General features: G+C 36.1%; 8 protein-coding genes across 13 annotated transcripts in view; 3 read left to right on the top strand and 5 right to left on the bottom strand.

Annotated features, from left to right (window-relative positions):
- Nucleotides 1–943, bottom strand: part of LOC125221594 (BTB/POZ and MATH domain-containing protein 3-like) — a 3,192-nt gene extending 2,249 nt beyond the window's left edge. For 4 of the 6 annotated variants that reach the window (XR_007176388.1, XR_007176389.1, XM_048123739.1 and 1 more), the window contains exons 1-2: nt 354–943; nt 1–275 (exon numbers count right to left, since the gene is read on the bottom strand). The exon at nt 1–275 is cut by the window's left edge and continues 74 nt beyond it. Coding sequence is in view for 4 of the 6 variants with exons in the window: in XM_048123739.1 (XP_047979696.1) it covers nt 1–275; nt 354–721 (643 nt within the window). In the remaining 2 variants the exon portion in view is untranslated. The remainder of the gene's footprint in view (nt 276–353) is intronic. The other 2 variants (XM_048123737.1, XM_048123738.1) reach the window with 2 other exon arrangements.
- A 10,357-nt stretch (nt 944–11,300) lies between these two features.
- On the top strand, nt 11,301–15,088 carry LOC125219949 (mannose-1-phosphate guanylyltransferase 1). The gene is made up of 5 exons (XM_048122055.1): nt 11,301–11,475; nt 13,331–13,447; nt 13,625–13,687; nt 13,790–14,029; nt 14,123–15,088. Exons 2-5 carry the CDS (start codon nt 13,337–13,339, stop codon nt 14,792–14,794), a joined length of 1,086 nt encoding a protein of 361 aa, XP_047978012.1. The 5' UTR covers nt 11,301–11,475; nt 13,331–13,336; the 3' UTR covers nt 14,795–15,088.
- Nucleotides 15,089–15,218: 130 nt separating this feature from the next.
- LOC125219950 (CASP-like protein 5B1) lies at nt 15,219–19,048 on the bottom strand. The gene is made up of 3 exons (XM_048122056.1): nt 18,477–19,048; nt 17,807–17,939; nt 15,219–15,643 (listed from the first exon to the last, which is right to left on the bottom strand). Exons 1-3 carry the CDS (start codon nt 18,605–18,607, stop codon nt 15,443–15,445), a joined length of 465 nt encoding a protein of 154 aa, XP_047978013.1. The 5' UTR covers nt 18,608–19,048; the 3' UTR covers nt 15,219–15,442.
- An 875-nt stretch (nt 19,049–19,923) lies between these two features.
- Nucleotides 19,924–26,768, bottom strand: LOC125223260 (delta-1-pyrroline-5-carboxylate synthase). Its single transcript, XM_048126329.1, has 20 exons — nt 26,620–26,768; nt 25,995–26,066; nt 25,791–25,894; nt 25,425–25,527; nt 25,181–25,342; nt 24,503–24,780; nt 23,544–23,694; nt 23,295–23,459; nt 23,136–23,213; nt 22,369–22,458; nt 22,123–22,209; nt 21,955–22,041; nt 21,754–21,850; nt 21,534–21,637; nt 21,381–21,456; nt 20,788–20,938; nt 20,600–20,668; nt 20,434–20,500; nt 20,274–20,344; nt 19,924–20,178 (listed from the first exon to the last, which is right to left on the bottom strand). The coding sequence occupies exons 1-20, from the start codon at nt 26,677–26,679 to the stop codon at nt 20,097–20,099; spliced, it is 2,154 nt and encodes a 717-aa protein (XP_047982286.1). The 5' UTR covers nt 26,680–26,768; the 3' UTR covers nt 19,924–20,096.
- A 15,966-nt stretch (nt 26,769–42,734) lies between these two features.
- LOC125223349 (ras-related protein Rab2BV-like) lies at nt 42,735–43,896 on the bottom strand. Its single transcript, XM_048126462.1, has 3 exons — nt 43,761–43,896; nt 43,498–43,676; nt 42,735–43,378 (listed from the first exon to the last, which is right to left on the bottom strand). Exons 2-3 carry the CDS (start codon nt 43,660–43,662, stop codon nt 42,890–42,892), a joined length of 654 nt encoding a protein of 217 aa, XP_047982419.1. The 5' UTR covers nt 43,663–43,676; nt 43,761–43,896; the 3' UTR covers nt 42,735–42,889.
- Nucleotides 43,897–49,270: 5,374 nt separating this feature from the next.
- On the top strand, nt 49,271–53,274 carry LOC125221196 (cucumisin-like). Its single transcript, XM_048123321.1, has 10 exons — nt 49,271–49,306; nt 49,580–49,668; nt 49,752–49,846; nt 49,922–50,165; nt 50,879–51,392; nt 51,593–51,696; nt 51,871–52,089; nt 52,170–52,278; nt 52,369–52,582; nt 52,757–53,274. The coding sequence occupies exons 2-10, from the start codon at nt 49,595–49,597 to the stop codon at nt 53,272–53,274; spliced, it is 2,091 nt and encodes a 696-aa protein (XP_047979278.1). The 5' UTR covers nt 49,271–49,306; nt 49,580–49,594.
- Nucleotides 53,275–56,885: 3,611 nt separating this feature from the next.
- LOC125221195 (cucumisin-like) lies at nt 56,886–59,961 on the top strand. Its single transcript, XM_048123320.1, has 9 exons — nt 56,886–56,918; nt 57,031–57,122; nt 57,220–57,305; nt 57,414–57,657; nt 57,725–58,238; nt 58,425–58,528; nt 58,614–58,944; nt 59,042–59,255; nt 59,441–59,961. The coding sequence occupies exons 1-9, from the start codon at nt 56,886–56,888 to the stop codon at nt 59,959–59,961; spliced, it is 2,139 nt and encodes a 712-aa protein (XP_047979277.1).
- A 1,400-nt stretch (nt 59,962–61,361) lies between these two features.
- LOC125224436 (non-specific lipid-transfer protein 3-like) lies at nt 61,362–61,925 on the bottom strand. The gene is made up of 2 exons (XM_048127835.1): nt 61,589–61,925; nt 61,362–61,505 (listed from the first exon to the last, which is right to left on the bottom strand). The coding sequence occupies exons 1-2, from the start codon at nt 61,914–61,916 to the stop codon at nt 61,489–61,491; spliced, it is 345 nt and encodes a 114-aa protein (XP_047983792.1). The 5' UTR covers nt 61,917–61,925; the 3' UTR covers nt 61,362–61,488.
- Between the last annotated feature and the right edge of the window lie 9,004 nt (nt 61,926–70,929).

The raw sequence follows: 70,929 nt of genomic DNA, 5'->3' as shown, positions 1-70,929 counted from the left end.
GAGCTCTAAATACTGGAGAACGGGCAGCAAGTACTAACTTATGCGCCTTGAATGACTCATTCCCAACTTGGAAAACTACGTCACAACCAAGTTCAGTATCCAGCAAATGCTTCAGACTCTGTCCCATATTCGATGGAGGGACGTGAACACTAAAAAATTTCGGTCCCTCAAGGCGCGTCCGGACGACTCCCACAGTGCAATGCATGGAAAGACAATCATCCTTGAGAAAATCAGAAGTTTCCAAGGCACTCCTTCTGAAAAACCGCTTATAACCCCTAAAAAAAACACAAATAGATTGGTAACACTACAAATGTAATCAAGATTTCTCCTTTCACATAAAATTAAGAATTTACCACATGCTTCCTCTGTACTTGAGGGTATAAGGGCCGCTGTCGAGCGCCCGATCGAAATGGCTATGGACCTTGTGCTTGGCCTTGCCGCTCTGATCCAGAAGAGCGAGCTCAAAGAGGGCCCTGACATCGGTGCCCTCGCTGGCTAAGGCGATGAAAACGGAGACGTAGGCGGAGGAATCGTCGGGGTTTTTGCCGTCGGGGTAGAAGTAAATCGCCCAATCGTAGCCTCCGATGGTGAAAGTGTGGGAAGAAACGTACTTTCCGGGGCCCATTCCCTTGGCGAGAGAGTAGCCGCGGATGGTGAAGTGGTGTGTGCCATTCACCGTCTCATTGATGGAGCTGGAATCGGTGGAGTCGAGCACGATCATTTCATTGAAAAACACAAGCACAAGATTCAATTGAGTGAGAATTTGGAGGATTTAGGTTAACTTCATCAATTCAGCTACCACTCTATCTGAATACACGGACCTTTCTAAATTTTCCTAATTCAATTCAATATTCATGCATAATTGTAACATAAAAAAATCTTATAACTCAGATCGCTCAAATGACAAATGATCGAGAGGTTATGTATATATACTACAAGTAATTATGCATAATAATGCATGATAATAAAAAATTAATGTGTGATAATGAGAAAAGACTCTTCAAAATTCTGCAATATCCTATATTTGCTCTAAGAAGAATTAGTACAGTTATACACATAAGATTTTGTTCTATAATTTTGGAGTTCACCGAATAAATGGTCCAACTTTTTATATGTCACTAAAGGATCATTAATGGAATCTTGCAAAAGAGATTAATAAAAGTTTCACATCTTAGACGGTGGATAAACCTATTATATTACTCCATTCGTCCCACTTTAGAAATCTCATTTGAATTTTGGTACAGATTTTGAAAAATATAAAGGAAAATTGGTGAAAAAAAATAGTAAAATGTTAATCTTACTTTTATATATTAGTTTTGTAATAAAATGTTAGTAGAAAAGATTAGTGGAATATGAGGCCTATTACTATTTATAGAATATTTCAATCGAGACTCCTAAAATGGGTCACTCAAATATGGTTAAACAGGAATTCTAAAGTGGGACGGATGGAGGAATAGTTATGGTATTTAGGAAAACTCACATAATCCTTGGATTAATGAATCAGTATGGTATAACACCAGCAATGAAAGAAAAAGATAAAATCATTATTTATTCTTGATATTTGAGTATTGTACTCCCTCCGTCCCATAAAAGATGTCACATTTTTCTTTTTAGTTTATCCCACAAAAGATGTCACATTTTTCTTTTTGGATAAAGTTCTCTCTCACATAAATATAAATATTACATTTTCTCTCTCTATTTAACACACAAAAAAACCCTCCTAAAATTTCGTGTCATCCCACAAATGTGACATCTTTTATGGACGGAGGGAGTATATTGTTTTGAATTAATAATAGATGATAGTTATCATAATCCAAGTACTGATATCTTGGATAGTTGGGATGATATGAATGTTAATCCCAAAGCCTCCATGCAAATGGCTTTTTCCAGGATTTGTCATGCAGATCTAGAACAAATCGTGCAAATAAAGATAGAGAAACACAAAAGGTGTGTGTAGAAAAGAGATCAGGAAGAATGTGTTGGTTTCTAGACTAAGGACGTAATACAGTCTAAAAGAAGGAATAAAAAAATAAACTGAAATGAAAATTACAATAATCGAAACGGTAATCGTAAAAATATTAATTAGCCGAGTCGAGAAGTTCTCTTTCCGCAAGACGAGATACGCCCCAGTAGTGCTCTCGGATTGGCGTGTCGTCCCCAAAGATAAAACATCTTTCATCTCTGATGAAGCAGCACCGCTATCAGCAGAGCTCCAACGAACTGGATGGAGGTGAGGGCAGAGCTGACAAAAAGACAATGCAGGAGAGGAAGAGAGCTTATGCTTTGTATGCTTGTGAATTGGTGGAGATTTCAAGTGTATCTTGAAATGTCTTGGTGTAGAGAATGCAAGAGTATGCATCACTATCTATAGCCAATGTGGAGGAAATGGAGTCAAATTTGCCTTTAAGGCTAATTTGTAACGGTCACCGGTTACAAATATTACAGAAATTACAAACGTCAATCATGGAGCATGAACCTGGACGGATCTATATATCTAGACACCTCTCATGTAGTTGTTCATTTCGGATATGTATCTGGACGACCCGATCAATGTGCACGCATTGAATTCTGCGAAGCTTTCTCCGTATGCTCATTTGCCACATTGTTTTGTCTACGTGTCCAAAATGAGATTAATTAATTACATATCTCCATATATCGTGACATACTTTAATATATTATTTCTCACTCAGTGAGAATCGGTTTAGAGAAAGTGAATATACCATAATCATCTACTCGGAGCGTAGATCGATTATAAATTATTTAATTATTTCAAAATTAAATAATCTGTCACTTGTATGACCCGATCCAATTGCGTTGACCGTTCAACGATTCCAACATAATGCTAGGAATTCGAATTCTCTTTTGGGACATTTGGACCTCTTCAAACACATAAAGACAAAAACTACTTTCACCAAGACTAATACCACTATGGCGTCCATTTTGCGATGGCAAGGAAACATCTTCTTCTCAAAGTACAAACCTGTTTTGCTTTTGTTAGGAGGATTTAGGAGTTGAGCTTCTTCCTGGTCGTCGGAGAAAATTTTTTCGCAGAAATCAGTGTTGTAGACAATGCATTTGAAGTGCAGATCGACGGTTTGTTCAAAGACCACAAACTGGCCCACTGTTAAATTGTGGCGCTCCACAAACTGAGGCCATCCTTTCTCCAAACAGATTACGCCTTTGTCGCCTTTTCTCAAACTTACTTTCCATTTTCTGATTCTGCTCTCCAGAAACATTGTTCTCGATTCCAGCTTTTCTATCGCCTTGGACGTAGCTGGAGGCAGTTTCTGTAGATGTGTAGAAAGAATCAACATCTGTGTACATAATATTAACATGAGATGTAGAAGGACTTAGAATTAGAAAGTTCGCCAGTTTTTGGTGGAAAGGCATCAGCACTTTGAAAAACTGCATCGGATCTGAGGCGTGTTTTCCTTCCATTGAATTTGAGAGGTGAAATATTGGTTTTGATGAAGCAAAAAGGGAGTACTTCATATAGGTACATAAAGCAATAGAATATGATTTTAGTAAGATAGAAAAATTGTATTTGTATCTTTATATAGCATTATGATTGTTTCTTATTCAATAAAAGAATGAGCGGTCTTTCATATAGCCAATAGCGATTATGATATATAGGGGAGTGATCAATTGCTAACTAATTATCATAAAAATGCTTTCGTGTTTTCCTAAATTGGCTCCATCTAATTTGAAACATTCAATCTAATAGGCATTACTTTTACATTAAATGAATTAACAATTAGATGCAACCACTTAGATCTCACAAAAAAGCTATGACTTAGGGTTTAAGAGGCTTTTATCTAAAACAATCATGGGAAACTAGACATAAAAATGTTACTCCCTCCGTTTTCTAAAAATAGGGAGGTTTGAAACGGCACAGATTTTAATACACAATTTGGTAAAGTAAGAGAGAAGGGGAGAAAAATTGGTAAAGTAAGAGAGAGGAGAGAGAGAAAAGTAATGGAATTAATGTTAGTGGATCATGTGGTCCACTTTAAGTTGTTAATTGTAATGGTATAAGTGGTAAATAAATTGATGTATAGGGGTGTAAAGATTTCCTAAAATAGAAAATTTGAAAGTTACTCAGAAGGAGTATTATTTATTTATATCAAGAAGACAATTACATGTAAAAAAAAATCCAAAAGTGGGATTTAATTACTAAAATTTGGAATCATGATGATCCACCCGATTCAATCCTGAAGTCTTGGGTAATACTAGTAAATACTCATGGTTAGTAGTGTTAGTATTGTTATTACATTAAGTTGTGCCCTAGTCAAGGTCTAATTGAGTATATTACTTTGAGGTGTTTGAGGTTGAGGTTTTATTGCATGTAAAACTTGGTCAGTTGAAATTGATTCTAACATAATAGAAATTGTCTTGAACTAAAAAACTCTTGGTAAAATAACTTAGTTAAATTCTATTAGCAATAAATTTATTTAAACAATGGATATTGGATATATTAAATATGAATAAATAATAAATAAAAAGATTGCCTAGATTAGAGCGAACTGCACCAGAGGGTCCTAACTTTTCGACTTGTTTCACCGGATACCCCTAACTTTAAAAAATTCCACCAGAGGTATCTAACAAAATATATAATCACAAACCTTGTGTTTTTTTCCATTTTTCGGACGAAAATGCCCAAATTGGTTGAAGGGCAATTTAGTCTCTTTACGAACAAAACCTGCATTATTCTGCAGCCCTATTCTGCACACCTACCTACTTACTGCAATGTAAGCAGATGTTAAAAAAGCATAGACTCTATTTTTCCATTCTCCTATTTTCTTTTTTATTCTCCTCTCTAATAATTTCATTTCTTATTCTCCTTTGTAATAATTTCTGTTCTTATTCTCCTTGTGAACCCCAAGCATCACCATACCTAACTCGACCTTCTTACTTCTTCTGTTTATTTTTTGTAAGTTGTAAAGTTTGCGATTTTCCTTTCCCTTTAGACTGGTAGATTGATTGGCGGCAGCGAGTTAGGGGTTTTATTTGCAATTGTTTGGTAGGGTTACGGTGGTATCCACATTTTAGGGGATTTCATTTGAGCGAGCAATAGTGATTTGTTGTTGATGTTTTTTAGAATATCATTCAAATTAATTTGCAATTCTTGGTTGAATTTTATTTTGGCAAGTCAATTCAGGTTTTGTAGGGTTACAGTCGGGCTTCTGGAATTTTATTTTGCAATTCTTTGTTGAATTTTATGGTTGTTGGGAGTTGGGCATCTGGAATAATGATTTTATGTTTTCTGCTATATTTTGGCGACATTGCAATGCTGATTTGGAATTTGTAATGTTGAATTGAATTCAGGTCGTGTTGCAATGTCTTCTTCTTCTCAGTCTTTCGGGTCAAGCTTCAATTGGAATTGGCCTCGTCCCGAAATTGTGAATTGTAACCACGATCTTGAGGCTGAGCTTGTGACATCTAGGACGGCTGCTAACCCGGGTAGACGTTACTATCGCTGCCCAATATGGAAGGTTAAAATCATGTATTTTTTTCGTTTTTCCATTATTTTTGTTGGCAGAATGCTTAATGACAAAGTAGTATGCAGGAAGATGATTGCAAGTTTTTTCGATGGGTTGACGCGGGTCTATCCCCAAGCCAAGACAGTTACTTTCAGAGAGTGAAACTTGAATGAGACCAATTCGAATCTGAGCTTAAAGCCAAATCGCTACTTGAAGGTGTTCTGCAAGAGAAATTGTGCATGAAAACCGATGATTTTGAAGCCTTGAAGTTACAACTGGCCATGAAAATGAAGAGTGTGAAGCATTGACACTACAAATTACTAAGACAACAACTACTTCTCGAAAGTTAAAGATCACAATCTTGTTGTTATGCTTTGTAATTTTTCTACTGTTATAAGCTATGTTGTGTTTTCTAACAAATGACGAATGAAGTTACATGAAGTTAAGTATTGTACTATGACTTCAATCTAAATCACGATTGAAGTTTTTCAAGAATGACTGAAATCACGAATGAAGTTACGAAACTATGACTGAAATCACAAACTATGTCCTCAAATGAAAAAACCCCGACAAAATAGAGTAAGTACTCTATCACATGCCATCAAAATACTAGTGTAATTTGCTACAAATCACTGCCACAAAAATTAACCAAAATACTAGAGTAATTTGCTACAAATCACTGCCACGAAATATATCATCATCGTTAACATACATATCATATAATCACTGCCACAAAATATTAACCAAAACCAAAAACCACTAGTTTTGTGACATACGAACACTGAAACCATCCCAAACAAACACCAAGTTTTTAGAGCAAGTAAGACAGTCAATCTTGATCACCGCGGCGGCCAAATCGCTGAGGATGAGTCCTGGCCGTGGTCCGCTGAGGCTAAGTCCTGGCCGTGGTCCGTTGAGGCTGAGTCCCGGATCCGAATCATTAGGCTGCAATAATGTATACCAGAAGTGAGCGTACGAGTGGAAAATATAGTTGTAGATGCTTATAGTACCTGTTGGCGATTGTTTGACGATTCAGGCAAAGTACTCTCATCACTCTCACGCGACCCAACCTCAGACCGAGCATCTGTCCGAGGATCATTGCTGCATGTCCTCCTATTATGACCTTCCTGACCGCAACGACGACATTTCATCACGAAGGTTCATCGCAGTGACTCACCTCCGTCCGCATGAAGACGAATCTGGGGCTCTTCACGCCTCAGTTTCTTCGGCCTACCACGCTGTCGCTTTGACCTGGGGGGCGCCAGTTCCAAAGAACCGTAAGAATTCTTCGGCCAGTTGTCCACCCCATTGATTGGGTAAAGGACATTCTCGTACAACATGATCATTGTTGACTTCAAATAATAACGGGAGACGTATCGCATTACATCCTCGCCATTCTTGTTGATTGTTGCAATAGCATGAGTGCATGGGATTCTGTTAGCTGCCACAATCTGCAAGAGCATGTAAAAGAGGACATGTTGACAACATATTGGCTAGACGACCCTGTTACTTGGTACGAAGACTCTCCATTCCATGTAGCCCTCCACGATGAAGCCCGCGAGTACCACTTATCCACAATCTCCTTGATAACATGAGGGACTGTGTGGTCGTAGCTTTTGATCCACTGGCCTCTGATCTGAATTCTTTCCATCTGACTCGTTCGAATGTCCTCCAACATGCTGATAATTGCTTTCTCTCGAGCCAATACAACCTTCGAATTGAATGTCTCACATATGTTGTTTAGGAGCACATCACAACAAGTATGTGGAGAGAAAAATGCCTTCACCCACTTTTCTTTGGGAGCAACTCCAGAAAGCCAATGATGTGCTTGTGGATACTCGGTCTGCAAAGCATCCATCTTATCCACATAATGTTCGATGGTGGTACTCGCGGCAATCTCCCACAATCGCTCTTTAAAATTTTCCCCGACGAACCTCTTCTTGAAATTGTTGTATATGTGCTGAACACAGAATCGATGCTCGCTCTGTGGGAATTCCTCAACAATCACCTTTGCAAGACCCTGCCCATCGAATGGAACACAAACACATTAGCACAAAATCACATTGATCATACATAATGTATTAATAAAATCACATAAAAAATAAATCACAAACGAAGTACATTATGTAATAGTGAAATCACAGTGGCCATACCTTTTGTTGGTCAGACATAAACACATATCGTGGGCCATTTGCATGCAATTCAAGGTCCTCAGACAAGTATTCCACAAACCACTTCCACTGGACATAACTCTCGGCCTCAGTCACGGCTCAAGCAATCGGCCACCAGCCATTGTTGGGATCAATTCCCATTGCTGTCATGAGCTGTCCTTTGTACATTCCTTGCAAGAAACAAGCGTCGAAGAATATAATTGGCCGACATAACTGCTTCCATCCCTTTTTCAATGGACCTAGACAGCAGTAGAACCTGAGGAATCTCGGACCCACGGCGCCAGAATCCCTCGAACTCTCATACTGTATATGTACGCTGGAATCAGGGTGCGTCCGCTCTAATTCGACTTTGTAGTAGAACAAGTTTCGATATTGGGTAGCCGCAGAGCCGAAAATGTCGTCCAGTGCATGCTCTCTGGCCCGATATGCCTTCATCCTACCTATCTTCAGCCCAAAATCTTCATCCACACATTGCTGTATAGCTGCAAGTGGAATGTGATGGTTGGCTTTGATCTTCTCCATGTAACGCTCGCCTAGCCACTTTGCCGTCAACCACTTATGATCCAACACTTGGGAGCATGTGTGAGCGTGATCGCGTTGCATATTCATCACCACATAATCATGACCGTTGTGTGATTCGAGCTTCCTCAAGTAAACATACCACTCACAGCCTTGCCCTCTACAAATCGCACGAAGTTTGTCGCCGTCATTTCTTTTCACGTGCACCCGCCTTCTGGACATTATTGCGTACTGCCTCAATACGTCATAGAAGAAATCTCTATGCTTAAAAACATGACCAGGCTTCCACAACGAAAGCTCATTAGGAAGAAGCTTGAACGGGGTATACTTTATGCCTCTCTTCTTCAAACCCTTCAAATCTTCAAGGTCATCCATATCTTGTAGCTCGTCCACAAGTTCTTCCTCGAAAAGTGGGTTATCTGTCATGTTCATCTTTTCCACATATGGCGAATACTTCCTCCGCCTTTTCTCCCCTGACCCCCCGACCCCGGTTGGTCTTCGCGTTCACCCGTCTGGTCTACAGTCTCTGGCTCCTGATTCACATGTTGTTGCTGGAAAATGGAAAAGCAACAGAAAACATCCACGGACGATCCTCTGTTAGGGTTTTGTATACAGTTAGAAAAATTTCAAAATATCACAAATAGAACTAGAAAAATCCCAAATTAAAACCCTAAAACAATTTCACAAACAAATAATTTTCGGATCCCTAAATCACAGTCAACCCCGGTGCCTTGTAAAGGTTAGTTTAAGTGAACGATTTGTAAAATTTCAAATCTGAACTTACTATATCCATCCTCTGGGACAAAGAAATCCAACCGAGGATCGCGGATGGTCCATGTTCTGGGTCTACGTCGACTATCCTAGGTGATGACGGAGGTGATGGTGACGAAGACGGTGGCATTGGCGGTGGCGTTGGAGGCTTCTTTTTGCGCCGTGACGACGCGGAGGAGGACGCTCCAGTGGAATCTCGCTTCCGTTTTGGAGGCATTGATGATTGATGACAATGGCGAGTCGAAATTTACAGTAGAAAAATGTGGTGAGTGTGCGAGAAGAAAATGTTGAAGTGAGAATGAATTGGAGGGAAATAGGAAAGAAAAAATAAAAACCAAGTGTTATAATTTATTTTTCAAATATCAATGGAGGTTTAGGGTGGCGTCCGTCTGCATTCTGTGGCACAGAGAGGACAAAGGATTTGATGTGTCTGTCACATCCGGATTCGCGTCATCTACAGTACATGCAGCAGGTGAGAGATGCAGGGGCGGCGTCATAAAATGTCCAGTTTGCCCTTTCAAGCCCTAAGGGTGTTATGGTCCGAAAAACATGGTTTGTGATTATATATTTTGTAAGATACCTGTGGTGGGATTTTTTTTTGTTAGGGGTCTCTGGTGAAACAAGTCGAAAAGTTAGGGCCCTCTGGTGCAGTTCACTCCCTAAATTATTCAGAATTTGCATTGAGATGAAAGATCAATATTAACTTCGATACCGACACAAATTAATATCGATTGAATTTAAAGAGTGAACTACAAATTCAGGATCTACGTATGGTAGTTTGAGTGCCACAGGTATCTATGTTAAAAAGTACCCTCTCTGTCTCACAAAAGATGTCACACTTGTGGGATGACATAAGATTTTAGGAGGTTTTGTTTTATGTGCTAAGTGGAAAGAGAAAGTATAATATTTATATTATTGTGTGAGAGAATTTTTTCTATAAATGGAAATATGACATTTTTAGTGAGACATTTTTTATGGGAATGAGAGAGTAACATTACAAGGATCTACGTCTGGTTGTAATCACATTTTAGGTGCTTTTTCATTATTTCGAGTTTTATGCCATTTTACCTTCTCTTTTCACAATTATGGCACTTGAGGGCATTTTAGTCTTTCTCATTAATAATGTCTTTTTCAATTCTTTTTTCATCTATCCTCTTCTTTCTTCTCTTTTCTTATTTCACTCTTATGCAAGCTTGTTGAAATTTGAAATCCATGAGCCGCCTACCGAAAAGAAGGGGTGTTTGCATGCGTGTTGTAGGCGTGTGTCACTTCTATTCCTCAATATTTATAAGTTCCACTTTTCAAAATACTAGTGATAAGTTAGTGTGTCGATCCTACAAGGAAATGTGATACCTGCTATGTATTTCCATATGTTTTAATGATGCCTCCATGCTTTAAATTGGGGATGTGAACTGAAATACAAAATATAAATAACACCTAAGATTGGAACTAAAAACGCAAATGAAATGCAATTAAAAGAATGCACTTAAACTATAACGTAGGGACAAGTTAAACAAACTAGGCAACTCTGGCAACATTAAAATTAATACTTGGCAAAATTAGAACTTTTTATAAATGAAAATAAAACAACTTACATGAATATTTCTAAGTTCATAAAATATAATATAAATTATGATTGTTATTTTATGTTAGAGAAAAGAATGGTACCTTAATTGTTATTATTGATTTCTAAAATTGCTTACTTTTTTAGGATTGTTTATTTATTATTTTCTTACACATATGTGATATTTAATTCTTAGATAATGTAGTTATATTTTATTTTAAGTAATTAGTTCAAAATGTAAATTTATTATGATGATATTAAAATCGTGCCGTGCATCAACACAGGATGTAATATTAGTTGACATACAATAACTTACATTTATCTTTATTCTATTATTCATATGTAATAATCTATCCACAAATATAATGGCCAAAATATCGGATATTACCAATATTGATAGTATTAATATTATTGCGTCAGAACGTGACTTGACTCTATCCACGACGTAGGCCAGCCAATTAAAATTGTTGCATTTATTCAAAATAATTTAGCTAATTCACATAACCCATTGGCTGATTTCCACTAATACTATCAATAAACTAATCCATATCGTAGAATTTTCTAAATATTGTACTTGATCAAGGAATATAATTAGATTATAAAAATGCAACTGAATTCAATCTAGAAGAATTTAAATGAATAAATTAATTGCATTTGTGAATAATTTGACTTAATTATTCAGCAATACAAACTTTAAGTAATATTGACTATAATTGAGATATGAATTGCACGTAAACTCGGTTTCTTTACAAGTCAGCAGTTCGTTATATATACGTACAAATAACTTGTATCTATCTGTCTATAAATCTATCCTTCTTCTTCCCAGCCTTCCTTGTTTCTCCCACAATCGCCATTACCGACAACCACAAATCGTTGGGGTTTGTGGTAAACTGAGAATTATATTTCTACCACATTTTTCTTCGATTCGACTTGTCTCGGCCTAGATCTGCTATAAATCCCAAAACAAAAGGTATTTTTCTGTTTTTTTTTGGTTATTTTGGGATCTGATCGTTTCATTTGTTAATTTTCTGTAATTTTTGTCTCGTTGTTTGTGCAATTCGAATTTCTGTTGTTGTTTGTATTGATTAGCTTCTTCTTTATGTGATGCTTTTGAAAAAAAAAATCAGTAATTTCTTCACATTTAAATGTTGAATGAAATGTCGTTAGCTGGATCAGATACATAGACATCAAATTGGAATGGCCTTGTGGAATTTAATTATTTCTTCATTCACATTCTGTATATATATGACCTTGGTTCTATCATTCTTAGATACTTATAGATTCGGTAGAGGAATATGGAGGTGAAGGAGGAATTATAGGGTAAGAGATACACAAAGGAACTGGTAGATTTTTACTTCCAGTGAATTGGAAATTCAAGTTTTATCTACCACTTTATTGTTGCTTCTGATGTGTTCTCCCCCTCCCCCAAGAGTAGTGATTGGGCTTGAGATTATAGTCGTTTAAAATTGATCACTCTAGCAATTTAGCGCCAAAATGTTTGGCTGCTAACCCTTGGTGGACCTTAGATATTAGGTTGGCTCCATCCCAATCTGAAGTCATGTTTGAGCTCTCAAAAGATTTAATTAGGCCTGACTTCATGAAGTGTGGGCAGACTTTTTCCTGTCTTTTTCAGATCTTGTGCAGTTAAACTCAAATACATGATCCTTTTCTTCAAATAGTTGATGTCCTCTGATAATGTTTTCTAGTTAACCACTCTTGTTCTTGTTACTTCACCACTTCCGTATGGTTTATAATAATTGCGGCTTATCATGTAAAGAGTTTTGCATTGCTCTGTTGATTGGTTACTCAGTTGGTTCCTTACGATCTCCTTTTCAGTTCAGTTTACGCACTTTTGGCTGTATGGTTTTAAAAGAGTTACTTTTCCGTTTTCTGTTTCCTTGGCCCTTACCTATTATTTTTGTATTTCATTTGGTATTCTCTGGTTTTATTCATGGCACTTGCAATTAAGTTCTGTTTTTCAGCATAGTGCTTATTACTATTATATGAACTGTTAGTATGATTTTCTAGCTACTGGTTGGCAAAAAAATAACAAATGTAAGGGGTGATAGAGTTGATTGCCGAGTTATTGATCAGCCTTTTGGCTATTAGTTTCATACAAACCCATTTTTTCTTCTTCTTTTTTATCCATCTGAAATTCCTTTTTTTTGCATGATTTACTACTCTATAATATATTCCGTGTATTGCATTAGGTACTCTTCTAAGCCAATTATACTTTTACTTTTGACTCTTTCTTGACACTATTTTTCCGAAGTTCTGGATCTACTTTTTCAACCCAAAATCCAGGTCTAGATTCATGAAGCAAGAATCAATTTTTTTTTTTTCTAGAGTGCTTTGAGTTTCTATTTTGTGCAATCTATATCACTAGATCTGCTAAAATTTCACTATACCACTGATTGAAAGAGCCAGCCTGTAGTACAGCTGGAATCTGCCAGCCTATATGTTTTGGCATGATCTGTTGAATATATGGAAATTGTTTTTTGTTATGACATGTATATGGGTTGACTGTTTATTTCCTCAACCACAGCTTAAATTTTTTACTTTTGTGCCTATTTGCAACTTGGTTATGTCCTTGCTCCTTAGCTTCTCCATGCATTCATTTCATATCAATTAGTGCAAGATGGTTATGGAAGACCGACAACATTGATTAGACCATTACAGTTGTAACATATTTTAAGTACAGATGTCATTGTAGAGTTCATGTAGCTTTCCTCTTCCCTTTGGACACGCATATACGAAGAAAGAGCAAATACTAAGTTTATAAATTGTTTCGGGTTATCAAGTTAATCCATCAAAGTCTTTTATAGGTAAGGATGAAGGCACTGATTCTTGTTGGAGGGTTTGGCACTAGACTGAGGCCACTGACACTGAGTGTGCCTAAGCCGCTCGTTGATTTTGCTAACAAGCCCATGATTTTGCACCAGGTACGTTCTATTTTGTTTTTGAGAGTATTCTTTTTGTTTGGGGAGGGTGTGAACTGGGCCCCACGTTCTAACATTATGCATGTATTTCAGGCATAATGCTTAGCATTAGTTCATAAACCGTTTTAAATCTTAGTGTATTCATCATGCATATTAAATTTCTTCTTGCCATTGTATCAGATAGAAGCCCTCAAGGCTATTGGAGTAACCGAAGTAGTCCTAGCCATCAATTATCAGCCAGAGGTGTGAGCTTCTGATAATTTTCTAAACAATTTTACTGATGAAAGATCCTTCAATTTTTTTACTTGTTCTGCTTTATTAACAACATTATTTTTTCAATTCCAGGTAATGCTGAACTTTTTGAAAGATTTTGAGGCGAAGCTTGAGATCAAGATCACATGTTCGCAAGAGACTGAACCTCTTGGAACAGCCGGTCCTCTTGCCTTGGCTAGGGACAAGCTGATAGATAAGTCTGGAGAGCCATTTTTTGTTCTTAATAGTGATGTTATCAGTGAATACCCACTGAAAGAGATGATTGAGTTCCATAAATCCCATGGAGGTGAAGCTTCTATTATGGTAACCAAGGTAAGATAATTTTTTATATATGTTGTTGAAGATTTCTGATTGTTGAGTTGGAACAAAGACCATGATTTAAACCTAAATGATATGCTGATCTAGGTGGATGAGCCTTCCAAATACGGTGTTGTTGTTACAGAGGAATCTACTGGGAAGGTTGAGAGGTTTGTCGAGAAGCCAAAGTTATTTGTGGGTAACAAGATCAATGCTGGCATTTACCTTCTGAACCCTTCAGTGCTTGATCGTATCCAATTACGCCCCACATCAATCGAGAAGGAGGTTTTCCCTGAAATTGCTGCTGCAGGAAAACTGTATGCAATGGTCTTGCCAGGTTTCTGGATGGACATCGGGCAGCCAAGGGATTACATCACTGGTCTAACACTTTACCTGGACTCATTGAGGAAGAAAGCTTCCCCTAAACTGGCCGCTGGAACTCATATAATCGGAAATGTCTTAGTGGATGAAACTGCAAAAATCGGGGAGGGATGCTTGATTGGCCCTGACGTTGCAATTGGCCCCGGTTGTGTTGTCGAGCCGGGTGTGAGGCTGTCTCGCTGCACAGTCATGCGCGGAGTCCGCATCAAGAAACACGCCTGCATATCATCGAGTATCATCGGCTGGCATTCGACTGTTGGTCAGTGGGCTCGGGTGGAGAACATGACCATTCTCGGAGAAGATGTTCATGTTTGCGACGAAATATATAGCAATGGAGGAGTTGTTTTGCCTCACAAGGAGATCAAGTCCAGCATTTTGAAACCTGAGATAGTAATGTAATGGTCTGCTGTTAACAAATGTGGTAAGTAATTTAAAATACACACACACTCTCTCTCTATCAACGTGATTCTTGTTGTCTCTCCTTTATTTCTTTATGTTTACTACCTTCTAATTGTAAAAGTCCGTCGCTGCCTAAAGATGGTCTCTGATCTGAAATTTGTTTTCTTTATTGTCCATAAAATAAGCAATTTGTATTCTCTAAGATACATTTTTGTAGATTATTATCTCTTGAAGTTTAAGCAGCTTCCAAATTGTTGGCTGTAAATTTTTTATGTTGACCAATTTGTTGCTCCATCAGATTTGTGTATTTCGACTATGGTAATGTTCTCATCTATTTCTACTTATTGAAGAGACCTACTCATTTGCATATGTTGTTGAAATCACATACAAACTGGAAAAGCTGAGGTGTAGTATGCTTCAGATCTGATATAACAGAGCTGTCGAAGTATAGACCAAGAATTAATATCTGACCTTACAAACAAATCTCTTCCCTGATCAACAGGGAAGGTTTGAGGTTCACAAATGGTAAAAAAAGCAAAGCAAAGAAAATGTAAATGCTTCTTACAAAGCTCTTTCCAAAATTGACAATATACACACTGGCCTATGAGCATCCGGTCATGGTGTTGATGGGTGTCAAAGAGAAACTGTCTAGATTGATGCCACAAGCCAAAACATGATATAAGAAGATATGGCAAGAAGAAACCACGACGCAAAAGCAAAAGCTATGGATATCTGGAACATATCGCATGACAAATTCAAATTATCATTGCAGATATTTGTATCTCTAATGAAGAGCATCATAACACCGGCCGAGGAGCAAGCAGCTGCAAGAGATAGAGTAGCGGTCACCTGCAAAATGGAATTTAAGTTGGAAGTTCTGAGCAAGTTTGGTCAAATGAAATAAATTCACAGATGGTCATTAAACTAGATAAGCTGCCAACAGAGCATCTCCACCAGTGTGTGCTGCACAAACAACGGTTTTGACTGTTTCATAAGATCGTGCAATAACACTCATTGCCATCGATACTGCTATGTTTTCAGACCATTGAACAGTTCTGTCTCCAAAAAGATAAAAGAAAAAGGGAGCTATGCACCGTGCTAGTAGGAACCAATCATGCCCCTCTTTGCAAGATTTTCAGCCATCTACAAATATATGCAAATGATTTTGTATATATCAAACATAAGCCTACTGGAATCTTGAGTGAATATATTTAAAATTTCAAATCAGAGTTAATACCCCAACCTTTCAAAACATGCATGTTGAGCTCACAGTAACGGATACTGAATATAAACAAGCATCTCTTTCTACTAAATGATGGTGTGATTGGACACATCCTTACGCAGAATTCCAGCTCAAGCTCAATGTGAGATTTTCTGGTATAAATCATGTTCAGTTATATTTTCATCTAAATACAGTAGTTTTAGATTAGTGTTTTTAGCCAAAGCCAGAACCTACAAAATTCTACTCGCTCTAGAAAATGACATGAGTTACTTAAGAGATAAAATGAGACTAGGAGTTGCCAAGTAGCCAATTATGTGCTTGTGTCATATACCTATTTCTTATGGTGGCTACTGGATAACTTCCTCGTGGTGGCTAGGGCTATGTAACCAAATTATATGCCCTATAATCTTTTTGTATGGTTCTTGCAATGGATGGGAGCTTTTTTTGGGTAATGAATAGGTTACAGGAAATAACTATACCCTAAATCCAAATAAGAGTATCTGAACAGCACCGCTCCTTCTTGCGAATATTATGTCACTTTAGTACCCAATGAACATTTAATGATACTCCCTCTGTCCCATAAAAGATGTCTCTCTTTCCTTTTTAGTTTGTCCCACAAAAGATGTCACATTTCTATTTTTAGAAAAAGTTCTCCCTCACAGTAATATAAGTATTATATTTTCTCTTTCCACCTATCACACAAAACAAAACCTCCTAAAATCCCGTGCCGTCCCACAAGTGTGACATCTTTTGTGGGACGGAGGGAGTACTATAATATTGGGTTTCTTAAATTATTTTATTTTTGTTTGCTATTTCTATCATTATCGTGGTGTGCTCATGTATATCCTAGTATAGTTCCTATATTTGTGTTGTGTCCAATTTTATGCTTATCATGTCTCATTATCATCTCAAACTGAAACATGGCAATTGCACAAACTATCTCCTCTAAATGCGATAACGCACAAAATCACACACCTGCTTTCTAATTTGACAGTCCTGACAAACAAAGTGTTCCATATTCAACGTAAAATACATGTCACATGAAAGTATCAACACTAATATGGAGTGTAGACTGAAAGAACACACCGGAAGTATAGATAAAATACTAAAGTGACATCTGCCTATATGAGTCTTCATACTGTATTAAGAAATAAAAGTTCATAATCGAAGTGATAGCGGTGTTTAAGAGCATCAATCCATTTAGGCCCTTCTTGGTGTGATGGGATAGAATGAAGGTGGAATGGAATAAAGATAGGAATGGAATGACAATTTCTTTGCATTTTCATTCCATTCCCTCCTTTATTCCATCGCACCAAGCAAATGAATAGAATGGAAGTAGGAATCACATTCCATTCCATCTTACCAAGAAGGGCGTAAAAGTTTCCCTCACTTGGAAAAAGAACCACTATATACAGCCTGAAGGGGGTTTCCTTTTCCTCATTTACTTCCAACAATTTTTCTCACCAAAAACTGAACCGTTCTAATAATTTGTTCTACTTATAAATTTCAGCCAATGCCAAATTTATGTGTGATGCAAAAGGATTCATCACTAGACTCAACTAACTGAGCACTTCTAGACTAATCATACGTCATAAGAATGTAACATGCACAAAGTATTACATAGCCCCATCAAAAACTACCATCAATACAGATCTAGACTGTCAGAAAGTATATTTCAACATGTGATGGATGGAAAAGACTTGGTGATTGTCTATCCGTTGTAGATATGGAATAAACATGTGAAAGTAAAAGCAGTTCGAACTAATGAATTTCATGAGTGTCTTATTTACCCAGTCACCGACGACAAACAGGCTCACAATGATGTTGGTATGCAGGTCCTTGTTGAACCTCAAAGCATGTATATCAAGGCACATGAGTCCAAAGCTCCACAAAACCTGAAGCCCCATTGATGCAATTAAGTAACTGTCAGAACAAAATGTTTCAGCCATTAGTAAGAAGACACTTGTCTACGACTCTACTATGGTATAGACCATTTTTAGACAGTAGGCACACAAGTATTGACATCCAAGACTCGAAAGAAACCATCTTGCGTGACTTAAGGGCATCTGACTATCAACTTCAGAAACTATATCGGTACGGATGCTACTTAATTCAGTATCACCAAAAGCATCAGCCAACAAATCAGAGAGATTCTGATAATTTTATTTTAACATACAGTTTTGCATCCAACCCTCATTTAAAAATTTCAAGAATAGCCTAAGGCCTAAGCTAAATTGGTGACTGGTTGAAAACCAGACACCGTTTTCAGTATCAACCCCACAATCATCAATCTCCATTAAATACTATATATAACAAGTTACCAGAAACAGGAAATTCTAGATTTCTATTACTGGGACTCCTCTATTAAGAAAGTGTTGTCTTTCCCAAAAGAAGCGGCTGCAAACATAAAAAAATAAAGAAAACAATTGTTCTGCAGAAAAAGTGCGAAACGAGAATTACCAAAAGGCAGTGGTAGTTGAGAAGCCAGAAGCAGAGGCCATGACCCCAATTGAAGCAGCTGCTGACACACACTGCCCAATCCTCAATATCAGCCCACTTTTTCTCCCTGGGCTTCCAAACAGCTCCTTCATCTCTCTCTCTATCTCTCTGTATATATATGTATATTACTGCGCAAGATATGAACAACTTACTACTTTTCCTGGTAAAGATTGAATCTTCATGTGATGGGTTAGTCCCCGAGGACAGATGGGACAGTGGGATTCACTCAAAACATTCCTCCGCGAGATTGGAAATCAAAATCAAGAAAAATAGAAACCCCTTCTCCTCACCCTTTAGAAGAAACCATTAATATTGTCTCACTTTTTTCGGCCTTTCCAATATCGATATCTATAAATTCAGCTCATAATCAGCCATATTATGTGTGTGAATTGTTGAATTCGCCGAAGAAGAAGGTCTAATTTTGTTATCTGAATCTCATCACTCGAATCATCTGCTTAGATCCTCTACCAACCTCACCAACTGCAAGAGAAAAGGAGCTCTGAAAATGTGAAAAAAATGGACAAAAAAGGTATATTTGTCGCCATTTCTTATGATTTTAATTTCAAATAGTGGACTCTTTCTGTTAGCCACATAAAATTGAACACCTTTGTTTGAAATGTGTTTATTACGCATGACATTTTCATTTTTAAAATTAACATTGTCAAAGAAATAGACATTTTGTGTTTGGTAATAAACGGAAATATTTGACATTCCGTATTCCCATATACTTTTATTCTGAATAATTTACAAATTTTTGATGATTTATTGTTACATTCTATAGTGTTTTTTTTTCTTCGCTTTATAGTTCAAAAAAGATGAGAATGTGATTAAAGGAGAGTATTAACTGAAATTCACAATAAAAACCATTCAATGGGGAAAATATACAAGACAAAGCATGAGAAGGACACACCTTCTAAGAGAAAGGAATATACCTTGGCAAAAAAGAAGTATATGCAGTACTACTAAATTTCTCATCAACGCCAACATTTCTAATATCCACTTAACGTTCTTAAAACAATTGCATATTTTATACTAGAATTGATTTGATAGTTGAGAGTTGTTACGCACATATTTCTTGACATAAATAAATTTGAATGGATTGTGCTTTGAAACATAGACTTTTATTTTTAACTTCAAATTACTACATATTATTGTTAGATGAATTGTTAGGGATCTTACTAGAATTGACAAAGGGTTTGTGTTGCGCAGGCACTAAAATACCATAAATTGGCTACAACATCAAAATTTCATCAATAATATAACCGAATTTTGCAATTTTAAGGGCTATACCCCAAATTTAATTGTTTAACAATAATCACACGATTTGTGATTTTGAAATTATGACAAGCACCCTCTCAATTCTGAGAAGTTAAGAATGAGATTGAATAACATGGAACTTACATCACGATTTAGATGGTGTGGGAAAACTCCACAATGCTATTAACTGAAACTGATAACTTGGCCAAATAATAACTTACACCACTGCCCAAATACAACTTTTGACATTCGTTTGATATTAATATTAATAATACACACAGAAACAATACTCCTCTTTTCCTACAAGCAGGTGATCAAAGTTATTCATGCTTCCCGGCTCATCTCCTTGTGAGTATACACAATGTCTTTGTCACCATTTACCACTTGCCCTTTTCCTCTTGCAAGCCTGTATCAGATTGCACCATCATTTTGCTTTCAAGTTTAACGAAATACGATTTGCAGTTGCACATATACCATTGAAATTTCTTATTACAAACATACCATCGTGTTGTTAGCAGTCCTTCAACACCTACAGGACCTCGGGCATGAATTCGACTTGTACTAATACCAACCTGTTAGATAGATACAGTTACATAAGGATGGCAACGATACTAATGATTTGTTCTTGAGACCTACTTGAACATAGACGAATATAACATACCTCTGCACCTAATCCAAAGCGAAAGCCATCACTGAATCTTGTACTTGCATTGTGAAACACAGCAGCACTGAAATGTAACAGCTCATGTTAGGATTTTAGTTGGATTCTTTTACAAGTTTATTTCAAATATGATACACGGATGGTATATATTGACATAAGAAATTACCTGTCTACTTGACGCAAAAAGATTCCAGCAACATCATCGTCTTCTGTTACAATGCAGTCTGTATGTGCACTGCAATTAAGAGAGTACCCACTGCATTAGATACCATTCTAACAATACTGAGAAGCACCGGTTGTAAAAAAACATGTAAAGACAAATATGAGTTGGAAAGATCTCAAAAGGTGACATGCCTGCCATGCTGATGTATATGATCAATGGCAGCATTTACATCATCCACAATCTCAACAGTGCAAGCAAGAGCACTATATTCGTGGTGTAATGACCGTGCCTCGGGAATGTTCAGTGAAGAGCTTGCTCGAGGTCCACCAAATATTTTTACTCCTGAAACACGCATGTTATAAAAATACTAGTATTGTGAACACCGGTTTCATTCGAGGGGTGTGAAAACAACTGTAATGCAAATTATTTAGCCTATTTCCAAATCTTTAGACAAACTCTAGTGCAAAAATGTTGTATAGCATTTGGCTAACAAAGATACAATAAGATAATTATATGATTAGTGACAGTGATTCCAACTAAAAGCTTATAACTAAAAACTTTTGAACCTTTGTTATTCTAAATATTCAGTCACCGTCATGGAAAAGGCATGACTTCATACAGTTTTCATGCATAATGAGAATATCAGCATATCCTGTTTAGTAAAAATTTTGTATTGTTTCAATAGATGATCTTCTAAGGACCCTTAATCCCCAAAGAGGGATAAAGGGAAATTTATTTTTATTTTGGATATTATAGGTTGGTTGGATGTTAAAGACACACCCACCTTTGGTTTGAAGTTCCACTATTAGCTCATTTAGACCACCAGTCTGCACAAGGTCCTTGTGTACAAGCAATGTTTCCTATAAAGCAAAGGAGATGCTAGTTTCCACTCGTATCTTGGATATAATTAGAATAAAGTGTTAAGAATAAGACATACCATTGCATTGCAGGCAGCAGGATAATCAGTTTTTGCATCTACAACGATTTGTTTAGCCATGTCCATATTAGCAGACTTATCTACGTATACATGACATATTCCATCTGGGAACAAACCACACAATAGTTTTCAAGTATAAGAAATTTGATGACTACTTGACCAAAATACTACACCAAGAGATAATAAAATAGTCTAGAAAAGTAGAATATATATTTTTTACCAGCATGTCCAAGAACAGGAATCTTTGTTGACACCTTAATTTGAGATACAAGTTTGTTGCTCCCTCTTGGAATCACAAGGTCAATGACATCATCCAGCTTTTCCACAAACATTAAACTTCAGTTCCAACTCTTATATTGTGGATTTAATACCAATGAAAAATAATACAATAGAAGAATTAAGCACTATATAAATAAAAAACCTTGAGCAACTCAGGGATCTCTTCTCTAGAAGTAACTAGTCCAATAAGGCCTTCACCAACACTTTTTGGGATGGCCGATGTGATTATCTGAAATAACAAGTGATGAAGTCAGAATCTCTAATACTAAGAATGGAATGTGCTAGAACTACACATTTCACATGATCTAACCTTATGCAGAATTGCATTTGATCTTCTAGCTTCTTTGCCCCCTTTTAACAGGAGTCCATTCCCACTTCGAATTGCTAGTGAAGCTATCTGTTTAAAGGGAAACAGAAGGCCATGAGTTTGTACCAATGACAAAAACAAAAAAATTATCTGATGTGTCGTTGACAAGTTCATTATAAACAAAAACTGAAGCCCTGGGATACCATTAAACATGAAACATAACATCAAATTATGATTACTGTACTTTACCTGAACCAGTGCATCAGGTCGAGACTCAAAAATGATCAAAAGAACGCCCAAAGGAGATGATAGTTTCTCCAAGATGAATCCTTCTGATAGCTGCAGTAATAATCATCAGGCAATCACAAACTTATCTCCTAATAATCTACCGTATAAGATTTTCAAAATTTATAATCTGTTGTGCATTTCTCTTGGAAAGTTTGGGAGCAAGCCCAGACGTTTTATCCCTTACCAAGACATTTTATCAAACCCAAGTCGACCAGAGATTCAGAATTTCATCACATACATATAAAAATAATGAATATAGTTTATTACATTTCTGTAAAGCAAACATGCATATAAAAATTGACTTCCTACACTATGGATTTCAAAATATTATACTAGGATTTAGCTCAAAAAATTATAAGAAAGAAATATAGCAATATTTGTGTTGAGAGCTGGATACATGAGACTTGATTCAAGTGTTTGATCTTGGAACATTTTTTAAAGCTTGGTTCCCACAATTATAGATACTATTTCAGGCCTGCTTACACAAAAAATAACATGATGCTACTCTTTATTGCAGAAGCCGAAATAGTAGGTGGCATTTCTAAATGAGGGACACCTTAGTTTGGTAGCTATGAATTTGAAACAGTCAACTTCTACTTATCAATTGCAAACAATATTGCAGAAACAAAGTATCAGGAAGACAGTATAACTCCACACTCTCACTATTTCCCACCATTACTATAATTCTAATGTAATGTCTAATGAGGATAAGGACCTCATTTACTGACCTCCATTCTCTTCAAAACTCGACCAACTGGCTCCTCCATGTTTGCTAGCACGCGAATAGAATTTGCGAGACTTGAAACCTGAAAATCATATAAAAATTATGAGAATAGTTGTAGCAACACTTCAGTTAAAAGGTGATGTGCTTTATCAAGTCATCTTACCTTACCAGGCTTCAAAGCAAGCCTCGATACTAAAGCTTTTTCATATCTGGCCTTTAGGGCTTCAGCAATATCAGCTTCATTTTCAGCAGTTATTAGCTTCTCATTAGCCTCTAAGGCATCAGCAACACTCAACAAAATTTTACTCCTGTCATGAGAAGACATTGCCTGCAACATACAATTGTGACATGCTTATTAGAAAACTTTGTATTGTGTAGCAAACCAAAAGAGTTCTTATTCAGGAATTATTACCTGCAGTCTCCGTGAACTATCTCTTGCAGCCATCGCCATCTCCCTCACACCTAATTCTCCTAGTGGGGCCCATTTATGTGCATCTCGGTGGAATAGTGTGCCAATACGTTGTCCACTTAGAACCTTTAGAATATTTCCATACGCAAAACCGCTACATCCAAATAGAAAGGGTTGGGATCAGAGACAGAAAGTAGAAAATTCCCAATGAATTTTTAATTTGGGCTGTTAAATTTAATTCCATACTGTTATTTTTAATCCTCCTACATAAGTAATGAAGCAGTACATACATAGAATTAAACATTCAAAACTTCATAAAAAGGTGCTAATAAATGTGCATTTCATTTAGAGACATACAAACGCTAGCTATCTTGTTCCTAGTGTTCGATATAACTCGAATTAGCAGCTTAAGAGACTTTATGTAAAAAAAAATGAAATGAAACTATTAACAAACCAGAAACAATTTATATTAAACATTTGAGAAATTCAAATGAGTTGCATATGGATGCTAGCTTTATTCATCTTCGAAATGAAAACAGAAAAGCTACTTGAAGTCTTGAACCACGTGTCAATGCTTAAGATCAGTAGGAACAAATTATTGCATTGCCTAAAATGAACTTTTTGTAAAGAGAAAATAATATTTTCATCACATCTGTTCAAACTAAATGTCTCTTGTTGTTCACTTGTTCTTACTTAATAAGGAAACTTTTGTAAAGAGAAAATGTTCTTTTCATCACATCTGTTCAAACTAGGTGTCTCTTGTTTTTCTTACCTTATAATCCATCTGCTCCTTATGCATTACAGAGTTATATATTCATTTAAATACAGTGAGAATTATGTTGTAAAAGCCACTTTAAAAAAAATTGAAAAATAAATTATCAGTGTATGATAAAAAATTCTCTTATGCATTTTGTGTAATAAACAACCAAGATAGAAAATTTTACAGGGAAGTGAGCAGGTACCTGGTGATAACAACAGGAATACCAGCGTACGCAGCATAAACAGCAGCTTTTACTTTAGCCGTCATCCCTCCTCTTCCCACCCGTGATTTGTCTCCAAAAGTTATCAGACCCTCATGTCTTTCCTTAACATACGTATGAATCAGTTCAGATTTTGGATCACTTGGTGGGCCGCTATAAAGACCGTCTACATCACTCAACAGAACAAGTAGATCAGCTTTTAGCTCCAATGCCAGAAGAGCCGCTAAACTGTCATTATCCCAAAATATTCCGGAAGCATCCTACAGAATGGAAACATATGACAAAAATGATGTGAGGAGCTGAGAATATGCTGCTATCCAATCTAGATATGTAGTTCGCCCCACCAGTACGGACCTAAGAACCCAGAGAGTATTCATATACCTAGCTCCTAAATGAAGTAGTCAACTGATATTTGTTCTATAATATGCATTCCCATGGAATAATAAAATTAAAGAAAGATCACTGGACACTTGCAACAGTAGTTCCCCAAACAGGCAAAACATGAATTTGCAAATTGAAACTGGTGAAGAAAATTGGAATCTTTCCTTTACTGAGTAGTTTAAGGCACTTTCTTTGATAACATGTAGTACAGCTAAATTGCGCACCATCTGATCTAATTAGAACAGAAAAGATAAGCAATGAATAAAATCAATACCCCACCTCATAGGGAGCTTTCCTGGTACTGATGGCATCATTTTCATTAAATATTGGAACCACCTTCAGCGACAACATAGATTTCACAGTTTCATTCAGTTGCCTTCTGAAATCTGGGTCTCTAAAATCATTATCAGTTACTAGAAGCTGTGCTGAGGTCGTATCCAACTGCACGAGAGAATCCCATATTAAGTTAGATCCACATGGTTGCCATATCTTCTAGGAGATTTTATTTTCTCTAAGGGCGCACCTGGCTGAACAAAGTGTCATACAGAGCCATAAGACCATTTTGTCCAACAGCTGCACAAGCTTTCCCATCAAGTTCAACTTGCGGCTTTTGGAGGTCAGCAAAGCTGCCAAAAAGCCAGCCAAAAATTATTATAATGATAAAACGGAGGCTTACAGTGTTGTCAAACATAATTAAAAAAAATCAAATTCTTATGCTTTTGTCTATGCACTGTTAATATGTTTAGGCACCAGTTAAATTGATGATGAAGCATTGAACAAAACTATGAACACAAGTTCCTGAGAAGTTCTTAGATAAGAGGAAAAGATTCCATATAACTTTCAGAAATCTCTGAAGCCTTAATCAAGCGAATAGAGGAAGCCAAAATACCTGCTGTGAACTAGTTTCCGGTATCGAAGCCTCTGGCGGCCAACACCAACAGCACCTGATGTCACCAAAATCACCTCGTAGCCATCAGTGTTGAGTTCATGGATCTGCACTTGATATGCAACTCAAAAATGTAAGAATCACACAAGTCTTATGGATGTATATGAATTGAGATAAACTCTTTATAATTATGTAATCATTGAGCACCTGCTCACAAAGTGAGCCTAGTCTTCCAAGAGCTAGTCGTCCATCAGCTTGAGTAACTACGGCCGTTCCCACCTTCAATTTTAGAGATGAAGCATCAGTTTTTGATGTAAGAAGAAGGAAAATTACAATTACTTCCTGCTGCACTACTAGTAAATCATACAATTGCAAATAAAATGATGAATGCAACTTTTGTATGCTAAATCACACACACAAACACAATATTAATTGGCATTGATACCCATCCACCAGAAAATTGAGTGCAGTCAGAACTGAGTCAACATCTTCATCCAAAATCTCCTAGTTCTGTGTAATTTTACTGTATACAGAACTAATACATATACATTTGTAAACTACTTAAATGGCGGAAACAGAGTAGTACAAGTTCATGAAAGGGAGCGAATAATGATAAATGTGTACAGCCTTTAAATGCTGGTGGCATACAAATTATTCGTGCAATGGCATCGAAAACGATTCATTTGATGGCAATAAACAAACACAGACGCAGACGCAGACGCAGAGAGGAAATTCGCACAATAAAACAGCAATCCAGAAAGTCAAACCTCTAAAAATCAGAGTGAGATTAAAATGAAAGGAATAAGAATGAAAAGGTTGCAGAGTTGGTTACCTTGATGACGATGCGTTTGACATCTCTGAGAAACGAACGAGTGGAATCAGCAGCCTCCATTTGAAAAGATTTTAGAGAGAGAAAGTAAAATGCAGAAATAGATTGAAAATCGGAGATGAAGTGGAGGACTCTCGTGAAGACAAGTATTTATAGGGTTAAAATGTAAGTAGAGTAACAGCTGCCATATGAACTCAGCCCTTCACTGCACCCCCACTTTGTCTTCTTCTTCTGAACAATTCCCGACGTGGACGGGTAGTTTTCGTTTTTATTCTATCTATTATAAAAAATATAGAAAAGATAAATATACATAAATTCTAAGTTTGCATAATAGAGTCTCTTTAGGGGAGTGTTATATTGCTAACTCAATATCTAATTGCTAACTACAACTAAATAATAGCCATTAGATATTTAAATTAAGGCCTAGATCATCAACCACGAAATGTCAATATGATCAACAAAAAACGTCAATAAAGACATATGATTAATTCCATAAAATATCAATAGGGGTATTAATGTCAATTAACTACATGTTTAGTTATAAGTAACTTTTAAAAGAAATCCCAAAACGTTACATTCATATAACATATATCAAATTAAAGATAATTTTATAAGGATTCCAACGATGCATATGTCCCGACGTCAAAATTTGAAAAAAAATTCGAAATTTTTTCAATTTTTTCGTAAAGCAGAAATGTCAACATACTATATAAAATATGTCAATATAATACATGTAGAATGTTAAAGCATTGTGTTGACATTCTCAAAGCATTGTGTTGATATTTCCGAAACACTATATTGACATTTTCATCTAAAACCCTAATTTGGCGTTTTTTTTATCTTTTTTTATTTTATTAATAAAACAAAAATTACACGTGGCAAATTGTAGACCACACGTTTTCTAAAATCCTATGGCCTTAAATTAGTTGTAGTTAGCAATTAAGTGATGAGTTAGCAATTGATCACTCCCCGTCTCATTATATGTAAATTCACTCATTATAAAACCGCATAATGGGACTAAATTAAGATTTTTAGATTTAGTATTTTATAGATGGGATGCGCAAATGTATAAATTATTTCGTATTCATCACAGATCTATTTTACTTCAGCCTAGGCAAATAAGTCATAACACATTAGGAGATTTTAACTTCATTGCAGAATACATTACTTCATTCCAGTAGGTTTTTACTTCATTCCAGTCGGTACAGGCAGTTTCACCGTCACATACCGTTCTTTCTCACTGCAATGTCTATCACCACTGCCACGATGCTGACAACAAAATGGAATGATAATCTAATTGAATGGTGCAATAAGTGATACGCTCGGATTTTGTACTGTTTTAAGGCCTTTATTTGGTCTGTTTTTAATATCAAAATCATAACTCATGTCCATATTTTACATATTTTATCTATTTTGGTATTTTGACGTGTTTTGTGAGAAATGTGCATATTTGAGCCTAAAAAAGACAGCAAAAAGTCGAAGTTGGAAATCTGGAGCATTCGAGACACCTAGCGGTCCGCTGCAACCCATACAGCGGCCGCTGGGACCCAACGACCATTGCGCCAGTAGCGTTCCGCTCTGGAGAAAGTGGTGCTGAAAAGAAGAAGACGCATATCGACCGTTGGGGAGTGCGTAGCGACCGCTCCAAGAGTTTCCGAAGCTACGAGATTATTCATAGTGTCTACTGCAACACAGTGTAGCGACCGCTATCCAAGAGGCAGAGGCTACAGATCAGACGCAGCGACCGCTGGCCAAGATGCAACGGCCCGCTGCAAAAACGTAACGCACAGAATTGACTTACTTTCTCCCCAAGATTTATCAAATTTAGCCATCTTTACCTTATTTGCCGCTGCTCAAAATTTCCTCTATAAATACCTCCTCAAACCTCTTCATTAAGGATCTTCTTTTTTGACATATAATTCTAGAGCATAATTTTGAGAGTTCTTCATTGTGCAAGAGGTTGAAGAAGGAATCAAGAGAAGATCAAGGCTACAAGAATTCAACCTTTGGGTTTTATTGCTTTAGTTCTTATGTTCACTTTATTTTCCCTTCATTCTATGTTTTTAGATTATTCAATTACGTGTAACTAAATTCATAGGATTCTAGGGATGTGTTAGTAACGACTTTGGTTATACAATTCCGTTTTCTATTTAATATTCGTTTTGTTTTTACTTCTCTTCCCTAAGTTGTTCCATAATACTTCACGTTTGAGTAACACATTCGGTGATGATATAATATAACTTGCTACATATTCGTGAGAGGATGTTGACAAGTTATGTAACGACCCGCCATTATAGGGTACAATAATAATGACGATCGTTAACTAGGAAGACTTAAATGCAACAAGTTCATAGGCTAGGGCTTCATTTAAAGGAAATTTACCAAAGCATTTAATGAACAATTAAATAGGAGAAGAATAATGCCTTAGCAAAGGAATCCAACCAAAAAGGCTATCGCAATAAATGCTTATCAAAGTTTCCAAAATAATTCCAACGGTACCATATCCAAAAATTCCCACGAAATAAAAGTATTCATCCCAACCAAAAGATCACAAGTTTCATAATATAGCGGAAGCGACCAAGAAAGAAGTGAGGCTATGTATGGAGACACAACGACACTTAGAGTTCCAACAGATCATCTTATTATTTCCTACTCAACACCGCCGCCCGCTCGCCACCGCTCAACCTGCACATAGGGAAAACACATGCAGGGCTGAGTACTTATAATCATACTCAGTGGACTCATTGCCGAAAACAGTTTTATCAACAATAGTAATTATGATGCCATTTTCAAGTGTCCATCGGGGTTTTAACTTTAGAAAGACCCGAGGCACCAAAATATATTCTTTATCAAATATCACGGTCGCGCAACCATTTTTCACATCGACGTTTACCATATCCTCATTCTACATGACAAGGAATGCGGCCGCAATCCAGGTCACTAGACCGGCCAACCCGTACGCCAGCACTCGGTCTAACATTGGTGTACACTAACCCAAGTAGAGTTTGCGGCTCTACAAGGATCCGAATTCGATTAAATCAATAGTGGCATAGCCACGAGGGATAGGCACGACAAAACAAATCAAGGCATGATAACACATATCTCATTCTCATCAATATCAGTTTAGGACAATGTCCTTATTTTAAAAGAAAGCCCACCTCGTCGGCATAGCTCGAGAGTATTCTCTTCTCCTCGTTTATCACGCTGAGAGCGCGAAGTATCACCTTTAAATTAGGCGTATCACAAATCAGTTTCAATCATTGATCTCAAATCATGCATGTCTCCCATATTTCCCTTTTTCCCATCGATTATTTTCAAAATCATCAATCAAAATCAAAGTATGATTAGCATATCATTTTTATTCAAATAACAACTCCAAATTCACCATTAAATCGTGTTACGCATGAGTGTTCCACCCACACAACACACGCACACGATCACAATACATGTGCACGCACGCCGAGGCATGCGCACACACACACACACGGCCACACACACACGGCCACATACACAAACACATCCATACATCCCAAATTCATCAATTTTAATTCCCCTTCACTCAATCTAAATGCATGTGGACTCAAGAACACCGATTAATCGGTAGAAGAAGAGGAGATCAAAAATTAAAGTACCTTTTTCCAAAAGAACAATCGGTAGAAACAAATTATAGTCTTGATTCTTCTATAAACTCTTGGATTTCAACTTGAATTCTTCTCAATTGATGAAGAAATCTTGGAGAAAAGATGAAGAAAACTTGGAGAGAGTGGGGAGAGAGATTTTCGAAATTATGGGGGAGTGGGGCGCCGGTTTTGTGAATGCTAGGGTTTAGGATCTCTCATGTATTTATAGAGTGCCAAAATAATATCCAATAATTAAATAAATCAAGATTTGGAAGATATGGAGAGATTTGTTGGTTGAAGTTAGCGTGAAGTAGGGGAGAAATAAGGGGGATTCGAAAATTATAGGCTATTTAATTAGCCTATAATTAAATTCAAATATTTCACGGAGTAGAATAATATATCACGGAGCAAAATAAATAATTAAATCCTCTTCAAATAATAGTAGTAGGCGATTTTTATGCCTATCTCACAAGGGATTTAATTTCAAATCCTAATTTAATTAGGATATGACAATATCTTCTTAGATTTGGCAAGATATGCTAGGATATTTTAGCATATTTATATTTATTCATGGAAGAGAATAAATAAGGGATCAAATAGTATAATAAATAATTTCTCCCTCCCTTCTAGATGAGATTTTCGAAAATCTCATGGATATCAAAGGTGGTGTTTTCGAAAATTCCATGATGGAATTAACGTATAATTGGACTTTGGATTTAATTTGGATAATCATCCCAAACAAATAATTAGATCCAAGAAAATAGGTTTCCTTCTCCAATAATGATGATGGCCGAAAATTCCACACATTTAAATAATGCTCCTATTTAATTCTCACTCATCCCTTAGGAAAATAATTCACCACAATTATATTTCTCCGCATCAAATATTCACACCAAAACAATCATTTCTTTACTTTCTCTTCCTTTTCTCAACGCATTGACCTTTCAACGGCCACGTCGTATTTTTCATATCTTTGACTATTCAATAGCCACGTCAACATTTCAACAAGTTGACTATTCAACTCAATCTAAATTCTCATACGCAATTAGGTCACAAAGACACCATGCAATTAATTACTCATCAAATAATCCACATATCATAGCATTTAAGGCATTTAATGCAAAAAATTTTATAACCTGAAAATTAGGGTTTGAAAAAGTGGGGCGTTACAAGTTAGATCCACTTAATAGACACTACAATTAGCTTCCCTTAAAACGACACTGTTAATTGAGAGTGGCCTTTTCAAGGGTCTTAGGAGCTTTTAAGAGTTACAGATCTGGAATTGACAACCCTGGTGTTAGTAATCTATGCTTGTGCCGCATGGGCAAAACTTATGTGACTCGTTCTATCGAAATATAAACTATGCTAGGGTGTTGTAGTTGGAATTTGTATAACCATATTTGTGAATGCACAGCCCTGGAATTCTCTTATCTCTCATATTTTACCTCTTTAATTATTTGCAATTAGTTGTTTTATTGCTTTCAAATTGTTTTTAGTTTTCAATATCTTCAAAACTTTCGATTTTCCAAATAGTGAACGAAGCTTAGTTGAAGGTAGACAGTCTGTGATTGTTTTTCCCGTGATCGATATCCGGTACTGACCATTAGTTATACTATATATACTTTGTATAGTTGCAGATTTATTTAGTGCTAATAAAAAGTGCATTAATAAGCACATGGAATGGTGTAATAAACTATTTGAATGAAGTATGCGTAGAAGCATTTGAAGTCCTGTTGAAATAAAGTATAAACCTTATCCAATGAAGTATTGACAATTTTTAATAAAGTATTAAACATATTGGAATAAATTAGTAGTATCTTTTTTTAAGTGAATAAAGTAAAAACTCACTTCAATGAATTCAAATGAAGCATGTGTTGAATCATTTCAAAACCTACTCGAAGTAAGTAAAAACATATTATAGTTTCAAGGTATTACATACCGTAATAAAGTAATAAACATGCTAGAATGAAGTAAAATGGGCTTGTAATGAAGACCGGAATAATTTACACATCATCGAACCTCATAAAAAAAACTAGATCTAATGGTCCTAATTAGGTTTCTAGTTCGATCTTTAAAATTAGTTCGACATTGATCACAACTCTGTACATAATATCCTTAAATTTTTTAATTCGATTGAATTTAATTAAAAATTATTTTTGTTATTTGTTGTATTATTATGTAGTAATAAGAAAGAAGTGATATAGAAATTTTATGTCAAATTATAATATGATTTCGAGCTTGATTTGAATTGATTATACAATATTTAGTAAAATATGTTTTCTTTAATTTACAAATATTTAAGTTAAAATTTTAATTTTGTTTGGAAGTGTTGCAAAATAATTAGTTATAAAATTTATTTTAAATCAGTTAATGTTTATGAATCAATTCTCAAGGTTAAATATTAAAAACATTCGATTATGTACGTACAATTATGTACATTTATCACAACCTCTATTTTTCAACATAAATTTTTTAGAAATGAAACGAATTTTAATACAAAATTAGTAAAATAAAAAGAAAAAGGAGAAAAAACATATCAAACATAATTTTTTTTATAATATAGAAAAACATAAATTAAAATAATTTGTTATTTTTAAAGCAAAATAGAAGATACTAGTATAATTCAGTGAAAGTAATAATTATATTCGAATCACTAAAATCAATCATTCGCTTCACTAAAAAAATATATGTTACCAAATGTTATTGTTTTATTCTTTTTTTTATTTACCTTTTCTCATTTTCCATATTTTCATCCTATAATTTATCCTAAAATCATTTATTAATACCTCTTTCCTTACATTATTTTCTTTAACATAAAAAAAAAAAAAAAAAACTTTTTCTCAACATTTTCATTCTCATTGTGCAACTATGACCGGCCAAGGACCATTTAACTAGGCAAATTGGATGAACAATCTCAGCAGCGACCACATACCATCGTCGGATTACCCAACTCGACGCCTAGCTACCAGATGCATCCTCCAACTAAGAACGTTTACCAGCCCTTCATGGCCACTTGCGGCAGGGATCCCACGAGTCGACGCAATCGTTATTACAAACTAGGGAGACTCAGCCAAGGGGTGAAGGAAATTTAGAAGAAACTCCGGTGACCTATGACTATTACAATGCCACTGCCCGTCATCCCCACACTCCGCTCAAAACGGATAATTGTTCGAAGTGCTGTTCCCACTTTGGAGGATCCGGAAACCAACAAATTGGAAATTTTTTGGGCGAGGGTGACTGGAAACTACAACAACGCGTGCCCAAGAGGAACGCTTCCCGCAATGGTAGATCCTTTGTCGTTATTTCGATCGCGTCGACAAGGATATCAAAAAGTTTTGCGACATCTATAGGAATGAAGAACAACAGTACCAAAACAAAGCGAGTGGAGTCGGCATTTTGCTGGCGGCTATGATGTTCTTCCTACAAGACACTTGGAGGACCTTCAAGCATACCATGACTTGGGATAAGATTCTGTATATGAATATAGGTGGGCGAGTGACATTTAGTTAAACACGGGTTCGAGCTCGAAACGTACGAAGCACACTACGAGTGCCCAATACACTTCAAGTGGCGGCGGTGGTGGTGGCTGATCTGCGCCCGATGACGAGGAGGTCGTAAGCCAGTTCGTGGGAGCTGATGCAGGGGCTTGAGCTCCGGTGCGCGACGTTGTTGGATTGGGACGAAGGCTGCGAAGGCGGTTAGAGATAGATGTAGGGGACGAGGCGAACCAAGTGATACGCTCGGATTTTGCACTGTTTTAAGGCCTCTATTTGGTCTGTTTTGAATGTCTAAATTACAATTCATGTCCATATTTTGCATATTTTCCCTATTTTGGTATTTCGACATGTTTTGTGAGATTTGTGCATATTTGAGCCTAAAAAGATAGGAAAAAGTCGAAGTTGGAAATCTGGAGCGATCATGCCATCAAGCGGTCCGCTGCAACATGCGTAGCGACCGCTACACATATAGCGGTCCGCTCCGGAGAAAGTTGTGCTAAAAATCATAAGACGTCTAGCGACCACTGGGGAGCGTGCAGCGACCACTCAAGAAGCTCCCGAAGCTATTGGAGTATTTGCAGCGACCGCTACAACATAGTGCAGCGACCGCTATCCAGAAGGGGGAGAAGCTATAGACAACGCACAGCGACCGCTGGCCAAGGTGCAGCGGCCCACTGCAAAAACGCGGCGCACGATTTGACCTACTTTCTCTCCAAAATTTACCAAAGTTAGCCACCTTTTACCTTATTCTCATAGCGCTCGACTTTTACCCTATAAATACCCCCTCAAATTTTTTCATTAGAATCTTCTTTTTGCCTCATAATTCTAGAGCATAAAATTGAGAGAGTTCTTAATTATGCAAGAGGTTGGAGACAGAATCAAGAGAAGATCAAGGCTACAAGGATTCAACCTTTGGGTTTTATTGCTTTTAAGTCTTATGTTCACTTTGTTTTCCATTTATTCTATGTTTTTAGCTTATTCTATCATGTGTAACTAAACTCATAGGATTCTAGGGATGTGTTGGTAACGACTTTGGTTATACAATTCCTTTTTCTATTTAATATCCGTTTTGTTTTTACTTCGTTTCTTCCTCAAATTGTTCCGTAATACTTCATGCTTGAGTGACACATTCAATGAAGATTTAATATAACTTGCTACATAATCGTGAGAGGAGGTTGGCGAGTTAGATCCACTTAATTGACACTGCAATTAGCTTCCCTTGAAACGACACTGTTAATTGAGAGTGAAGACTTTTCAAGGGTCTTAGGAGCTTTTAGGAGTTATGAATCTAGGATTGACAACCCTAGTGTTAGTAATCTACGCTTGTACCGCATGAACATAACTTGTGTGACTCGTTCTATCGAAGTATAAAATGTGCTAGGGTATTGTAGTTGGAACTTGTATAACCATAACTGTGAACGCACATCCCTGGAATTCTCTTATCTTTCATATTTTTATCTCTATAATTTGTTGCAATTAGTTGTTTATTGCTTTCAGTGTTCTTATTTTAAAAAAGTTTTTAAAAAATCTTTGTTCTTCCAAATAGTGAAAGAAGCTTAGTAGAAGGTAGTCAATCTCTGATTCTATTCCCCTTGTTCGATATCCCGATACTAACCTTTAGTTATACTAGATCTACCCTGTATACTTGCAGGTATTTTTAGTGCTAATAAAAAGTGCATCATCAATCCAGACGACCCCCTCCACCGGGGTGAATAATACTTTGATGTCCATGTTCTTCTAGATCACAATGGCTGACACTGCCTGTATGACGTCGTTTTCAGAGCACATAATTAAAGACTTCAGCTTCTCATGACTCAATTGGGACTTTCTCTGATGCCGACATGTCGTTTGTGCTGCCACAACAACCTCCACAACTGATGACAAAGTGATTTTTTAGGATTTTAATTATATGATTTTTTAATATTTAGGATTTAAATTATGTATTTTTTAATTTATATGATATAATTCTGCAATTTTTAATTTTTAGGATTTTATTTTTTAACTTTTGGGATTTTTAATTAAGTGATACGCCCTCCGTCCGCCCTTAGGAGTCTCATTTCTTGGCGGCACGATTTTTAAGAAATGTTAAGAAAAGTGAGTGGAAAAAAATTAGTGGAATAGAAGTCCCGCTTGTGGTAAAAAGTGAACCGAGACTCCTATTCACGGACGGACTAAAATGAAAAAACGGGTCTCCTATTTGCGTACGGAGGGAGTATTTGTTAATTAGTTGTTTTTTATTGAAGAAATTAAATAGTACTCATGAATTGTTAAGAGAAGAGATACTTATAGATATAAAGGTTTACATGTGTTGTCTCTTGATTAAGAAATGAAGTAAAATGTGATGTGGAGCCCATGAATAATAAATGGAAGAGATTTTATACTTTGTACTAGGCATGTCAATGCAGCCCGCAACCCGTGGGCTGACCCGAATAGCCAGCAAAATTTATAGGCTTAGGGTTGAAAATTTATAGCCCGATAAAATCACAGTCTGATTAGCGCGCACACGATTAACTCGCAACCTGTTAGGATCAAACCCTAAAATCCGATGGGCTGGCCCGAAAATCCGATAAAATTTTTATTGTTCTATTTGTTTGACTCCTAATCGGACACATTCATTGATTATTTTTATAATATAGATAACTAAATAAAAAACTTTCAATTTTATATTAATTGTACAAATTATATATTAATTTTTTATTAATATAATAGTAAATAAATAAATTAGCCCAATTAACTCGTTGGGCTAGCCAGAAACCCTAGCTTTTAGGGTTAGGATTGAATTTTTATAACCCGAAAAAATCACAACCCGGTTAGCCCGCAGCCGATTGACCACCCGCAACCCGAGCAGGGTTGGCCCGAAACCCGGTGGGCCGGCCCGATTGACATCCCTACTTTGTACCTTCCCATCTACTTCCGTCCCACTCTAAGTGGAACATCTCTAATTTGTAAGATTTTATTTAGTCTTATTTTATGAGTAAAGTGAAGATAATAAAGTAAGAGAAATGGAAAAAGTAGAGAGAGTGATATTTCTATATTTAGAAATGTGTTATTTAGAATGAGACATCCTAAAAAGGAACATGTGTCACTTAAAGTGGGACGGATGGAGCAATACTTATTACTCCCTCCGCTATTAGGAGTCTCGTTGACTTTTTTGCACTCATTTTATAAAAATAATAAAAATCAATAGTTAAAGTAAAGAAATTCCAAAGTAAGAGAGAGAATAATATAGAAAATAATCTCGTCACCGTATAAGTTTTCAGCTTTCTCAATCACATATTGTGCCCAAACTACTATACTACTATACTGTTTATCTTCTCAATCCGACATATCACATATTGTGCCCAGACTACTATACTGTTTATCTTCTCAATCCGACATATATCATTGGAATAAATTGGGTCATAATTTGTAGATAATTTAAATTAACAATATCATTACCAAAGAAATCACCTATTTTGTTACATTACGTCGACTAATATAGTAGGTGCGACAAAAACTTGGTGCTTAAATTTTCACACTTTTTGCTCATCTCTTGCACATGGGTATATTCTATCAAGTAACCAATCACTTGAATTGATCTCGTTGAAGGTATTGGTATGTCTTACCATCTAAAATGTACGGAGTGTTTTATAAGTAAAACTTTTAGATCAATGATTGCTATTAAACAAAAAAATTTAGGTTCAATGATTTTGCTATTAAACAAAATTAGTACTACTATTTGACTACATTGGTATATTTTTATGGGAAAATTGTGAAAAAAAGTTATAAATTTTGGTTAAATTCTGTTTAGTTCCGTCATTTTAAAGTCGATCATAAAACTCATAAAATTTAACATTTTTCTCAACTCTTAATTTGGATAAAATTATAGCTGATGTGATGGAAAATTTTATATCGACGAGATTCGATAATGAACTTTATCATTTTCTCAATACACTTAGCACATAACTCAGCCATATAGCAATCTAATAAACATGTACCATAACATATTACAACTAAACATGTGTACCATATCATTTTCTGTGGCTGGTTTTGAAAATTGTAAGATATATAAGAATTTGACCAAAATTCTTTTTATAATTTAACCTTTTATATTTATGTTTTATTTGGAAGTGGAGAATAATTAATGGATTTCGAATCCTCAATTTATTTGTCATGAAAAGGAGGTCACGTTGTTTTAATTAGTATCTCCTAAAAAACATAGGATGGCATATACTTAAAAGATGTAAAATGAGAACTGGATTAGAACAAGAATATAAGAATATTGATTTAAAATATTGGTCGAACATGTCACACTGATTTTCCTAATATTAATTTACTTTTCTATATTCGGTCGAACATGTCACACTGATCTTGCAAATACATTAATTTACTTTTCTATATATGGTTTACATACTACTCCTATTACACATAACACACCTCAAATATCAGCAACAGATGCTACTTAAATAGTATATATTATACCTTATAACTTGAATTGGCAAGGTAAGTCAGTTTACAATCAGTTTCAAATTCGACCACTTTATAAACATATTCTAATTAATATGACAAGTTGGAATCTTGGAGTGAAACTGAAAAGGAAAAAAGTGAAATTCAGTTGAAACAGAAATGAGCAACTTATTTTGGAAAAAGAAAAGCATATAAGGAATTTGAAATTGAGTAGAAAATTGGGATTGCTATTTAAGAAAAACATTTGAAAATGTATTTTTATCATGTTTAACTTCCACTTTATTATCCCCGCAATTAAATTTCCCAATCAGTGTGAGAATTAAGAATTGATTTTAACGCAGTAGACTACATATTTGTGACAGTATTACAATAATGTGTCTCCAAATAATTGGTTTATTGATCACAATCGTAGCCCATATAAATATTAACCATCCAAATTAGTTCCTAATTTCTATTGGAATATAGTTAGTATGCTATGCGTGTGGTAGACACTAATGTAAGGCATTGTTGAAGGAACAAATTAAAATTGAGTATGTACAGATCTGAATGTAGAGTTTATTGATAAATTTGGTTTTGGCTTTTAGAGGGAATAATTTGGTAAATAATTAGGAGAGCGTCACAGCCATAAATTAATGAAGTACTACCATTCATCCGCCACGTATAATAGATATTACAACTAACATGTGCATTTCTCATTTGTTGTATGCTTCATTGCAAGGCCACTATAATAAAAAAATTTGTTTTATACACAAATAATAATATTCCATCAAAGATTAGTTATAGGATTGAGAATCAAATCAGGATATCCTTTTATTGCTATCATATCATATTTTAGAGCTTATATTAAGGGGAAATTAAATTAAAAAACCATTCTTATTATGTAAACGATATACTATAATTGCTCGCAGGGGCAGCGTGGTTGGTTCTGGAGAGGCAGAGTTGTAACAATAGGCAAGGATCGATTCCTACTATTATCATGTAGTCGTAACATTTCTCAGGCACAAATGTGCAGCCTTATGAGATGGGCTTCTGGTAGGACGGTGGGTTAACAGCCCTTTCCTTAGCGGGCCACTACGTATCCTAATTGAACACCTCTCATAATATTGTCGGACTAGGATGTGAAGGACTATTAGGGGTTGGAATCTCAACCTTTTTACAAAATATATCATGTCTAACTCCTTGATAATACATCGTTCCTATTGATGAGTGCAATACTAAAGTTTAAGTTCCATGAAAAGAAAGTTTCATTTAATTTTAATTTTCTAATACAATTACTTTCATGATAAACATAAAATATATTTAAAGGGGTGTGATCCATTACTAATTTTTTAAGTTGTTGCTAATTTATCAACGCACCCCATATATTTAATCTCACTATAAAAAGTATTCCGTTTTGCAATAAAAGTTATATTTGGTGTGGGCACGAATTTAAAGAAATGTAAAGAATGGTGGGTTTAGAAAAATTAGTGTAATATGAGGTCCACTTTTCTATATTGGTTTTAATAATACTTTAAAATGTTAGTGAGGTGGGTTAGTGGATTATGAGATCTATTTATCATGTATTGTAAAAACTAAAATATGACTTTTATTATGAGACGAACCTAAATGACAAAATATGATTCTTATAGTGAAACGAAGGGAATACTCAGCACTGCTCCACAAGTTTTCTCCTGGGATAAGACACTATTGATTTGTTTCGTGTCCTGAGTAAATTTAGATGGCTACCTATGATAGGAAGATAGATCTCCACAAAAAATAGGGGGCTAATATTTTAAATTTTAGGATAACCTTAATCTTTTCTCGTGTCCATATTCGATTAATTAAGTAGCTGAGTTGGGCTTTCATTTAAAAGAACTAGTGGCAGCCTAATTAATATGGCTTATCGGATAACGTACACTTACATTACATCATAAAATGTTAGCCTTCTTTAAATTATATACTACGAGACAACCTAGCTAATTATTCCAAAATCCAGTTACAATCATTCAGGTTTTACACACTTTATTATTGCATTTTAAAGTTTATTTTATTTGGATACTACAATCGTTAGGCTAAGATTATTAACAACCAATCATGACAAGTTGTACAAAAATGAAATATTTTGAGGGTTACTACAAGATATAAAGATTGAAGAGAATAAATAAAAGATAACGGTTTCGTAGCGCGACAAATGAGTGGGTTTGTTACGTGTGTGAGAGTAAGTGGATTTGTGAATTGCGATGCCACGCGATGTCCGTGAGTGGCTCAGGCTCACCATCTTACTTTCAATCTTTTCATTTTGGCCAAGTAATGTTAATTCATATCACTTTGGCACGTCACTTACTACAATATTGTTAAATAATAACAATAATATTATTATTATAAAAAGAATGATAGCACTAACATATTCATATAGGTACTGCGCCTGTGTCACATATACATGAGCATCAAGCATGATCCCTTATTGGACAACACGAAATTTTGTTCAGTTTTGTGTGTTAATTGAAAAAATAAAGTAAGAGATGAAGAATAAAATAAGTTAGAATTTCTATTTTAATAATGAATTATCTTAGATGAGACAAACTAAAAAGAAAGTGAGTCGAGTACTACTCTGATAGACCTTGGGGTCTATCGATTGATTCAGAGCACCGTTTGTGATTGCAAGAACGAAAAGAAAAATAGAGCGTGAGGCTAGGGTTTCGAGAAAAGATTTTATTTCTTAATTCTCGATGATTTTTTGACTCTCTAATGAACTCTTTATATATAGAGTTCGGACCCTGCTTGATTCGACTTACGATTCGGGAAAGAATCAAGAAGAAAACCCGAAAAGATTTAATAACTAAAATACTTAAAGTTCAAAATAAATAAATAAAGCAAAAATACCAAAAATACTTTAATCAAAATAATCCTAATACTAATGGGACGTGAAGTCCCTGAACCTTGCGGGCCTTGATGCATTCCTCTTCGGCGGTCTCTCCTTCCGCGCCTGCTCCGGAGTCAATCGTGCCCTCCGTCTTCCTCTTGTCTTTGGTTCGTGTTCATCACCTTGCTGCTGGGCTGTCTTCTCTCCGTCCGTCGTATCATTGGACTTGGTGGTTGAGTCCCTATCATACTCTCTAAGAAAATAGCAACAGTAAATTCCTATCAACTAAAAAACGATAATCTCATTCTCAATATTTGATGTCTTCGAGAACGGCTGCGTTATACTAACTTATACTCCCTCCGTCCGCGAATAGGAGTCCCATTTCATTTCGGCACGGATTTTAAGAAATGTTAAGAAAAGTGGGTAAAAGAAATTAGTGGAATATGTGACCTACTTGTATAAATTAATTTTTAAATTATATGTGAGTGAAATGAGTTGGTGGAATGTGGGGTCACTTACCATTTATAGTATTAATGAATCGGGACTCTTATTCGCGGACGGACTAAAATGGAAAAATGGGACTCCTATTCGCTGACGGAGAGAGTACTAGTTAGCAAAATGTGAGGTCCACGTACGTTTATCCAAGTCAAGATGGGCTAGTTTTAAAAGTGTGGAGAGGGAATGGGCCCAATCACAATTTGATGTAGGCCCAAGTTAACATATTTGTCTTACGTTATTTGGGTTTTCTTTATTTTACTTCTCTATTTTATAACGTTGGACTCGATTTAAAATTTGTATATTGCCAACAACCAAGTAAAATAACCAAAAAATGCACTTCTAATATTGTTATTTGATTGTAAAGATAAAATCGCCAACGACAAATTAATTAACCGTAAAAAGTAACATTTTTTCATCACCAATTCACCATAGGATTAAGCTAATTTCTATTAATATATTTAGAATCTGAATTTGTTAATTATTTACTTGTTAAATTTAACAGATAAATTATTAAATATGATAAATAAAAGAAGAGTTTTACTCAGAATCGATTAATAAAGTTGTAGATTGTAACTTCAATCAAGTGACAAGGTTTGTTTGGTTTCATATTGGCAAATTACAGATGTCCTTGTAATAATACATTTTATATTGTTAGGTCCTTGTATCAATATATTTTATTTTATTTTTTTACGATTTTCTTATTTCATTAGATCATTATATTAATACATTTTTGATTTAATAGGTTTTTATATTTTTATATTTAATTTAATTGGATTTTTATTTAATAACTTTAAAATTTAATTTAACTTCTCTTGTGGTAATTAAATACCTTATTTTTACTTTTATTAAAGGAAGAATAACGTAGGAAATAAAATGGATAGAGAGGTGAAGAGAGAATATAGTAAGAGATAATATAGTAAGTGGGAAGAAATGCGTTGACTTTTTACTAAAAAGGGATATGACTCTACTGCTATGGAACTTACGAATGACAAAATGACTCCACTACAACTATGGAACGGAGGGAGTATATATTCAATATTCATGGAGTACATACTACTACTATAATAAATAAATTAATTAAATTTCCAAACTGCCAAGAAAATGCCTCAGAAAAACATTGTTGCATTTTGACTCATACTGCCCGAGCTAACCGATAATAGTTTCACATATATAAGCACACAACCAAGAATAGCTAGGAAAGCTTAAATCGTTAAATAAATTATTCACCTACAACAATATATATGTCTGCCTGTAGCATAAATCATACAAAATTTTGTTTACATAATTAATTCAACCGATTAAATTTTTTTTTTGACAATCAATTCTCTTCACAAAATAAAATTTGCATTCCTTGTGGCATAAATGAAAAATCAACTAGAACAACATGAGGCTTTCTGCTGCTGCTGAGAGTTGTTAGGCTCCCCGACTTTGATTGTGGTGCCCTGGCCGGGGAGCGAGGCGGCCCCATCTTGGGCCGCCAGTGCCTTACGGCTAATAATCTGATAAATATCCAACAATATAGTTTGGAAGGCCTTTTCAACGTTGTGGGCTTCCAATGCAGATGTCTCAAGGAAGGAAAGGCCTTCCTTCTCAGCGAAGACCTGGGCATCGTTCTCGGCTACAACGCGGAGGTGGTTTAGATCAGACTTATTGCCAGCAAGCATGATCACAATGTTGGAGTCCGCGTGGTCCCTGAGCTCCCGCAGCCACCTCTGCACGTTCTCAAAGGTCTGACGCTTTGTCAGGTCATAGACCACGAGCGCCCCCACTGCCCCGCGGTAGTAGGCGCTCGTGATCGCGCGATATCGCTCCTGCCCCGCCGTATCCCATATCTGCGCCTTCACCGTCTTCCCTTCCACCTACACGTGTCCATTTCTTTTCTTAAATAATTACTCTAAACCTAACAACACATTTTTTCTTTAACAATAAATCAATTTTTCTGAAATTTAAATTTGTGATTAAATGTAAGATTAATTACCTGGAGAGTCCTCGTTGCAAATTCAACGCCTATTGTGGATTTGGACTCTAAACAAAACTCATTCCTTGTAAATCTTGACAAAATATTGGATTTCCCAACGCCTGAATCTCCAATTAAAACGATCTTGAACAAATAATCATACTCGTGATCTACTTTATACGCCATTGATTTCTTCTTCCCTTTAAAATCAAACAATTAAAATCAAGATTCATCCTTCAACATAAAGATTGATTTTAATGAAATTAAGAAAAGTACATACTCACCACTAATCAACAAATTTTTGTACGGTTCACCATTGCCAGATTACCAAAACTGATTCTTGATTTTGTCACGAAAGAGAGAGAAGGGGCCTACCTAGTGGTTGAAATTCAAATTACAAAAATATAAGTAAGAAAAAAATGAAAAAGAAAAAAAATGTTTTTGCTGTTAAGATGAATAACAGAATTAAGCGATATAACAGGAATTTAAATGGTCGTTGTTGTTTGCATGAACTGAGGCCTATGTATGGTAGCTAGAAACACTTTCATTTAAACATACATACAAAACTCTCGCAAGCATGATTTAAAGTCTTGGGTTCGTCACTAATAAAAATTCGGGTTTATTTGATAAGATTTGAATATTTGTATTTATCTTGGGTGAGCCACTTTACTACTATCTCCGTCTCAAAAGAATATGCACTTTGAATTCGGCATGAATTTTAATGCAAAATCGGTAAAGTAAGAAATGGGTAAAAAGAAAAAGTAATTAAAGTAATGTTAGATCATTGACAATGAAATGACCCTTCTTTTATTATTATTTAAACGTCAACATTTTGCTCTACTTATTATAAAGGGACTATCTCCCTGTAATGGAAGGGTCTATATCCCACTTTCTATTATATTTCCACATCATCAATATTTGCATATTTCATTTTTAATTGTTGGCATCAAATAAAATGCAATAAATGAGAATAAATTCAAGACAAATAAATTATAAAAACGTACTTAATTAAAAGCCAATTCCTACATTTAAAAAAATTTCAGAAAAAAACCAACTAAAAAAACACAGATAAAAACCTACAAGATACTAACTCAAGCGTCATCATCATCGGATTCCAAACCGAATATTTTCTTTATCTTCGTGATTGTTTTCCAGATGTCCGTCCTAATCCGCTCGTCTGCTGCCTCTTCGTACAACTTGTAGAACTTGTGCAGCGTAGCGTAGTTGGTTACTCTTAGCTCACCTTCCATGCTAACTTCGGTCTGTGAGATTGATACGACCCTACTCAACAATGCTCGGTTTGATGACGAGAAGGAGCTGCATGAGCCCACGCAGCCTGGTGTATCTGGGCAGAGCGTGATCGTGGAGCCCGAAGCGAGAGGCAGAGGCCGGAGCACCGCGGTGAAGAAGGAGCGACCAAGGAGGAATGCACCTCGACCGGCGAAGTATCGCGATTTCGTCCAGTATTAGAACTAGATTTGTTTTGAATTGTTTTGATTTGTTTTTTATTTATTTCCTTAGTTGCAGAACTATTTACCTTTCAAGATAGAGTCAAATCTTTTCGGGTTTTCTTCTTGATTCTTTCCCGAATCGTAAGTCCGAATCAAGTAGGGGGAATTCTATAAATTGTAGAATTCCCCTAGATCGAGTCATTGAGAATTAAAGTAATAAAATCGCTTTTTCTCATCTTTGGCGTTCTTAAACCCTAGCCTCACGTTAGGGTTGGTTTCTTGGCTATTGTTCACAAAATTTCATTGTTACGAGTGCTCAGAGAGGGAGATAGGAACAATCATCCTATCAGAGATGCTTGACTGTGTCTTCCCCCTCCCCTTCGCTGCTTTCCCTTCGATCAGGCGCCGAAGAGTGGGTTGACTCACCTCAACCGACTTAGTCAAGTCGGTTGGTGTTGGCCCGCCGTTGCTCAAACTCTTAGATCCGACGAGCCTCGTCCTTCTCGAGCCTTGCGCCATTGTTGCCCGAAACCCGATTTGGAATTTCGGTTGATCCTTCAGTTTGTGGTAGGATTCCTAGTGATTGAAGCCCATACTATGGACGGTGGTCGTGAACTAGGCATTCGACAACTCCTGGACGTTGTCGTAGGTCATACAGCTCGTCATCGATCGGCGGTTGTTCTTGTAGATTCCATGAAACTTACCAATGTCGCACATAACACGCTCAAAATGCTTGCGGAACTCGGTCGGCTTGTGAGTCGGGCTTCACCCCAAGCTGATTGTATCGTTGCGCGATGCGGGTCCAGAAACTCTGCTTCCGTTGATTGTTGACTACAATCGGATCCTCACCGATATTTATCCAACACCTCGCCAGAGCATGCATTTCAGCTACATCGTATGTTGTTCACGGCCTCCTAACCTTTTGAGGCGTAGATGGCTCCGTGGCCTTTTCCTTCTCCTTCGCCTTCTCCTTGGTAGGAGATGGGTGCATCTCCTCCACCTCATACCCTTCCGTGCTTAAGGTCGGATCATTGACTGGAACAATTGTGGATCCGTGAGAACCGGACGTTGAACTCACCATTTTTGGCTGGTAGACCGCGTCCCTGTAATTCAGGTCAATTCCTCTTCCAATGCTCAATTGGAATGCCTGTGTGGTCAACAGTCTACCAACCCCGACAAAGGCGTTCCTGGAGAATTGAGGGAGATTTTGGTATTGGTTCCCGTTGAAATACAGGAGACCCCCGTTGTCTAAGAAAGCAGTGAACTCGGGGGCAAATTGGTTGCCTACGGCGGATTAGGTCCTTCAAACGAATAGGTTTCCACTGGGGGCTTGGTTGAAGGAGGGAATTTGAAAACTGGGTGGAGTTTGGGTTCAGGGGAAATATAGGTTTCGCCCGTGTATGGCTTCAATCGCAGTAATTTTGTAGAGTACGTTGTCGGAATTCATCTTGTAGAGAGAAGAAAAAAAGTATAGAGTGAGTAGAATGGAGTGAAATGAAGAATGAGGTATAGATGTATATATAGAGGATAAAAATAAAAAATAAAAAAATAAAAAAATAAAAAATCGATGATAGGGCCGATGATGGGACATATCTACAACGGAGAGCCGATCGACGGCCCTATGGGATTGGCCAAAGCCGTTACAACGACTCAAATGGGGGGAGGTGGAATGGGATGGTGGAATGGGCCATATCTACAATGGAGAACCGATGTGGGAACCGATCATAGGCTCGATTGATCGGCCTCCTATTGCTAATGCTCTTAGTGGAGAATAGATCCCACCGTATTAGAGATGAAGAGTTTCCAAAATTAGGACTAAAAAGGACAGAATGCATATTTTCGTGGGACGGTGGGAGTATAAAACATTGGCTTTAGGATCTTAATTTTTACTAGTTTTTTTGCATAATTTTTTTCACTCTTGTTACATTTTCCAAAATCGGGTTTAATTTGATCGGATTTGAAGTTTTATATTGCTTCCCAACCTTGATGCATATAAATAATAATGCAATAACTAATTTGAAACATTACATTATACAAACCTAATTCAATTGCAAATAAAAAGTAAAATATGATGATAAATAAGAATAGTAGAAACTAATCAATAACGATATGGAATCAGTAGACCACAATTCTTTATCTAGTTTCCATTTCATCAATGCAAAGATGTCGTAATCTATCTACAACTAGTGCGTACATTGTTTGACTTGATATCATAAGGTGGCAGTACATTGTTTGACTTGATAACTAATATTATTTTATTAACAAAATGCTTATATGTGTAGGATAATGTATTATACTCCCTCCGTCGTCTCAACAGAGACGTTTCAATTTTTGCATCCATTTTGAAGTGATAGATGGTTAAAGTGAAAAAAATAGTACTCTCTCCGTCCCAAAGTATTAGACCAACTTTCTTTTTTGGGATGTCCCAACATATTAGACTCATTTCCTTTTTTTTGCAAAAAGTATCTATCTTATTTTATTCTCCACCTATTCTTTCTCTCTTCTCTCCCCAATTTTTTCCCTCTCTCATACTTTACTCTCTCCACTTTAACTATTTAAATATCAATTCCTTAAATCATGTGCCAAAAAGAAGTGAGTCTAATACTCCGGGACGGAGGGAGTAAATAAGAGAGACAACTCTACATTATTCTCTTTCTTAATTCATTCTCCACTTTACTTATTTATTAATAATTCTGTCCTACGATGGAATCACATTTAGTGTGGACACAAATTTTAAGAAATACTCCCTCCGTCCCATTAAATATGCAACATTTGTTTTTCGGCACAAGATTTTATGTAGTGTTGTTTTGTGAGTTAATGAGGAGAGAGTAAAGTAAGAGAGAAGAAAAAGTAGAGAGAGTAGTGTTTCCATTTTTAGAAACGTTTTATTTTTAATGGGACAGACCAAAAAGGAAAACGTTTCATTTCTAATGGGACAGAGAGAGTATAAAATTGGAAAAGCTAATGGAATATGAGATCCATTTTTATATTAATTTTATAATAGAATGTGAGTGAAGTGAGTTAGTGGAATGTGAGATCTATTTACCATTTATGATAAAAGTAAAATGTGACTCTTATTGTGGGACGGATTGAAATAACAAAAGGTGACTCTTATTGTAAGACGGATGGAGTATTATTTTATCAAAATAAGTGAAAAAATAAACGTTTCTATTGACATGGGATGGAGTTAATATGGAAGAAAGAGTACTGTAACTCAATGGTAAAAGTAAGTTTGTAATTACGCAATGAAAATGCAAATAGTTATAGAACAAATAGCTTAATTAGCAAAAAATTGGGTGTTAACTTTACAAACTCGAAAAAGCAATGTATTCCTTAATATTATCACATTTTGTCCAAAGTAGATGCTGAGAAAGAGGTATATCCGACCCCCTTCATAATTCGTAATGATAAATTTAAGGGTAAAGGTCAGTCTTAAACATATAATTAAAATATAAATTTGATCTACTATATATATATATATATATATTTAAAAAAAGTTCATAACAAATGAAATTCTTGTCGGAATAGTTTTTTTTGAAGGTTCCGTAAAAAAAACTAATGGTCATGTCACTGTGCAATTAGCGTTGACCGTTAGTTTTTTGACAGAACTGTAAAAAAAAGGACTACTTCGGCGACATTTTCAATTGCTAAGGACTTGTTTTTCAAAAAGTGAATATTTTGGACCAAATTCGTATTCTGGTTATATATTTAAGGCCAAAATTGACCTTTACTCTAAATTTATAATACCAAATTAAAGTACGCAATTTAGCCAAATTTTGATCAATATTATAAAAAATAAAAATTGTAATATAATATTAAATCACAAAATATTAAATTTTTCTTATTAAATTATGTATTTTCAAAACGTTATTGTTTCATTAAAATAAATAATTTTTTCACTTTTTTCCTCTCTTTTTTCTCAACTATTTTGAGCCTCACTGAAGACGTTTTATACACGGATGACACAATTAATAATTGAAACTTCATAATTTATTGTTATGATTTCAAAATCTTATGGAATCGACCAGAATTTGATCAAACACCTTAATTTAAATGGCTATTATCAATTTATAAACTACTCTCCACAAAATAAGAATAGAAATTACAGCGTGAAGCATTGTTGTTGGGTAGAGCCGGCTTTTGGACAGAGTATTTGTAGGCGGTTTTTACAATATGTCACAGTTTAACATCTCCTTATATATATTCATGCTTTTATTGCAATACATGCAAGAAACACACAGCCATATCTAAACCTCAAAACTCTTCATTTTGACATGGCAAATACACCAACTTCTCCTTCATGGAAGGCTCTTTTATATATATGCATGGCTCTATTCTCTATGGTCATTAGCTGTAGAGGAAACTCCTCTGATCACAAGGTATGTATAATTTTATACTCCCCATCTCATAATAAGAGTCGTATTTTGCCATTTCAGTCTGTTTCCATAATAAGAGTCCTATAAAACTAATACATATAAGTGAAACTCATATTCCACTAACTTATTCAACCCACTTTTTTTACGTTTCTTAAAATCCGTGCCATACTAAATAGGACTCCTATTGCGGGACGGAGGGAGTGTATTTCTTTCGAACAAATTTGAGTTTGTTTCATCAATTTGTTTTACCAAGCTAGTACATGGATTTGTTTATAGGTGTACGTGGTATACATGGGAGATCTCCCTAAAGGTGGCATCTCTGCGTCGGCACATCACGTGAGCCTTCTACAGGCTACTCTGGGAAGGTTGACAGATTAATTTCATGTATAATTGGAAAATAAAAATAATTAATTTAGTTTCTATATGAGTAATATATTTCTGAATTCAGCAAAAGGGCGTCGGAGTCTCTGCTCCACAGCTACAAGAGAAGCTTCAGTGGCTTTGTGGCGAAGCTAAGTGAGGATGAGAAGAACAAAATTGCTAGTAAGTTATTTTCTACAATAAACTGGGAGGCTATTGATTAAGAGGTGCATGGAGTTGTAATGATCTTAATTTCAGGCTTGGAGGAGGTGGTTTCTGTGTTTCCTAGCACCAAAAAGCAGCTGCTCACGACGCGATCATGGGATTTCATGGGCTTTCCTGTGAACTCGGAAAGATCTCAGACAGAGAGTGATGTCATTGTCGGAATGCTAGACACCGGAATCTGGCCTGAGTCCCAGAGTTTCAACGACACCGGCTTTGGTCCCGCGCCTGCCAAGTGGAAGGGCACTTGCCAATCCTCATCTAACTTCACTTGCAACAAGTCAGTATTTATAACTTTTTTAATTGTTTCAATATGATATGCTTGTTTTATTTCGGCACATACACTGTTGGATATTTTAGTGTAATTGAGTTAACTTGATTGATCAATTTTATCATAATGATACATCATATAAGTATGGAAGTGCGGAGTGCACGCTTATTTGAATTCATTATGATGGAGGGAGTCCGGGGGCAGCGCCCCCGGGTAGCGGGGTCCAACGAATTTGCTGTATAAGAAATTCATCCAGAAATGTAATTTCTGAAAGTCAAAGGACTAATTTGCAATTTCGGAACCTTTTGAAAATTAGTTATTTTCGGCAACAGATGCACTGGTTCATCTTCTTCTTAATCTGGTCGATTCTTTTGGTTCTGGGATCTCTCGAATATCAACATACAGAAGCTCTGATTTCTCTGAATTGTATCCGATCAAATATTTTGGTAGAACCACCGAAATTAATAACATTCGCATTAAAAATTGTCTTAGTTATTCTTTTTTATTATAGTGATAGGGTTGATTATAGCCTCTCTCCACATTATTTTTCAAACAATATTTGCATTGAAACCCCCTTCTTGTCCCGCAACGACAAAATAGTGTTATTGACTCTTATAAATGAATGGAGAGTGAGTGACCATTTCTAATGATTTGTCATTCATATTTTAAAAATTGTAAACCCTAAAAATAAACCTAAAAATTGTTACTATGATTCTATGCAGTAAAATCATAGGAGCAAAGTACTACCACAGCGATGGGAGCATCAGCCCACCGGATTTCCCATCGCCGAGGGATTCAGAAGGCCACGGAACGCACACATCGTCCACGGCAGCCGGCGGGCTGGTCGCCGGGGCCAACATGTACGGCTTGGCAGCCGGAACAGCGCGCGGAGGAGTTCCATCCGCGCGCATCGCAGTCTACAAGATCTGCTGGTTCGACGGCTGCTCCGATGCAGACATTCTCGCCGCATTCGACGACGCCATTGCCGACGGAGTTGACATTATATCCATCTCCGTCGGTGGCTTCTTCGCCTCCGACTACTTCGAAGATCCCATTGCCATTGGCGCTTTCCATGCCATGAAACAAGGTGTTCTGACCTCGAACTCCGCGGGGAACTCGGGGCCGGATCCTGAGAGCATCGTCAATTTCTCGCCGTGGTCGCTTTCGGTTGCAGCCAGCACCATTGATAGGAAGTTCCTCACCAAGGTCTTGTTGGGAAACAACGCTACTTATGAGGTAAATTATCAATTCAAAATTGATTCACTAATTTAAAGAACCATTTTGCTATTTTGGACGGTTCACAATTTAGACATCCATTTACTTTTTTCACTTATTGATATGCGGACCCCATATTATACTAACTTTTTCAACTTGCGTTCCATTGTAAAATTGATACTAAAAGTGAGACTTACATTCCACTAACTTTTTCTATTCAGGGAGTCACGGTAAACACATTCACCCTACCAGAGGAGAGTTACAATTTAGTCTATGGAGGAAATGTGCCCAATACTAGTGCAGGTGTTGATGGATCCATATCAAGGTAACATATATATACTCCTATTTGAGTAAAATCACATGGATATGATGATTAAATCCACTTCACTTCAACTACAATAAACCTGAAAATTCAGTGATTATTGAAGAGAAACAAAGATAGAGGTAATTTTTTTGGAAAATCCTAATGCATGTGTGATTTGTTACAAAATTGATGCAGATATTGCGAAGCAGGGACGTTGGACCAAACACAAGTAAAAGGCGCCATTGTTCTTTGCGATGAGCTTAATGATGCAGATGGACCGGCAGCTGCAGGTGCGACCGGAGCTATAATGAACGGAGATATCTTCAACGACACCGCCTTTTCATTCCCTCTGCCGGCATCATACTTGTCATTACTAGATGGCGCTCGTGTTTACGATTACATCAACAAAACTAGGTTTTTCTATTCTCATCCTTTTTTTTTCTTTAATTTGCTTCCATATTTTACTTATTACTCATTGTTCTTGGCATATATAGTAATCCCACAGCAACCATCTTCAAGAGCACTGAATTCAATCAAACAGCTCCATTTGTTGTTTCCTTTTCTTCAAGAGGCCCAAATCCCATCACAAGGGACATTCTTAAGGTGGACTAATTAATTAGCTATCTTCATATACTCCTAATTAATTAATGAATGATCTTAGAGTTTTCATCATTTTTTTTGTTTCTTCTGCAGCCTGATCTTACCGCACCAGGAGTCGATATTCTAGCCGCGTGGTCGGAGGCTACAACGGTCACTGGCATCCCCGGAGATGATAGAGTTGTAGCGTACAACATCATCTCTGGAACATCCATGTCTTGCCCTCACGCCTCCGCTGCAGCTGCCTACGTCAAATCCTTCAACCCTACATGGTCCCCCGCCGCCATCAAGTCCGCCCTAATGACCACCGGTAACTATCAATCCTTTCTGTTCCCATTAAGTGTTTTCCAATTTTCTATTTCGGTCCGTCACTTATACTTATTATTTGTATTACTATTTTTGACAATTGACCCATGCTGCACTAAATTAAATTAAAGTGTTTTAATTTAAATGAATTAACACAATACTTGGTATGGTGCTCAAGCCGCTGTGATGACCGTGAACGAAAATTCGGATGGGGAGTTCGCGTACGGCTCGGGCCACATCGACCCCCTGAAGGCGAAAACCCCGGGTCTAGTGTACGACATCGGAGTGGCCGACTATGTGAAGCTGCTCTGCGGGCAAGGCTACAGCAACAAAAACCTACAGCTCGTAACCGGTGACAACTCAACCTGCACGGCAGCCAACAACGGCACGGCCTACGACCTCAACTACCCGTCCTTCACACTGAGCGGCCCCGTCACAGCCGTCTTCCACAGGACTGTCACGAATGTGGGGTCCGCGACGTCCACGTACAAGGCGGTGGTGGCTGTGCCGTCGGAGCTGACCGTGAGTGTGCAGCCGAGCACTCTGACGTTCACGTCGGTGGGGGAGAAGCAGAGCTTTGTTGTGACTGTGAGCGCCGCCATTGCGAGTGAAATGGTGTCAGGGTCGTTGGTGTGGGATGATGGAACCTACCAAGTCAGGAGCCCTATTGTTGCTTACACTACTGATGCTTTCTGATTCTTTTTTTTTAATAAATTGAGATTATGTTGATCTGGTTTAATTTTGCTGGTGAGTTTCAATAAGCGTAAGGGCGATTGTATTTCAATTGTTTGGTCAAGCATTTTTATTCAAGTCCATATAATTATGGCATTTGTATCCTGCATAATTAAACATTTATGTTTTCTATGTTCCACTCTTATTTTAATTTGTTCTCTCCTTTCTGCGGTAGTAGAGTATTTTTTTTCAGCCCGGAGATTAAGAAAAGATAGTGAAGTACTAGAAGAGAGTATTTTAATAAAGTACTAGAAGAGAGTGAAATGTATTGAGTATAAAGTAAGAGTGAAAATAAAGTTTTTTTAGATCTTTAAGAGGTTTTTGAATTAAGATATAAATAGAAACGTCCATCAAGTTTATATTATAGGAAATTTTGTAACTTTATTAGCTTATAAGTTGAGTAGATATGTAATATTAATAGAATCATATTACCAATTAAGTAAAATATATAGAAAAGTTATAACGAGTTCATAATCCGAAATTAATTATATTGAGCTTGTGCATGAGTTAATAAGTTGTATAGTGTCAAGTTCAGCATGATGATCCATTTAGTTAAACCAAATGAGTTGGGGTGATATTTTATCAGAGTTAATCTAATTTAGAGTTCTAGTTTTGTTTTTGGAGGTGGATCCCCTACAGTGCACAAAAACACAGTACCTTGTGCTGTGCTTAATACGCAAATTTTTATTAACAAAACGCAGCCTTCTCCTTCTTTCGCCATTTTCAATATTTTCATTCTTTAGGAGTAGTACTATTAAAAAACACAGCATTCTTTTTCTCCCTTCTTCTATTATTTCCATTCTTCTTTTTATATTATAAAATGCTGAAAAATGTTACAAAATCTGATAATACTCCATCTGTCCTCTATCAATTATCTATTTTTATCATTTTTGTTCGTCCCTTATTAATTGTTTATTTCCACTTTTTACTATAAATGGTAAGTAGACACAGCATCCACTAACGCATTCTACTGCTCCCTGTGTTGCCAAAAAATATGAAAAATTTGGTTCGGCACGAGTTTTAATGCATAACTGGAAAAGTAAGAGAGAGATAAAAAAAAGGTTTTAAAGAATTATTAGTGGAAAATGAGTCTCACCTCATTAGAGAGATGGAGTTTCCAAAATTAGAAAGTTCATACTTTTCAGGTACGGACTAAAAAGGAAATAGTACATACTTTTTAAGGAGGAGGAGGAGGAATCATTTTATTATAAAACTAATATATAAAAAGTAGAACTCATATTTTACTAATCTTTTCAACTCACTTTCCTTTACCTCTACGATTTCAAATCCTTAATTTATTTCTTATGATGTTAATTACTTATTTCTTATGATGTTAATTACTCTTTCCGTCCTAATTAAGTTGAGTCGTATTTCATTTTGAGAAGTTCCAACTAAGTTGAGTCCTTACCTTTTTTGACCAAAAAACAAAACATTTAATCATATTTACTTTATTTCATCAGTTATTTTACTCTTTCTTTATCTATTCTACTTTATTTATCTTCCTTATTTTTCAACAATTTCTTAATTTCTGTGCCTAAAAATTTTGGTGAGACAGAAGAAGTATACATTTGATAATTTAAATAGTTATCTATTTTATATATTCAATATCATGAATGATAATTATAATTAATGTTTTCAGATATAAAATATAAAAACAAAGAATGGAAATGTTGAAAGAAGAGAGAGAAAGAGAAGGCTGTGTTTTATAAAAGCAAATAATGAAAAGTAGAAAAAGACGAGAAGGTATAAATAAATAAAGAACGAAAATATTGAAAAAGGCGAAAGAAGGAGAAGGCTGCGTTTTGTTAATAAAAATTTGCGTATTAAGCACAGCGCGAGGTGCTGTGTTTTTTTGCATAGGGGATCCACCTCCTTTGTTTTTAGGTGAATTAGTATTCTTTTCTGAAACATAAGTTTTTGGAAACATTACAAATTAAACTTAGTATATTAGCCAAGTAGCCGCCCATCTAATTTAATACTCCCTTCGTCCCACAAAGATTGTCTCACCGGGCAAGAGTTTTAAGAAATGTAATGAAAAGTAAATAGAAAAAGTTAGTGAAATGTGAGTCATATTTTTATATATTAATTTTATGGAACGTGATCAAATGAAAACTCTAAATATTGTACAAACTCAAAACTATGATCTGGACCATTGAAAAATGTCAACAGATCAAAAAAACATCAACAGAAAATGTCAACAGAATTTCAACGGTAGTCAATGATTGATGCTGTGTTGATATTGTGTTGATACTGTGTTGACATTAAAATTTCAAAATTTTACACCGTGTTGATATTGTATTGAAACTGTGTTGAAGCTGTGTTGAGGAGTTTTGAGTTTGTACAATATATAAGTTTGCATTTTATCACTACCCTTAGTTTTATAGTAATAAAATGTCCTTAGTTTTATCGTAATAAAATGTGAGTAGGAATTTGTTAGTGGAATATTAGGTCCATTACCAAAAATGGTAAAAAGTGAATGAGACAAATTTTGTGGGATGGACGGAAATGAAAAATGCGACAATCTTTGTGGGACAGAGGGAGTAATTTAGTTTAGAAAGAAGACATAAGAAAGCTTTTATATATAGTAGTGCCTATGTATATCCCACTTTTATTACAAGGCCGGCTCTCATTTGTCAGCCGTTTCGTTAACATCAGTGTTTTGAGTTCTCAAAGACACTAATGCAAGAGAATTGGCTTATAGCTGCATCTCTAACTCCAAAATCCTCTACATTTCCATGGCAACTTTAGCATTATGCATGGCCGTTGTAACGGTCGCTCTGTTCTCGCTAGTAATGACAAATTCTCAACATCTAAAGGCAAAACAAGTTGGTATTGTTACAATTTATATTGGTTTCAGGTATAAATAAATATACAACATTTTAAGGTTGTTTCGATTTATAGGTGTACATAGTCTATATGGGCGATCGACCAAAAGAAGGCGAGTTCTCTGCTTCAACACAGCACAAGAACTTGCTACATGCCACTTTGGGCAGGTTTTTCAGTCTCACTTGTTACTCAAGAATCATTTGTTTGTAATGATTGATCTTGTGTTGATATTGTGTTGATCTTGTGTTGACATTAAAATTTCAAAATTTTACCTTTGTGTTGATATTGTATTGAAGCTGTGTTGAAGCTGTGTTGAGGAGTTTTGAGTTTGTACAATATATAAGTTTGCATTTTTATCACTACCCTTAGTTTTATAGTAATAAAATGTCCTTAGTTTTATCGTAATAAAATGTGAGTAGGAATTTGTTAGTGGAATATTAGGTCCATTACCAAAAATGGTAAAAAGTGAATGAGACAAATTTTGTGGGATGGACGGAAATGAAAAATGCGACAATCTTTGTGGGACAGAGGGAGTAATTTAGTTTAGAAAGAAGACATAAGAAAGCTTTTATATATAGTAGTGCCTATGTATATCCCACTTTTATTACAAGGCCGGCTCTCATTTGTCAGCCGTTTCGTTAACATCAGTGTTTTGAGTTCTCAAAGACACTAATGCAAGAGAATTGGCTTATAGCTGCATCTCTAACTCCAAAATCCTCTACATTTCCATGGCAACTTTAGCATTATGCATGGCCGTTGTAACGGTCGCTCTGTTCTCGCTAGTAATGACAAATTCTCAACATCTAAAGGCAAAACAAGTTGGTATTGTTACAATTTATATTGGTTTCAGGTATAAATAAATATACAACATTTTAAGGTTGTTTCGATTTATAGGTGTACATAGTCTATATGGGCGATCGACCAAAAGAAGGCGAGTTCTCTGCTTCAACACAGCACAAGAACTTGCTACATGCCACTTTGGGCAGGTTTTTCAGTCTCACTTGTTACTCAAGAATCATTTGTTTGTTGTCTAATTTCTAAGAGCTTCTCTTCTAAATCCTAATATGCAATGTGATGTATTAGTGCCGAGCCGTGGCTCTATAGTTACAAGAGAAGCTTCAATGGGTTCGTCGCCAAGCTCACCGAGGATGACAAAAACAAGATTGCTAGTAACGGATCTCCTTATCATCATTTCCTTTTTTCCTTGTTAGAGAAATAATCTCAAAAATAATCAACCAATATTACGCAAAGTAAACATTAATTCTTGATGTTTACAGACTTGGAAGGTGTGGTCTCTGTGTTTCCCAACACGAAAAAGCAACTGCACACGACGCGGTCGTGGGACTTCATGGGATTTCCTATAAATGCACAAAGAGCACAGTATGAGAGTGACATCATTATTGGAATGCTGGACTCCGGCATATGGCCGGAGTCCCACAGTTTTGACGACCAAGGCTTCGGCCCGCCACCCACCAAATGGAAGGGTAGCTGCCAATCCTCATCCAACTTCACTTGCAACAAGTAAGAAAGTTTCTGTCTGTAGTCCTAAGTTATTTTGTTCAAAACTCATCCAACATAAGTTTTGCAGCAAAGTTATAGGAGCAAAGTATTACCACAGTGAAGGGCCTATGGCTCCACCAAATACTCCATCTCCAAGAGATTATGGAGGGCATGGAACACACACAGCATCTATAGCAGCCGGCTGCTCAGTTCCCGGGGCGAATCTGTATGGCTTAGCAGCTGGAACAGCTCGGGGAGGAGTGCCCTCTGCGCGCATTGCTGTGTACAAGATCTGCTGGCACGGTGGCTGTTCGGATGCAGACATTCTTGCTGCATTTGATGACGCGATTGCTGATGGAGTTGACATTATCTCCTTATCAGTAGGGGGATTAACCCCTCTTGATTACTTTAATGATTCCATAGCAATTGGTGCATTCCACGCCATGAGAAACGGGATACTTACATCGAATGCAGTTGGTAATTCAGGTCCCAACCCCAAATCCATTGTCAATTTCTCGCCCTGGTCCCTTTCCGTTGCTGCCAGCACCATTGACCGGAAGTTCCTAAGTAGAGTCAAGTTGGGTAACAACAAGACTTATGAGGTGATATGTTGTTCTATGTGTTTTTTGGTAACATTAAATTTAAAGAAATGGCCCGGGACTTCAAGTATTGACCACTCTACCATTACGCCTTAACTCATGCAGAGTTGTTCCATGCTTCTACGACATGCTACTCGTATAATATAATTATGAGGATTTATTTAGCATGTTGTGTGATGTTGTTACTAGGGAGTATCGGTGAACACGTTCACCTTAGAGAAGGACAACTACCCGTTAGTCTACGGAGGAAATGTGGCTAACACAAGTGGAGGATATAACAGATCTGAATCAAGGTAGCGTGTATAATTTGGACCTGAATGTAAGTGATGATGCAATGAGAGTAACACACACATATGTCATGTGATGTGTTGATATTAGGTACTGCCTACCAGATTCTTTGGACCCTGAATTAGCTAACGGTACGATTGTCCTCTGCGATGGACTGAGTGATGGCGAGCCTGTGGTGGCGGTTGGTGCAGCCGGAGCTATAATGCACGCCGATCAGTTAAGAGATGTGGCCCTCTCTTATCCTCTGCCTGCCTCTTACTTGGGATCAGTTGACGGTGCTGAAGTATATGCTTATATCAACACAACTAGGAGTCCGACAGCAACCATTTTTAGGAGTGATCAAGTTACTGATACATTCGCTCCATATGTTGTCTCATTTTCCTCAAGGGGTCCCAATCCCATCACCAAGGACATCATCAAGGTGGCATACATTATAGTACTCCTACAGTCCTACTAAGTAAGTCATGTTATTCAATTTCTTGAATTGGGACCTAACTTATTCTTGAAATATTTCCTAGCCTGATCTTACTGCACCTGGAGTCGACATTCTTGCAGCATGGTCCGAAGCTAATACCGCCTCGGGATACCCTGAAGATACGAGGGTAGTAGCATACAACATCGTGTCTGGAACATCCATGTCTTGCCCCCATGCTTCTGGTGCGGCAGCTTACGTCAAATCATTCAATCCCACATGGTCCCCTGCCGCCATCAAATCCGCTCTAATGACCACAGGTGATCGTGCTGCACCTATCTCGGTTTTGTTTTTGGGACACTTTCCAAACGGTCTCATACTAATAGAGTACAGGTTACACTTATATATTGCTTGCGCATTCATAATTGAGAATTTCTAACTAAAGTTTGGATTTCATCGTATCATTAAAATGTCAACATCCTCTCTAATAGTAATGGCTTGACAGCTTTTACGATGAGTGTGGAGAGAAACGGGGAAGCAGAGTTCGCGTATGGCTCCGGCCACATCAACCCACTCAAGGCTATTTCCCCCGGTCTGGTTTACGACATGGGGGAGGCCGACTACGTCAGGTTCCTATGCGGCCAAGGTTATAGCAACAAAAACCTGCAGCTTGTTACCGGCGACAACTCGACCTGTACTGCAGCTAGCAATGGCACAGTCTACGACCTCAACTATCCGTCTCTCTCGGTGTCTAGTGTCTTGGGGAGTTCAATCAGCGCTGTGTTCCACCGGAGTGTAACGAATGTGGGGTCTCCGTTGTCTACTTACAAGGCAGTTGTGGAAGCGCCACCGGGGCTGAGCGTCCGTGTCGAACCTAGTGAGATCTCCTTCACATATGTGGATCAGACGCAAGAATTTGTTGTGACAGTTAATGTAACAATTGGGAGTGGAGTGGTGTCGGGGTGTTTGGTGTGGGATGATGGTACATATCAAGTTAGGAGCCCCATTGTAGCTCATGCTATTTAGTTCTAACTCATATCCTTTGTTGCATTGTTTTGTGTTCAAACTTCTATGTACTTTAAGTAAGGGTTCGCTCATTAAATTACGATATTTGTTCAAAGTTTACTGCTTGAACTAAATTAGAAATAGACGAGAATGGAGAAGAAAAGATGTGAGAGAGGGGAAAAAAAGTAATAGAGAAATAGAGTAAAAGATTAGAATTTGAATAGTTATTCATAGCTCTTATAATTACTTGTATACTAATATTAATACAATTTGATAATATTAATCAGTATTACATTTATTTTTAGGATAATGTCAAAATATAATGGAATTTTGCGATTTCGCAACCGATAAATCTATGAAAGTTAGCTTTCATGTTTGTCAATATCCATGTTGGACTATTTCTGACAAATTCCGTTTTTAATTAAGAACAATTGTAAGTTGTTATGTTAAGAATCATATGCGCGTGAACGTTTGAGACTATCTTTTTTTTTTACCACAGGTGTACCAAATCCGCTGATTATTTCTGTTCGACTAAATTTACGGATTAAGACCGAAACTCTTTTAGCAGGTGGTGGAGTTTGAACCCGTAACTTTAGTATGTAACAATGTTGATATATATGGAGATATTGTCAACACATAAATTTTTCAAAATTTAATATCTTATCGAATTTATTAATTTTGTAATTATTTTATTTCACTGTTAAGTTGATATTATGCCTATTTGTGAATATTATAGTACTCCTTCCGTCTCATTGAAGATGATTCATTATCCTTATTGGTTTGTCCTATTTAAGATGACTCATTACCAAAAATAAAAACATCTTTATCTCTATTTTATGCTCTCTTACTTTACTCTATCCACTTAACACACAAAATAAAGTTGCATAAAATCTCGTGCCGCCCAAGAAATGAGTCATCTTGGAACGGAGGAAGTAGTTAATACTGTGCAACAAATTACTATCTCTATCCCACTCAAGATGACCACATTCTTGAGTGGCACGAGATTTTATGAAGTGTTGTTAAGTGGAATAAATTAGAGATGAAAAAGATAATTGAATATTTTAATGATGAGAGAGGAGAGAGGGGATTAATTCCAAAATTGAAAAGTGATCATCATGATTGGGACAAACAAAATAGAAAGGTGATCATCTTGAGACGGATGGAGTATTATCTATCTTATATAATTAATCGCAGTTAGAAACAAAATTATGTGCAAGACACGTGTGTAACACTATTATACAGTAGTACTTATAAGAGTAGAACCATTATCTAAATAAACTCCTTTTTTCGTAATTCACGTAAAAATTTTCATATATTTGTTGTTCTCCTCCTAGTAGTTTTTAAAATTTATAGAAACTCGCATCCGCCATTTTGTTGCTGTTATGAATTCAAATAGTACGGGAAAAAAGAAGGCTAAAACATCAGCAATTTATTTATTTTATTTAAGTTGAAGTAGAGCAGAGATCACACGCAGCGATGATGTTAAAACAATTACACAGTAAAATCAACAACAGTCTCCGCCATTAAACATCATATCCAATCCACGTTTCACGGCAACGTATAAGCTGCACAACACAGAAACAATGATATTATCAATTTAGAACAATAATATAAAAACAAGAGATTAATTAATTTGAGGAAATCAAACCTCCACACTTGTAACCAACTGGCCTATCGGCAAGGTTACAACGTTTGGGAATGCCGATGGCGATTTGAGGATTAATCCCGGCCATTTTGGCCATATTCGAGAGCATCACAGCGCAGAGGCACTTGGGGTTCCTTCCCAGCTTCTTCACTTGAGCGCAGCAGCTGCTCGGGACGGCCGCGTTGGCGTCCTGCGCTGCTGACGCGCACGGGGCCAGCTTCATGGCTTCGTTGTCCGGGGTCGATTTCGGGCACTCGCCAGCGCCGTTTGTGGAGATGGCAACGGAAAGGAAGAGGGCTAGAAAGCACAGCGCCTTGGTTGATGCTTCCATGATGATGAATGATGCATTGGCATGAGGAAGGTGGGGGAATTTATAGAGATTAATTTATGCTTATTAGATGACGCACGTCATTTCATTTTCTGCACTTATTTTGAAAATATAGTTGCAAATTGTTAACGTGAAAAAAAAGTAAAGTAAAGTAAAAGACAGAATACCATTGATAAAACTTTCTCTACATTATTTTCTCTCTTAACTTACTTTTTATCCACTTTAACTATTTATTAGTACTCCCTCCGTCTCACTAAAGATGATCCACTTTTCTTTTTAGTTTGTCCCAACTAAGATGACACATTACTAAAAATGAAAACACTTTTCTCTCTCTACTTTATTCCATCTCTCTTACTTTACTCTCTTCACTTCACATACAAAATAAAATTGTGTAAATTTCTGTGCCGCCCAAAAAAGGGGTCATTTTTATTGGGACGGAGGGAGTATCATTTATCTAAAACAAGTACAGAAAATGAAATGACTCTACTACTGTATAAAAAAAGGGAGTGCATTGTGCGATTATGGATTTAAATTCGGGTCCGTTTAATATCATGAAATTGGATTGGATCTGGAATCTCATAAAATTTGATTTGATTCTAATTTAATTTCAAACATTTTGTCTTGTGAAAATGAAGTTATTGATATGAAATCGAATTTGAGAGAATTGTGTGTGTACACACACTGTATACACACACACACATACACACTCAGTATGTATACACTATACCACACACGATGCACGTACTACATAAAATCACACGCACACGCACTACAGACACGTATTGTACGCACATACACATAACACACACATTGTTATCATTTTTAATTTCCTCTATTTTTTTTATTATAGTTTATGTTTTTTTTCTTATATTATTATTATTATTATTATTATTATTATTATTATTATTATTACCTCCGTCCCGCATTATGAGTCACATTTATTTTTCTGCACTTGTTTTATAAAAATGATAATAAATAGTTAAAGTGGAGAAATAGTAAAGTAAGAGAGAGAATAATAATAAATAGTCTTCTCTACATTATTCTTTCTTTTATTTTACTATTTCTCCACTTTAACCATTTATTATCAATTTTATAAAACGAGTGCAGAAAAGTAAATGTGACTCCTAATGCGGGACGGAGGTAGTATTATTTCTGTTTTCCTTTGCATTTTTTTTAATTATGTCTTTTTTAGGCTATGTTTTACTATGTCATTTTACTATTATTATTATTTTTATATTTTTATGTCTTTTTTATGTTACCCTTTTTTGGCACTGCCAGCTCTTTCGACGTCGTCATTGCTTTTAATGACGACGACGATGATGATGACGACAACAACAACAATGCTACCGCTTTCTAGACACTGACAGCTCTATGGATGTCGTCATTGTTTTTAACGACGGCCATTGTATATATCTCTAGGATCTATCACTCATCCACTAATTGTTTCTCTCTCATTTTTCTACCGTCGCCACTGCTTCTAAAGACATTGACATTAAATAATACTCCCTCCGTCCCATTGAAGATGACCCACTTTCCTTTTTAGTTTGTCCCAACCAAGATAACCCATTACTTAAAATGGAAACACCTTTATCTCTACTTTATCCACTCTCTCTTACTTTACTCTCTCCTCTCTATACACAAAATAAAGTTGCATAAAATCTCGTGCCGCCCAAGGAAGGAGTCATCTTCCTTGGGACGGAGGGAGTACTCCCCCACAATTGTTAACACAACCTTTAGTCACTGAGTCCTTATCCACACTCTGTGTGGGCGCACAAGCGCGTGCACATCGTGTATTGTGTGTGTTTTGTGCAAAGTGTGTGCACAACGTGTGCGTGTGTGTATATGCATTGTGTAGTGTTTGTATTGTGTGAGTGTAAGCGTGCTATGTGTGTGCGTGCAACGTGCGTGTTGTGTGCGCGCGCTATTTGGTGTCAAATTTAAGAATTATTCGGAATGCCAAATATTTACTTTGAATATGAAATTCAAATCGCAGAGCTGAGAGAATTTGGATATTCAATCTAAATCAAAATTTTTTTATGGTACCAAATATTAAAGTTTAAATTAAATGCTCCAATTGCCGTTCTACTCGTTTAATTTTATTATGTTACATTGTTACCCAACGAAGCATCATATAATTATAAAACCGTTCAATTAGTACTATTACACGTGAATTATTTTTTTGAATAACTTTTTGTAAAGATATATTGGTACATTTCCAAATAAATAGCTAATCTAATTTTTTTTTTTTTAAATTTTTGTGACTGAACATATTACTCCCTCCTCCGTCCCACAAGAATATGCACTCTTTCCTTTTTAGTCTTTTCCACAAGAATATGTATTTTCTAATTTTAGAAAGTCTTTTCTTTCTAATGAGGTGAGACTCATTCTCCACTAATAATACTTTAATTACTTTTTCTATCTACATTTCTCTTATTTTACCAATTTTATATTAAAACTCGTGCCGAACCCAAAGTGTATATTCTTTGGAGACGGAGGGAGTATTTGCTATAGGTGATGGGCTATACAGTGTCAACCGTCTCTTAGTAGTTTATAAAGTATTTGATGACAAGAAAACCATTAGGTTTTCAAATTTCAAATGAATCTATAATCCTATACAAATAGGAATTGATGAGATATATGCGCAGCAGCGCATGTATGTTTTAGTTCCCTGAACATTTTAAACAACCTATTGTGTTTTTGCCTTTTTTAGTGGTAGTGCTGCATAATGATTTTGTGGTGTTGATGGATACCATATTTAATGTATAGGGTAATTTGGCCTAGTTGTTTGGTAGGACAATTCATATCTTAATTTGTTTCCTTCTTATTTGTTTTATTTGGCGGGGTATCATCACACATTCACACTGTATGTATAGCGGCAATAGCAAAACCATTTTGCCATAGTTTGTTCTCCCTCGTCCTATAATAGATGTCACACTTTTATTTTTAGTTTGTTTCATAATAGATGCCATATTCTCTTTTATGAAAAAAGCTTCTCACATTAATATAAATGTATTATTTTCTTTTTCCACCTACAATATCTTCTAAAATCTCGTACTATTATCCAAATATGCCATCTTTTATGGGACATAAGGAGTATGTATATGCATCAATTATTTTACCAATATATCTCTAATCATTGTTCTTACTTAAATTTTCATGTTTCTAATTAATGAAAATCAAAATACTAGTGCGTTACCAACCTTAAGTAGTAAGTACTCCTATTAAGTATTAGCTGAATATATAAATAGTAATTCATTATATTTCTTTTTTCGTCTTTTCCATAATTTCCATAAAAATATGTTACTATATTTATTTTTTGCAACATTTTTGTCAATTCTCTTTTACTTTATCATTTATGAGTCACACCATCCAATATATATTTAATTTCAACTACTCCCTCCGTCCCAAGTTATTTGAGTCATATTCTCTTTTGGGTTGTCCCAAGTTATTTGAATCATTTCTCTTTTTGGCTAAGAACAAAACATCTAATCTCACCTACTTTATTCTTTCATTTACTTTACTCTTTCCTCTTTCTTTTATTTTATTCTCTTCTCTACTTTATTTAACTCACTAACACAATTTTCTTAAATCTCATGCTGAAAAGAAACGCCTCAAGTAACGTGGGACGGAAGGAGTACTTTTTATTTATTTCTTACCAATTACACATTAAAACTCGTATCAACTCTAAATATCCTATTTTTATAGGACGAAGGAGTATAAATAAAATAAAATGAGATAATAAAAAGGTATAGCTAGCTTACCTAATTTCTTTGGTGGTAAGGCACTATGAGTCCAAAAGGTAGAGAAATTGTAATAATTTCAGAAAGAATAATCATATTTCACCACACTAACACAAATTAATATGATACGAGATCATCATCTTGTTTATTTTTAATGTTAAAGACTTATGGCCATAAAATCAACACAACAATATTATACCACTAATTTGACTATTTTAATTACCCACTATCGTTATTGGAAGTATAAGGCATCCAGTAGTAGATAAAAACCCGACCCAAAATTTGCCAATCCAATTTTTCTCATGTCATATAAGTATTTTAAATTACAAAATCCAATACGTGCAATAGTGCCATCCCAAAATCAGCTAAAACTTTTTTCACCATTCTTCACTCTTTTTAAAATATTTAAGTAAGTAAAAAAGATAAAATAGAAAAATAACATCAATTTTAAAACACGCTATCAAAACACATACTCAAATGCAGAAAAAAGTATAACAAGAAACAACTGCTTCATCCGTTCCTGAAAATTTATCACTTATTTCCATTTTCGATCATCCCTAGGAATTTGTCATCTTTGACTTTTACCATTTTTTATAGTGGACCTCACATTCCACTAAGAGTGAATTGCACCAAATAACTCTAACTTTTGCACTTTTTGACCAATGACCCCTAACAAAAAAAATAGCATCAGAGGGGCCTAACAAAATAAATAATCACAAATAAAGTTGTTTTGGACGATCACACCCTTAGGCCCTAAAGGACATTTTTGTCAAATTACCCACAATGATGACGTCGCCCTATATGCAACCTGACACAACAACATATGATTTGACTTAAAGTTGAGTGCTATCATTTTCTTACTTTTTTACATTTCTTTACTAAATGTATAGATTTACATTTCATAATAATAATTAGGGGTGAGAATACGGATATCGGGTAATGGGTTTACTCGTACTCGACTCAATACCCGCCGGTATTGGGTATCCAATATCCACTTTTATGGATTGAGTATTGAAATTTAAGATAATTCGGGTATTGGGTAACCCTAATGGATATCGGGAATTACCCGAATACCCAATTTATTATTTTAAGTATTTTTATAAATTAGGTTTAGTCATTTTGGGCTTCAAGAGCCGGGCTAATTTATTTACTAATTATAACTTTCTCTAAACTTTATAGTATAAATAAATTAATCTTTCTTACTCTAGGTCACTGCTTCTACATTTTAATTTAATGAGTAACTTTTACTGTTTTACTTACATAACCAATCCTCATATGTATAATCGTGTACTTTAAAATAAAAGTAGCCCATTTTTTTTATAGTTTTATACTACAAAATAAATGCAATATTAAAGATATTAGTCTATTTAAATATTTTCTATAGTTATATAAATACAATTATAATTTGAATTTTTTATAAGTTATTAACACATGTAAAGAGTCGGGTATTTGGTACCCGATTCGTCGGGTTTGGACACCCGGGGTGGGTATTGGATTACCCAAAAATATATCGGGTCGGGTATCGGATGAACATTTTAGATGATTTTCGGATTGAATACCCGATTTTTTCGGATAGGGTATCCACAGATATCCATATTTCTACCCCTAATAATAATGGAATGCAAACATGAAGAATTATTGATGTACTTGGATTACAACAGCAAATTTTAAACAAAAACTCAATATAATAGTACATAGTTATATAAAACTTTTCCTATTCATTTGTAATGATAGTAATTTTCATACCATGCAGTATATTTTATATGGTCGAATAATTCCCATAGTTGAAAACTTTTCTAATTTAAATACTCAAAGATATTTTAAAATTCAATCTGATAATAAGTAAAAATATTTATAAATTCATAATACTATCAAATATTATAGTATAGTACTAGTATATGTTTTCTTTTTTGTTTTACACTTTTTTAATTTTTTTTTAATATTTTTCTTTTATTTTCTAATAAACTTTTTTCATTAAATACTCAAAGCTAATTATTCTATTCTATAACTAATATTTGATGTCATAATTACAATTTATAAGTATATTAATTTACATAATTATTTGAAACTTATACTATTCTTTGAAAGTAAAAAAGATATACTAGCAAATTTGTAAGGAAATTGAACTTTTTAGTTAAAAATTTGCGATGTCGCGAACTACATTAGCTGTTTTTTAATCTTAGTTGAAAATTCATACAACCTAAAATAGTTATCTATGCATTTATTTAATACTCCCTCCATCTCGCTTAAGATGACATATTTTCCTTTTTAATTTGTCCCAACTAAGATGACACATTTCTTTTTTGTAACTTTCTCTCTCCAATTAATACATTCAACCACTTTTTCTCACTCCTATTAAAATATACATCTATCTTCATCTCTCTACTTTAATACCTACACCCACCTTCTCTCTCTCCAATTAAACACTTTAACCAACAACTCCTAAAATCTTGTGCCGGCTAAGCAATGTGTCATTTTAGCCGGGATGGAAGGAGTAATACGTAATTAAATCTATACAACGAGTAAAGAAATGTAAAAAGTAAGAAAATGATGGCCTACTTTTTCATATCATGCGTTGCATTCAGTTTGAGCTGCGTTTTAAACACAACACGTTTTAAACACAGCACCTCATGTTGTGTTTTGTGAAACTACACAGGATCCATCCCCCTTAGGTAAATCGGAGGTCTGTAAAGCTGCAGAGTAGGTGTGTCGGCTTCAAGATGATCAGACAAAAATGCCCTTCAAGCCATTTGGGCATTTTCGTCCGAAAAATGGCTAAAAAACATCATTTGTGATTATATATTTTGTTAGGCCCCTTTGATGCTATTTTTTTGTTAGGGTTCCCTAGTGCAAGAAGTGCAAAAGTTAGGGTTATTTGGTGCAGTTCACTCTAAAACTAATATAAAAAAGTAGGACTCACATGCCACTAACTTTTTCAACTCACTTTCTATTACATTCTTAAAACTCGTGCCGGGTCAAATGCTGACAAATTATAAGGGACGAAGGGAGTAGAAAAATAGGTAAAAAACAAACTTGAATGCTTACGGGTCCAAATTATAGCCTGTTGACGAATAAAATCTTGGAATTAGGGCAGTGCACTGTGATGTTGGGGCTTGTGAGCTAAACTGGAGCTAGGTCCAGTGATAAGGCTAATTTCATGCATCGGTTAAGTGGTGAAAAACGCTATATTTTACTGGGTCTAACACAGTTTTTAAGCCAGGTGTGTGACAGAATCGCTAGATCCATGAGAAGCCAGAGGAAACGGACTAGCGAAGGAAATGAAGGAAAATGAGCAGAGGTGAAGGAAAAGGAATGGCTAGAAGAAGGGAGTTAATAGCTGAGGGCAACAAAGACTATCTATACCTCGCTGGGCCCCAATTCAACGCCTATAAATAAGGAGCATGCAGCACACGCCCGAGAGACGAATTTTGCTCTTAGCTCACACACAGCACACACACTTGGGAAATGGGAGTTCTGGGGTAGTTAGGGTTCTAAGGGTCTTATCTTCCGAGAAAGTCAGTCGTAACACCGTCCGCGTGAGGGCGAAGAAACAATCTACTTTCATTCTGTTTTTGCACTTTATCTCGTTCGAACTTCGCGTTTTAGAAGTCGATTTGGTTGTTGTTGTTACAGATTATCTATGCATTCAGTTTGTTTTGTTATATTGGTGTTGTCTTGTGTTGATATGCGTTGATTCTGTCTTGTTGAAGTTTTATTTCGGCAGTTGCATGTTAATCTCTGTTTTGGTCAATTTTGTGCTTGATCTGGGGAATTTAGCTGTGGATCTGTGGTGTTGTTGTTGATCGGAGGTTGTTTGGTGATTTCGTAGTTATGGAATGTTTTTGGCCGGAGTTTGTGTCGGATGCTTGGATCCGGAGTGGATTTAGCATTCGAGATTGGATCTGAACAGGGGATTCAAGTTGTGCATGGATTTTGGAGTTTTCTAATTCCTTTCTGTTTTACTTCGTCTAGTAGTCGTAGATCTGTTTAGTTCTTAATTGTTCTTCGTTAAATTGCTAAAATCCAGTCTGACTGTTTTCCGATTACGCTTCGTACCTGTTTCTTCTGAGTTTTTGTGCAATTTGAATTGAAGAAGATGATGTCTCTGTTAGTTAGTACTTTAGTTAGTTGTTTTTCTAGCTTTTCGTCCGTACTCTGCTTTTTCAGCCATGGTCCCCACCGTTAGTTTATTTCCCAGGTCTAGGTAATTTAGAATAGTTTCTTAGATCTAGTGATTGTCTCGATTTCAGTTTACATGCATGATTTCTGTTTTGCCTAGATCTAGCTGTTAGCGTAGCAGATTTCAATTCCAAGTTTAGTCTAATTTCCCCAACCCAAAAAATGCGTGGCAGCAGCCAAACCAAAAATAATTTCCAAATCCTTGAGCATATTTAAATTACGCATCCGTCTCTGTGGGATCGATCCCTACTTCCCTGTGCTAAATTTTAGTATAAGTGGTTGAGGGTTTTTGAGGAAGTATTCTGTGTGTCCGACGACCGAGATTTTCCAACGACCAGTGAGCTCCTAGACCTTGTGATCTAGTGGATTTGTTGGACCTAGGAAACTTGTTATTCTTTTCTGTGCACACAGTCTAAACAGCGATCTTCATCCAGCGTTCTCATCGATTATCATTCCTTTATCTTCATTATCGACTATCATGTTATGCATGCGTACATGATACCATAAACGCGTCGGGCCTTTCACTATTACTCAGCGTGATTAAAGCACGCAAAATGTTCACTCGACATCCTTCCGTGCAGCGTCTTTCCTTTGAGCAAGTAAAACTCTCTTATCGTCAGTTGGAAAAGTAATCGACTTCACAAATACAACCCTCAGGTATATGCCAGTTGCCAAGTGGTACTCCGTATAATACCGTCGGCTGTTAGCTGTGAATTTGAAGGCTTGGGCTCTACCAGGATATTGTTCATTGAAAAGACACGAATGGTTACATCAAAGTCGTTGTTAGACCCAGCCACAGTGAAGTAAGCATGACATAACCAAAGCCGCCCTAAAATCCGCCACAACTCATTTTTACCCTGCCACGTCATCATTTCAAATTCTAGTCTTAGCATCTGCAGTAGCATCAACCCCGAAATCCGCCCCAACTTATTTTAAAGTTTATATCTTTTTTTGTTGAATTTTGTGTTATCAAATAAGTGAAAATTAGGCCTGTCAAATCGGGTATCCGCGGATACCCGATCCAAAAATTTCGGGTATCCGATCCCGAATTTCCCAAAATCTAATATCCGATACCCGATCCGAAAATAATTTCGGTA

This window comes from Salvia hispanica, chromosome 4 (genome assembly GCF_023119035.1).
Source record: "Salvia hispanica cultivar TCC Black 2014 chromosome 4, UniMelb_Shisp_WGS_1.0, whole genome shotgun sequence".
In the NCBI taxonomy this organism is placed as follows: Eukaryota; Viridiplantae; Streptophyta; class Magnoliopsida; order Lamiales; family Lamiaceae; genus Salvia; species Salvia hispanica.
The sequence above is the reverse complement of the archived record's forward strand: the minus strand, read 5'-3'. Positions and strand labels throughout refer to the sequence as shown.

Excerpts from the sequence above, each read along its gene's own strand:
- LOC125219949 (XM_048122055.1), top strand. The coding sequence starts at position 13,337 with ATGAAGGCACTGATTCTTGTTGGAGGGTTTGGCACTAGACTGAGGCCA. Across the intron at positions 13,688-13,789 it reads CCATCAATTATCAGCCAGAG|GTAATGCTGAACTTTTTGAA; the intron begins GTGTGAGCTTCT and ends TTTCAATTCCAG. Across the intron at positions 14,030-14,122 it reads CTTCTATTATGGTAACCAAG|GTGGATGAGCCTTCCAAATA; the intron begins GTAAGATAATTT and ends ATGCTGATCTAG.
- LOC125219950 (XM_048122056.1), bottom strand. The coding sequence starts at position 18,607 with ATGAAGGAGCTGTTTGGAAGCCCAGGGAGAAAAAGTGGGCTGATATTG. Across the intron at positions 17,940-18,476 it reads TCAACTACCACTGCCTTTTG|TTACTTAATTGCATCAATGG; the intron begins GTAATTCTCGTT and ends TTGTTCTGACAG. Across the intron at positions 15,644-17,806 it reads TGTTTGTCGTCGGTGACTGG|GTGACCGCTACTCTATCTCT; the intron begins GTAAATAAGACA and ends TCCATTTTGCAG.
- LOC125223260 (XM_048126329.1), bottom strand. The coding sequence starts at position 26,679 with ATGGAGGCTGCTGATTCCACTCGTTCGTTTCTCAGAGATGTCAAACGC. Across the intron at positions 26,067-26,619 it reads TCAAACGCATCGTCATCAAG|GTGGGAACGGCCGTAGTTAC; the intron begins GTAACCAACTCT and ends CTAAAATTGAAG. Across the intron at positions 25,528-25,790 it reads CGGAAACTAGTTCACAGCAG|CTTTGCTGACCTCCAAAAGC; the intron begins GTATTTTGGCTT and ends GCTTTTTGGCAG.
- LOC125223349 (XM_048126462.1), bottom strand. The coding sequence starts at position 43,662 with ATGGCGTATAAAGTAGATCACGAGTATGATTATTTGTTCAAGATCGTT. Across the intron at positions 43,379-43,497 it reads TTGCAACGAGGACTCTCCAG|GTGGAAGGGAAGACGGTGAA; the intron begins GTAATTAATCTT and ends GGACACGTGTAG.
- LOC125221196 (XM_048123321.1), top strand. The coding sequence starts at position 49,595 with ATGGGAGATCTCCCTAAAGGTGGCATCTCTGCGTCGGCACATCACGTG. Across the intron at positions 49,669-49,751 it reads CTACAGGCTACTCTGGGAAG|CAAAAGGGCGTCGGAGTCTC; the intron begins GTTGACAGATTA and ends TTCTGAATTCAG. Across the intron at positions 52,090-52,169 it reads GATTACATCAACAAAACTAG|TAATCCCACAGCAACCATCT; the intron begins GTTTTTCTATTC and ends TGGCATATATAG.
- LOC125221195 (XM_048123320.1), top strand. The coding sequence starts at position 56,886 with ATGGCCGTTGTAACGGTCGCTCTGTTCTCGCTA. Across the intron at positions 56,919-57,030 it reads CGGTCGCTCTGTTCTCGCTA|GTGTACATAGTCTATATGGG; the intron begins GTAATGACAAAT and ends TTCGATTTATAG. Across the intron at positions 57,123-57,219 it reads CTACATGCCACTTTGGGCAG|TGCCGAGCCGTGGCTCTATA; the intron begins GTTTTTCAGTCT and ends GTGATGTATTAG.
- LOC125224436 (XM_048127835.1), bottom strand. The coding sequence starts at position 61,916 with ATGGAAGCATCAACCAAGGCGCTGTGCTTTCTAGCCCTCTTCCTTTCC.